General features: G+C 42.2%; 1 protein-coding gene, 1 long non-coding RNA gene and 2 pseudogenes across 2 annotated transcripts; all 4 read right to left on the minus strand.

Annotated features, from left to right (window-relative positions):
- Positions 1–6,157: 6,157 nt before the first annotated feature.
- LOC144250005 (uncharacterized) lies at positions 6,158–20,895 on the minus strand. The gene is made up of 3 exons (XR_013342375.1): positions 20,732–20,895; positions 7,195–7,547; positions 6,158–6,791 (listed from the first exon to the last, which is right to left on the minus strand). It is a non-coding gene; the product is annotated as an uncharacterized LOC144250005 (long non-coding RNA).
- Positions 17,168–18,299, minus strand: LOC113180689 (non-histone chromosomal protein HMG-14 pseudogene; annotated as a pseudogene).
- A 20,806-nt stretch (positions 20,896–41,701) lies between the features above and the next one.
- LOC144249968 (telomeric repeat-binding factor 1-like) lies at positions 41,702–46,591 on the minus strand. The gene is made up of 4 exons (XM_077792207.1): positions 46,512–46,591; positions 45,327–45,647; positions 42,259–42,337; positions 41,702–41,946 (listed from the first exon to the last, which is right to left on the minus strand). Exons 1-4 carry the CDS (start codon positions 46,589–46,591, stop codon positions 41,770–41,772), a joined length of 657 nt encoding a protein of 218 aa, XP_077648333.1. The 3' UTR covers positions 41,702–41,769.
- LOC144249989 (C-terminal-binding protein 2 pseudogene) lies at positions 42,996–45,117 on the minus strand (annotated as a pseudogene).
- Positions 46,592–72,089: the final 25,498 nt, after the last annotated feature.

The following is a 72,089-nucleotide window of genomic DNA, read 5'->3' on the forward strand; positions in this document are numbered from 1 at the left end:
AAAGAAGTTGTCTACATTTTGTGTCCAACTTTCTGTGAGATTGAATTTAAAAGTGATGGACTGACACGTGGTGGCACATACCTGTCATCCCAGTGGCTCAGGAGGCTGAGGCAGGAAGATCGCAAATTCAAAGCCACCCCCGAAACTTAGCAGGGCCCTAAGCAAGTTAGCAAGACACTGACTCTAAATGGAAAAAAAAAAAAAAAAAAAAGTTGGAGATGTGGTTAGGTGATTGGATGCCCCTGGGTTCAATCCTTGGTATTAAAAAAAAAGAAAGTGATGAACTAACAGAGGAATTTCAAGGTAGCCCAGCATTCAGGGGGTGGCTTGGATATTGCTGGTGACTTTTAACCATGTTTACTGCAGTCATCAGGAGCAGAAGGGTTTTAGAAACTTGCAGTTTGGCCAGAAAAGTGCAAGTAAAACTGGGCTGAGGAAGATGTAGTTGTTATGGTCATTAGAGGGGTTACAGAGAAGCTGAGCACTTCACCCAGAAACATCAGGCAGAAAGTGGCAAGACCACATCCACCTCAGGCTCAAAGGTGTGAAAGTAAAGTTCCTTTGAGAAAAGACCAGCGGGGTGCCCTGCTTGCAGAGCAGCTAGGAAAGTGTCTCACAATGCTCAGCCACCAGGTGCTCAGGCACTGCAAGTTCTGAACTCAGAGCCAGGTGCCTCCCACTACAGTTGGACCATTCACTAGGAGGGCACCATCACCTAAGATCAGCTTGGAAAGTGTTGGGAAATTTTCCTGGAGACCAAAGCCTTCCTCAGGATCTGAGGATCTCCTCACCTGATCCACGCTGCCCTCACATGGACTCATACCAGCATCACAGAGCAATGGTGCAGTAGCTTAACCACAAGAGGCCTCTGCTTCCTGCGGTGTCACTTCAGCGCCCTCTACTGAGGAAGCCGACAGCGTGCACTGTGTAAATGGGAAATGGTGTAAAAGCCAGGCTATGGTGGAGGAGCAAACACTGAAGGAAGGAAGGAAATAAAATCGGAGCCAACATTAATGAACTTGACAACCAACATAACAACACTAAGGACCAATGAAATAGTTGTTCCTTTAAAAAGGTAAACAAGATTGAAAAGCCCCCATGCTAAAATAACCAAGAAAAAAGCAGAGAAAAGCCAAGTTTATAAAATTAGAGATTAAAAAGGTGAAATCATCATAGATAGCACAGAAATCCAGCGGATCATTAGAGACTATTTTGAAAACTTGTACTCCAATACATTGGAAAACCTAGAAGAAATGAATACATTTCTAGATAAATAGGATCTCCCAAAACTGAATCCAGAGCAAAAGAAAACCCAAACATACTAATGACTTGTAATGAGATGGAAGGCTCTTCATTACTGTCTCTAACAAAGAAAAACTCAGGGCTGGATGGACTCCCAGCTGAGGTCTACCAAAAATCTTTGAAGAAGAAGTGATGCCAAAACTCCTCAAATTACTCCATGAAATACAAAGGGATGGAACACATTCCACATTTATAAAGCCAACATTGCACACATACCCAGACCAGATAAGGACACATCAAGGAAAAAAACCTACACATCAACATCCCCAAAGAACTTAGATGCACAAATATTGGATGTACGTTTTCTCTGATATGCAAAAAATAAAGAACAAAAAGGAAAAGGACTGTGGGAAAGATGAGTAGAGAAAAGGGACCAAGCGATAGGGGTAGGGGAACTGAGCCATATTGCATCCGTAAAAATATGGGGAAAATGATAAAGATTTCCAGGAAGTCTTGATACTAACCCCAACAACTGAGACAACCAGTCATTAAGGGAATGGAACAGCTCTCAAAAACCGAGAGGTATCTCATTTCACATAAAACCACTGTTTGCTTGTTTGGGGGGGGTGGGGAGAGAGGGGACTTGTCAATTAGCCTACCCTTTAATATAGAAAAAATGCCACAAGATATTTGTTTGATGACATCGGAGGAAGCCCTTAAAGAAACTCCAACACAAGTCTTCACAGGTGTCAGCTTTCTGAGGCAGGCAACATGGCTCTCAGTAAATTAAGTGTCCTGGTAGAAATGTGAAGTGATCCAAATCAAGCTAAAGGAGAGCTGGAATCCTAGAGGTGATGAGCCAACCAAGAGCTGCTCCTGGATACTACATTCCCCCACCCCCACTTTGGGTGGTAGTTATGACCGTTTAATTTTTTCCATGAAATTTATAAAATAGGTGCAGAATAACCATCGTAGTGTATTCTGCTGTGATTAAGTTTTTTGTTCACACAGAAAACACTCTACTACCATCCCAATTCCAGAAAGTGGGAAGATGTACTCAGGGGGCGCTCTTCCTCTGTCAAAGCAGAATGACACCAATGCCTCAAGGATATGTTACACCCTTGAATTCATTTTTCCCTAGGTTCAAAAAACAGTGAGTTTTCTTTTCTTGTTCTTCCTGGCCCAGGTGTTCTGATGCCAGGCCTGCACTCTCTTTTAAGATGTTTGTGATGGTGATTGGCCCAAGACTCACAAACTGCACAAAGGATTGAAAAGAAGAGGCCACCTCAGAAAGGGCAAAGTGTGGGCAGTGGGGCCCCTAGTGGATGTGACAGATGATTCAGACCCTTCAAGATCAAGGAAGTGGGTGACAGGTGGCAGCTCGTACAGCAAGTGTGAGTCTTCCCTTTACACTTACAGTGGGGGCAAGAGATCAGGGGCCAGCATCCCTTCAACTCAAGAAATATTTTGAATAGGCCAGAAAAGGGGATGCTTTATTTTGCAAGAATGCATCTATAGGCCAAGGCACACGGTCTCCTTTGGGGTGATGGTTGCATTCCACATCTTTAGGGAGCCCAATCTACTCGGTGGAGAGTCCCACAAAAGTCATGTAGGGCACCAATACATGAGGTGGATCTCTCACCCATTCAGCTTCTCCTGCCAGTAGCCATCTGGCTCCATTACCTACTCCATTGCCTTTGTCTGGAGTGGTGTCGAATCCTTCTCTTTCTAGAAGAGACATATTTTCTCTTCTCAGCCTTGATTTTTAACATCTAAGGACTCTCCTGGTTAGAAGGGGGAAGGAGGCATTTTCGGTTGAGCATGGCAGCATTCCCCGCTGATCTGAGCCAGTTAGGAGACTGCTGCCAGGTACTTTGAATGGCTGCCTGAATTTGCCAAGTTAGTCAGTGTCCAGCAGAGGGAGCTCTCTGAAGTCCCAGCCATCTACCTGATGATGGAGATCAGAAACTGAGAGCCCAATCTGTAACCAGGTGGAAAGGAATCTGACCTGGATTGAGGGAGGGATAGAGAAGGTCAAGAGGAACAGTAATTGAACACATGAAAGCTTGGTATGTTCCATCTGGGGCTTGTCTCCTGAACAGACATGTGAGATTTGTAGAGGGGTTGTCAGCTAACCAGGGACTGTGGATTCCCAGGATGAGCAGGACAATCATCTTCTGGTGGTGTCCTTCCTCTTCAGATGTGGTGAAGGAGGGTTAGAAATGTGTGAGTGCGTGCTTAGGAGAAATTCATGAGGTCCTGTCCACTTATCCATGAGTTGCACTTCTGATCTCTGGCTTTTCTATGTCTTAAGTAGGATTGAGTCTCCTGCCTAGAATGTATGAGAAGGGTCCTGAGGAGAGGGTGTTGTCCTAGAAAAAGGAAATTCCTGCATGGAGGTCAGAATTAGTTTCGGCAGCTGTAAAGAATATTGAGTGCTGTCTTCATATTTTCAAAATGGAGAATGCATTCTTCTTAGTGAGGTCTGAATGATCTCATAAGGGTTCAACTGCAGCCCCATTCTGGGGACAGACAGGATGTGGAGCTGGGCAGTAGGTAATATCATTTCCCCTATCAATCTAGTTTCCTGACATAATCAGTCTTCAGTGATTTTGTGACACACACCATGGAATTGACTGCGTTCTTTGCCTTGTTCATCCATTGAAGGAATTTCACAGACACAAATAGTGAAAGTGTGAGAGCAAAGTGTCAGATTATACAAAAACAATATAAAGAAAGCAGAACTCCTGCATGGGTGGGGTCCCAAGGGAGGGTTGCCAATGAGTGGCAATTGTCTCAGGTTTTATAAGGATCTAAGGGTTAAGAAAATAAGCCTCCAGCCCACTCTTGGTAAGGCACTCAGGGACAATGTGCACTTCATGTGCCATTTCTTCCCCTCATGTTAAGGTCACTGTGTTGAAGTTTATCCCTTTTTAACAGATGTCTCACCCTTTGTTTGAAGCTCAGCCTTGCATCTGTGGTCTTTGCATTCTGTTCCACTGTCGTCTTTCTGTTAGGAGAAACTTGACCTTGGTGAGTGCAAGTCTCCTATCTGCCTACCCAGCTCTTTCCCTACCTACATTTTAGGGTGTGAGTCATATTTTGTGACCTATGGATTAAGGACTCCTGCTTTTGGGTCAGGAGTTATGAGTTAATAATTTCATCCATTTTATTTTGTTTCCCTGCACTCTGAATTTCAGAGTACTTATTCTTACCTGGTCAGTTACAAGCTTAATTCCCTCAAGGAAAATACAGTATAATTTACATTAGAATTAAGAAAAAAGTTAAACAACAGACCTGTTGAATAATTAAACTGTAATTCTTTTTTTCTAATGAATAGGAACAGACTGAGCAACAGCAGAATTACTTAATACTCTCGAAATAATTAATTATATATATAAAATGATCATAATAATAACTGATATTATTAAATGTATGCTAAGAACTGTTGTAAATACTCTACATACATTAATTCATTTATTTCTCACAGAAATCTAATCATACTTCTAATTTTGCAGCTGTGGATATAAAAATGATGGTCACTCTCTAGTGAAACATTTCTCATTTCTAAATAACTTCTGTCACTACTTCAAATACAGTATACTCAAGTCTTCCACTAGATTCTCCTGAAGTATACATGTTAGCCTATCACTGACACTACTACCCAACTGTCTCCTAAACTGCTATTCCTTATTTTTCACTTGAAAGTTTATGTACAGTAATTTGTAAGACTATTCTAAAACCAAGCTGGCTGAAGTGGTGTATACCTGTACACCAATAATTCAAGAGGCTGAGGCAGAAGAATCTCAAATTCAGGACCAGCCTTGGCAACTTAGTGAGACTGTCTCAAAATAAATAAAAAGGGGTGGGAACGTAGCTCAATGGTAGAGCCCTCCTGAATTCAATCCCACAACCAGAAAAAGATTATTCTAAAGCCCAATTTAAAGATATTTTTAAAAAATCAATATTTTATTTAAGTGTTTCCATGCAATCACGGATATGTTGAATAACTGATTATATTCAAATAATCTATTTTGATTCTTTTATTTTTGCCAAAGCCAGTGTAGGTTACTGAATTTCACATTAGAGTTGAAAAATCAGAAAAATGACATGAGAATAAACATAATGTATCATGTGGATCAAAAAGCTTAAATGGGGCTGGGCTTATGGCTGGGTAATAAAGCGCTTCCCCAGCATGTTATGAGGCACTGGGTTCAATTCTCAGCACAGCATGTAAATAAATAAAATAAAGGTCCATTGACAGCTAAAAAAAATAAAACATAAAAAGTTTGAATTTTCCTCCATTAAAATATATATATAATTAAATTTTATGTAGAACTAGTAGAATTATCTAATTTTTTTCTTCTCTTTATCTTTGAACCTAGAAATATTTAGGGACACTGAGAACCTAAGGAAAAAAGACTATAGATCAGTTATATCCACAGTGTAACATTACATTCCTTCATATTCTGAGCCTGAAACTCAAAGCTTGTATTCTCAGTTTATGGATTTTTGCTGAAATTTGATCTGATTCAAATTATAGTCAACTAATTACTATAACACTCTGAGTTCTAACAACTTGTGTGATCAGGAGCAGAAAGCAAAATCTAAAAGATCTCAAAGTGGTAAATCTCACATAGAAAATGCTACTTGGATATACATGAATCATCAAGCAAAAATTAATATCAGACAGCGATAAGAATAATTAAGTACTTTAAATGTGTAATGAAGGGGGTCTAAGGGTATAGCTGACTAGTAAAGCAATTGCCTATCATGCATGAGGCCCTGGGTAAGATTTCCCAGCACTGAAAAGAAAAAACAAAATTATGACATGTGTAACAGGAAACAATCCAAACATAATGCTTTATCACTTTCCTAATTTTATTAAGACTATTTAGCAAAACAACATGATCCTATAGAACATAGACTTAAAAGTCACTCAAGATTCTTCATCAAAGTCTAAATAAACTCTATTTCATTATCAGAAAGAGTTAATTTCACTTAGCAGATGTTAAGAGTAGAGGTTAAATTATTAGAATAGGAACATACAGTGTAGTACAGCTCAGTGAACAACCAAGAATTGACTTTTTAAAAAATAATTTGTTCCAATTAGTTATAAATGACAGCAGAATGCATTTTGACACATTGTATACAAATGGAGCACAACTTCTCATTCCTCTGGTTGTACACAATGCAGAATCACACCATTCATACAATTATACATGAACACAGAGTAATGATGGCCAAAGAGCTGACTTTTAATCAAGTAAAAAAAAAATCAAGATCTTCAAATTCATAAATTAAAAGTTCATCTGGTGGGGCTGGAGTTGTGGCTCAGTGGTGGAGTGCTTGCCTGGCACGCTTGAGGCACTGAGTTCAATCGTCAGTACCACATAAAATGTAAAATAAAGATATTGTGTCCTCTTAAAACTAAAAAATAAATATTAAAAAAAAAGTTTATCTGGTAACCAGGGACAGTGGCACATGCCTGTAATTCCAGTGACTTGGTTGGTTGAGGTAGGAAGATAGCAAGTTCAAGGCAAGCCTGTCTGAAAATAAAAGGAACTGGGGATGTAGCTCAGTGGTGGAGTACCCCTGGTTCAATCCCCAGCACTACTTTAAAAAAAAAAAAAGCTTATCTGGAAAATATTAATTTCACCGATAACTATTTGCTATTCTAAGGTTCCAGAACTCTCAGCAAGTAAATTAACTAAGAATTAATGAATATAAATGTTAAATTAAAATAATAATTTCATCTTTATGCTAACTTTCTTCATTTACACTCCCTTATGGCCTTTTTACTTCAATTTTAAAAAATGGCTGAGATTAAAATCATTCTACTCATAACATGTAAGTATAGAACCAAAAGTCTGCCTTGTACAATTATAGAAACCCTCATTTTTCAGAATGCAACAAAAAGGTTGAGTAAAGAAAGAACAAAGGCAGTCTCACCTTTAGTGTTACGTCACAGAGTTCTCCATTTTCATAAAATTGAAGGAGAGAACCATGAAAATCTTTCCAAGCTTCATTTGCTTCAAAGATAAAGGAGTCTTCTCCATCACAATCACTAATTAAAGATCTATTCTTCATTTGCTGGTGCTGCTGCCTTTTCCCCTTAGTGAAGTGATTCTTAGTTTGCTTCCCATTCATAGATTCTGAAGCCATTTGCAACACTCTTTTAATATAGCTCTCTTCTCAAACGTGTCATTTATCTTTTTTTTTTAAGGTAAGAAGACAGACAATAGATGCAGCCACTAAACTTCAAACATTTTCCAAAATTTACTCAATTGCCATTGTATGGTTTGCTGAGATTGGAAAAAAAGAGGAAGACAAACCAAAAGAAAAAAACCTTAAATTAGTAACTAGAATTAAAACTATATATAAAATAACCATATCAATCATTACTAAAACAGTAACATTGAAGTTTTTATGCTAAATGGCATGAGGCCCTGGGTTTGATCTCAGCACCACACACACACAAAAATTTAATAAAAGAATTCAAGGGCTGGGAATATAGCTCATTTGGTAGAGTGCTTATCTCACATGCACAAATCCCTGGGTTCAATCCCCAGCACCACAAGAGAGAGAGAGAGAGAGAGAGAGAGAGAGAGAGAGAGAGAGAGAGAGAGAGAGAGAGAGAATCTTGGGTATTTTATTACAGTGAAGTAAAGCTATGGTTTGGATATAAGGTATCCACCCCAAAAGGTCATGTGAAAATGCCAGAATGTTCAGATTAAATGATTCAATTATGGGAGCTATAAACTAATCAGTAGATTAATTAATTTGATCTATTCATAATTTGAATGGATAAACCAGGTGGTTAACTAGGCAGGTGTGTCATGGCTGAAGGAAGTAGATTAGTAGGACATGCTCTTGGGAATTATATCTTGTTCCCCTGGCTCTCCCTGCGTGTGCGCTCCCGCTCGCTCTCGCTCTCTCGCTCTCGCGCGCGCTCGCGCTCTCTCTCTCTCTCTCTCTCTCCTTCCTGGATGCCATAAGCAGCTTTCCTCTGCCATGCCCTTCTGTCATGATGTTCTGCCTCACCTCAGGTCCACAGGAATGGAGTCTGCCAACACAGGCTGAATCTCTGAAGCTATGAGCCAAAATAAACTCTTCCTCCTCTAAGTTGTTCATGCTGTGTATTTTGGTGCATTGATGAAAAGCTAAGGCCCTAACTAACTAAAACATGTGTTAGGTCTAATATTTTATCTGACAAAGGCATTCATAGATATTCTAATAGCCATCAACTAATAACAAGTGTTTAAAGTTCACATTTCTGCTTCAAAATTAAGAGCTTGGGGATGCAGCTCAGTGATAAAGCATTAGTGTAGCATGTACTAAGACTTGGGTTCAGTCTCCAATACCACACACACATACACAAAAGATACAGACTGGCTAAATGGATTAAAAAATATGCTTCCTATAAGAAACAAATTTCTAGTAAAGATACTGATTAAAAGAATGGAAAGGTAATATCCGAAGCAAATGGCAGAATAGCTATATTGATATCTGATAACTGACAGAATATACTTCAATATAAATGGTAAGTCACTTCATAATGGTCAGGGGATCAATTTTAAAAGAGGATATAATGACTATTTGATTTATATACCCAACAATAGTATTGTTACAAAACAAACACTGTTATGTCTGGGGACTAGGAGTGTAGTTCAGTGGTAGAACACTTGCTTGCCTGACATTGATGTGTATATGAGACACTGGGTTCAAGCTCCAGCATCACACACACAAAAAGTCTCCCAACAAAGAAAAGCAATGCAGGACCAGATGACTTTGCTGATGAATATTACCAAAGACTGTAAAGAAAAACTAACGCTAATTTTTCTCAAACTATTCCATGGAATTCAGAGAGAACACTCTTCCAAACTCATTATTTAAGGGACAGCATTACCCAATTACCAAAATCAGACAAGGACATAACCAAAAAACAAAACAAACAATTACAGAATAATACTTCTGAGCAACACAGATGAAAAAACTCAATAAAACACCACCAAATAGAATTCAACAGCACATCAAAAATACCATTTACCATGACCAAGTTTGTTTTATTCCAGTTAGTCAGCTTTCCATCACTTTGACAAAACACTTAAGAAAATCAAATTAAAGAGAAAAGATTTATTTTGGCTCACAGTTTCAAAGATTTCTGTACAAGTTTGGCTGGCTCTTTGTCTTGGACCTGAAACAAAGAATATCATGGTAGTGGAAGTATGTGGCAGAGAAGGCTGTTCATTCCATCCTAGCATGAAGCAAAGAGAAAGGAAGTATCCAGGGACAAAATATACCCTTCAAAGGCATGCCCTCAATGACCCACCTCTTCTATTAAAGTTTCTATTACTTCCCAACAACATTGTCAACTGGGAGCCAAGCCTTCAATACATGATCCTTTGAGAAACATTGAAAATACAAATCATAATACCTGAGACACAAGGATGGTTCAACATTGCAAATCAATAAACATAATACACCACTTCAACAGAATGAAGAATAAAAACCTTGATAGAAGCCAAGAAAGCATTTGATAAAATTCAACATCCCTTCATGCTAAAAGACCTGAACAATTAGATATGGAAGGATTGTATAGTGGGCTATGAATGCAGATCAATGGTAGAGTGCTTGAGTGGCATCTATGAGGCCCTGGGTTAAGTCCCCAGTCTGTCTCTGTCTCTGTCTCTGTGTGTCTCTCTCTCTCTCTCTCTCTCTCTCACACACACACACACACACACACACGCACGCACGCACGCACGCACACACGCACAGAGGCAGCTGTATATGGCAAACCCATAGCCAACATCATACTTTATGGGGAAACACTGAAAACATTTCCTTTAAGATCAAGATGAAAACAAGGGTGTCCACTCTCTCACCACTATTATTCAATATAGTACCGAAAGTTTTAGACAAAGCAATTACCCAAGTAAAGAAACAAAAAGTAATCCAATAGTAGAGGAAGAAGTCAAACTATCCCAGAAAAATATAAAAAGAGTTCACCAAAAAATTATTAGAACTAACAGTTCAGTTAAGTAGCAGGATAAAAAAATCAACATACAAAAATCTGTAGGTTTGGCTGGGAATATAGCTCAATGGTAGAATGCTTGCCTAGCATGTGCAAGGCTCTGGATTTAAATCTCCAACAAAGAGGAAAACAAAATCAGTAGCTTTTCAAAATGAATTTGCTAAGAAAGAAATCATGAAAGCAATCCCACTTATAATAGCTAACATATTTGTATATACATATATGTATATATGCATATATATTATATTTTTATATTTATATGTAAGTTATTTTATCTTATAAATTATTATTTATATATCTAAATTATTACATATAAAATATTATATATACATATATATGGGTCTCTGTATAAAGATACACATACACACACATATACATACGTGAATAAACTTAACCAAAGAAGTGAAAGATCTCTACAATGAAAATCACAAAACACTGATGAAACAAATTAAAGACACAAAAAGATGGAAAGACCTTCCACGTTCATGGGGTGGAAAATAGTTAATATTTTACACAATGCCCATTAAATACCCATGACATTCTTCATACAACCAGAAAAAATAATCCTAAAATTCATATGGAAGCAAAAAGACCCTAAATAGTCAAAACAATCTTAAGCAAAAAGAACAAAGCTGAAGGAATCACAATACCTGATTAGAAAGAGGTATACTACAGAACCATAATAACCCAAACAATACATTAGCATAAAATTAGACACAGGGGCCAACAGAACAGAGATTCCAAAACACACACACACACACACACACACACACACACACACACACACACCCCTATAGCCAACTGCTTCTTTACAAAAGTGACAAAAACGTGCCGGAGAAACGCCAGCCTCTTCAATAATGGATATCCATACATAGAAGACTAAAATTTGACCCCTATCTCTCACCTTGTACAAAAGTGAACTTAAGTTGGGCATGATGCTACACACTTTATTCCCAGCTACTCAGGAGGCTGAGGCAAGAGGACTTCAAGTTCAAGGTCTGCCTGGGCTACTGAGCAAGATCCTGTCTTATTATTAATTAAATAATAATAATAATAATAATTATTATTATTATTGGCAGGAGACACAGCTCAATGGTACACACCAATGGGTTCAATTCCTAGGACTACAAAACTTTAAAAAAGTCAATTCAAAATTGATCAAAGACCTAACTATAAGACCTAAAACACTCAACAGAGTGAAGACACTACGTACAAAATGGGTGAAGATATTTGGTAACTATTCATCTGAGGAAGGGTTAATATTAATATCTAGAATATAGAGCCAGGAGCAGTGGTGCATGCCTGTAATCCCAGCGGCTAAGGAGGATGAGACAGGAGGATCTTGAATTTGAAGCCAGCCTCAGCAAAGGCAAGGTGCTAAACAACTCAATGAGACCCTGTCTCTAAGTAAAATATAAAATAGGACTGGGGATGTGGTTTAGTAGCCAAGTGCTCCCAAGTTCAAGCTCCAGCAACCACCCACCCCCCAAAAAAAGAAAAAGGAAAACCAGAACATATAAGGAATATAAAAAATGTTTAACAAGAAAAACCCAAATAATTCAATTAAAAATAGAAAATGATCTAAGCAGACAATTCTCTAAAGAATACAGATAGAGTGGCTGTGACTGTGGCTCAGCAGTAGTGCACTTACCTGGTATGTGTGAGGCACTGGGTTCGATTCTCAGCACCACATATAATAAAATAAAGGTCTATCAACAATAAAAAAAAATACAGATGGACAACAAATAAAGAAAAAATGTTCACTAGCCATCAGGAAAACGAAAATCAAAACTACAATGAAATAAAGGGGGGAAAAAGCATAATGAGATATCCCCTCACCCCAGTTGTAAGAGCTATTATCAAAAATACAAAAAATAATATGCTAGCAAAGGCATGGAGAAAATGGTGGAAATGTAGTGAGTGGATCCATTATGAAGGACAGTATGGAGGTTCCCAAATAACTAAACATAAATTTATTTAAGTTAAAAAAAAAAGGAAAGTAGATTTAATCATATAATCCAGCTATTCCACATCTGAGTATACACCTAAAGGAAATGAAGTCAACATACTGAAGAGATAACTGCACTATTCTCAATACCTAAGATAAGGAACCAGCCAAGGTGCCCATCAACAGTTGAGTGGACAAAGAAAATGTGGTACATATACATAATGAAGTATTATTTAGCCATAAAATCATGTCATTTGCAGCTTTGAAACCTATGCATACAAAAAACTATATAATGTTACCTCTACTAAAGAGATAAACAAAGTATTAAAAATACTAGCAAATATAATTCAGCAGAATATAGACAATTATCACAATAACCAAGTAGATCTTATCAAAGAGAGTTTATCCTAAGACTGCATGGCTACTTCAATATTAAAAATAAATAACATCTATTCACAGCATATTAAACCCATAAAAACCATAACTACACCACTATAACAACACACTGATAACAACATATTGAAGAAGAAAAATACCACATAAAAAATGTAAGATCTCTCCAGTCAACAATGCATAAAAAGAAGAAAAAAGCACACATTGGAAAGAATTAAAATTGTACCTTTTTGAAGACATAATTATCTATGTAAAACATTCCCAAGGAACACAAGAGAACTAATAAATTTAGATAGATCATAAAATACAAGGAAAACATACAAAACTATTATATTTCTATATGCTTAAATTGCATAATTGAAAACTGAAATTTAAAAATTCACCATTTCCAGTGGTTCAAGAAAATAAAACATACAGGTATAAATCTAACAAGACATATAGAACCTGTATGTTGAAAAGTATTGTTAAAACAAATCAGAGAAAACTAAATAAATGGACATCTACAGGTTCATAGCCTATTAGAAAACATAATAAACGTTAATTTTCTGAAAACTGAAGTTCTGATTTAAAACAATTACAACCAAAATCACACAAAAATTTTTTTCTTAGATATAGATGAGCTAAGTCTAAAATTTACAATAGAAAGTAACCAAAATACATAAAACAATTTTAAGCTGGGCAAGGTGGTGCACGCCTATAATTCCAGTATCTCAGGAGGCTAAGAAAGGAGAATAGAGAGTTCAAAACCAGCCCCAGCAACTTAAGTGAGGCTCTAAGCAACGCAAACCCTGTCTCAAAACAAAATATAGGGGCTAGGGTTGTGGTTCACAACGTCGCATGTGCGAGGCCCTGGGTTTTATCATCAGCACTACATATAAATAAATAAATAAAGGTATTGTGTCCAACTACAACAAATAAATAAATAAATAAATTTTTAAAAAGGGCTGAGGGTGTGTTTCAGTGGTTAAGCACCCCTGGAGGATTCAATCCCTGGTATAAATAAATAAATAATAATTTTAAAACAGAATAAAATGTAAGAAATCACACCTGATTTTAAAACAACATATATGCCTTCAGCAACATAAATATAATAGTATTGGGTTACCAAAGTATAAGAGAAATATAATTTAGTCCATGCCATACTGGTATAAATAAATGATGGAATTAGTAAATAAATAGGAAAGAACAAATTTCCCATGAAAAAGAATCTCAAGGGTGTAGCTCAGTAGTAGAACACTGGCCTGACATGAATGAGGACCTGGGTTTAATTCATAGCATCACAGGGAGAAAAAGCAGGATTCCAAGTAAATTATGTAGATACTTAACCCTTGAGATGTGGTCTGCATATTATGACATTCTTCTAAGGAATACAGTATGAAAAGAAGCAAAAAAAAAAAAAGACTAACTTTATAGTGAAGAAACTTGACAAGCACTACCACAGACAAGTGATTAAGGTTAGCATTAACATTAGTATGTCACACTGACAATATGTAGTCTTGATTTAATATAATGTGATGAGAATGGCATTTTATCTCTATGGTATCTAATCATGAGAAAAAATCAGACAAATCCCACTTAAGAGGCACTCTATAAAATATCTGACAAGGTGATGAAAAACAAGGGAAAATCTGATTATTGAGAGTCAAGAGGAATCCAAAGAGAAATGACAACTAACTTAAAAGCAGCATACTCCAGAGACACAGCCACATCACTGTTTATAGCAGCACAATTCACAATAGCTAAACTGTAGAACCAACCCAGATGCCTTTCAATAGATGGATGGATTAAAAAAAATGTGGTATACATATACACAATGGAATATTACTCAGCAATAAAAGAGAATAAAATCATGGCATTTGCAGGTAAGTGGATGGAGATAGAGAAGATAATGCTAAATGAAGTTAGTCAATCCCAGAAAACCAAATGCCAAAAGTTTTCTCTGATATAAGGAGGATGATTCATAGTGGGGTAGGGAAAGGGAGCAGGGGAGGAATAGAAGAACTTTAGATAGGGCAGACAGGTTGGAGGGGATGGAATGGGATTAGAAATGATGGTGGAATGTGATGGTCATTATTATTCAAAGTACATGTATGAAGACATGAATTGTTTTGAATATACTTTGTATACAAGCAGAGATATGAAAAATTGTGCTCTATGTGTAATAAGAATTGTAATGCATTCAGCTGTCATATATAAATTAAAAAGCGGCCTTTAGTTAATAAAAATGCATTAGTATTAGCTCCTTAATTGGTATAAATGTATCATCTAATGTAAGATGTTAATACTAGGAGAAAAGTAGTTGAGGGGGTAAATGGCAATTCTCTGTGCTAGCTTCACAATTTTTCTCTAATTCTAAAATCATTCTAAAATATGGGCTGGGGGTGTAGCTCAGTTGTAGAACACTTTCCTAGCATAGAGGAACAGACTATTTTAAAATTTAAAAAGCTTATTTTTTAAAAAAAGACAAGATAAGAATGATAAACAGAGATATATCAATTACTCAGAAGGGAAAATTCTGAAATAGACCTAAAGAAATATGGCTAACTGATTTTTGACAAAGTCCAAAGCAATTCAATGGGGTAAAGAATTCTTTCAACAAATGATATTAGAATAAGAGGGTGAACATCCATTTTTTAAAAAATCAGACTCTTGGCAATTAACTTAAATGAAAATTTAGGTTTGCACAAAAACTTGTATATAAAAATTTATAGTAGTCTACTCAAAATTGATAAAACCTGGGCACAATCTGTTATGGTTTGGATGTGAGGCGGCCCCCAAAAGCTCATGTGTAAGACAATGCATGTGTGAGAAATGATTGGGGTATGACAGCCTTAACCCAAACAGTGAAATAATCACCTGATAAATTGCGTCTGACATGGAGTCTAATAAAGAAAATAGAGTCCGATCTGAGTCTGGGAAATCAGAAACTACACCTGGGAAATTGAAATGTTAAGGTTCCCAGTGTCCCAGCCCATTCTAAAGAACTATTAATGAAGCAGCTCCCAAGCAGATAGGGAGGTGGTAATCAATTCACCCTAGGCCTTTATGACCTGGATCACTCTTCCCCTGTTCCCAATGGCCCACGTTTTCCACTTTTTCCTTTTCGCACACCCACTTGCATCCCCCATCACAAGCAGGATAAAAGTGTAATGCCAGATTCATGGGACCCCAATAGAGCTGCAGAAGCCGAATCCAATGCAATCACACAAGAGTCTTTATTGCAAGCTCGAGCTTTTTACCCCTTTTTAAATAAATCCTGCTTTATATGCTTGCCTCATGTGCTTCTGGAACATTATACTTCAACATGTGAGGAAGCAGAACTCTCGACACTGGTAACCGGTGGTATCAACATTTCCAGTAAAGCCCCTCAGAATAGAGAAAATAGACTTTAAAAAAAATCTAATGGATCATATTTTATTGTAGACATATCTTGACATGAGTAAACAAAAGTTAATAAATTTAAAATATTTGATTTCCTCTTGCTTCACTGGTTTACATAAAACACATTTTTTCCCAAGAAAGTATTATTATGCTAGTATGGAGATTCCTCAAAAAACTAAGATGGAACCACATGACCCAGCTAGACCAAAAGACCTAAAATCAGCATACTATAGGGATGCACCCACAGCAATGTTTATAGCAACACAACTCACAATAGCCAAGCTAAGGAACCAAACAATGTCCCTTCAACAGATGAACAGATAAAAAAATGTGGTAAACATATACAATAGAGTATTAGTCATAATTTGTTAGTAAATGGATGGAACTGAAGACCACCATATTAAATAGAAAAAAAAAAGACCCAGAAAGTCAAAGCCCAAATGTTTTATCTGATATGCAGAAGCTAATCCAAAATAAGAAAGGGGGATGATCCATCAAAATAGAAAAAAAGATAAGGGGAGTAAAGAGGATTCAAAGGGGCAGGAGGAGGGACAGGGATAAAGGAATAAATCTGACCTAAATTTCATGTGTGTGTGTGTGTGTGTGTGTGTGTGTGTGTGTGTGAGAGAGAGAGAGAGAGAGAGAGAGAGAATATATCACATGAATCTCACCATTTTGTATATCCACAAGGCCTAATTTTTTAAAAAGATTATTGTGCTAGTGAGTTTTAGCACTGAAAAATGACATTTTGTTATTCCATGAAACATTTCCTTTCCCTCATCTTTTTAGGATTTTTTGTTTGATGGGGATCAAATCCAGGAATTCCTGTACTCTAGGCAAGTGCTCTGAGAGACACCTTCAACCCTACTTTTAAATTTTATTTTGAGAGAAGATCTCACTAAATTGCCCTGTTTGCCTTCAACTTGTGATCCTTTTGCCTGAACCTCCTGAGTAGCTGGGATTATAGTCATGCTCAATAACATACCTGGCTACTACCCCCCCACACACACACATTTTTAATTGGTGCATTACAGTTAGTTGTACATAATGATGGGATTTGTAGTTACATATTCATACATGCACACAACCTAACAATATCATTTGACCAATATCACTCTCCAGACTTTTTTTTTTTTTTCGTGTCTGAGATTTTATTGGCTGCATTGAGAATCAGTACACAGACATTTCACTTTGTACACAATTCTTAACACACGTACCGGAAATCTAAAAAGCTTTATACTGTGATTCTTTTTCAGTTATTCCAGTGACTTTCCAGCTTTTAATTTGGAGGCAATTTTTTCTTAATAGAATATCAAGTACCAGTATCTTTGAATGTTATTACTTAGGTCCCACTAATTCAAAACTTTGTCACACACAACATACTCAAATTTTTCATCTTTCACAGCACATTAAAAATATTAGGAAAACTAGACTTCCACAACCAAAGATGTTACAGAGTACATACGATTCTGACAGCAATGATCCAGTAGTGGTCTTCTTTAGGAAACAATTCTACTAAAAAACACAGGAATAGAAGTAATTTAAAATATTCAAGACATTAAATGCAATACTGTGACTCCAAACTGCCATTTAATATGCTTTGTATTGTAGGATATAAAACTAACCCCCCACCTATGGAATGTTAAGCTGACACCAAAGACAGTCCAAGCCTCCCATAATTCAATATCCCACTATTTTCTGGTTGTACCCAAAAATAAACAACCAGCAAATGATTTCACTTCTAAAAAAAAATCATTTACACTTAAAAAATGGGATGAGGTGGGATTCCCTCCTTTTTAAAAATGTTTCTAGAGCTACTAAAAAACTTGCATTTACAAAATAGTTGATAAAAATATTCCTCTGGATTGTACAAGAAGGGAGACGGGACCACTGAAAAGACATGGTGTATGATTAATCAGACTTGGCTTCCTTCTCTTCTGCTTCATCAGAGGCTGGACTCTCCTCGTTTTTCGTTTCTCCATTTTCTGCAGGTAAATCTTCTTTAGTTTCCTGGTTAGCTACTTCAGTCTGTTTTCCCTTTGCTCCCCTTTTCCCTTTTTGAACTTTTTTGTCTGATGATTTATCCTTGCCCGCCGCCTTCCGGGGCTTGGCGTCCGCCTTGGCAGGAGCAGGCTTAGCCGACAGGCGGGCCGACCTCCTCTTGGGCGCCGCGCCTTCGGCCGAGCTGACCTTCCTCTTGGGCATCCTGGCGGCGCGCGGGGCACGTGCGAGTGCTGCGAGCCTCGGCGTGTGGAAGCCTTCCGAAGCTGCGCTGCCTAGCTGCTGCTGCTGCTGTGGCTCCCGCCGGAGCTCTCCAGACTTTTTTAAAAATATTTTTTTAATTGTCAATAGACCTTTATTTTTTTACTTATTTATATGTAGTGCTGAGGATTGAACCCAGTGCCTCTCCTGTGCCAGGCAAGCACTCTGCCACTGAGCTATAGTCCCAGCACCCCCCCACACACACTTCTTAATATACAAAAATAAATGATTCTGTGTTGAAAATTCAAAATAAGAAATCAAAATTGATTTTTAAAACATGGAAGCTACTTGAAATTAAGACATTAAAATACTTTATTTATTTATTTTTAATTACATTGTCGGGGGTTAACGCAGGGCCTCTGGGTTGCTCTACTGAGCTACAACCCTAGCCTTCTTTAATCTTTTTTTTCTTTTTAAGTTGTAGATGGACACAATACCTTTATTTATTTATTTATTTATTTATGTGGTGCTGAGGATCAGATCCAGTGCCTCACACCAGCACTCCACCACTAAGCTATAACCCAGGCCCTCCTTTATCTTTTGTTAAATGGCAATACCCATTTTGTTCTCTACATCTCTCAAAAGTTCTTGATAAAACACAAAAGTCATTTGTCAAAACCCACAGAAATTCTAACACCCAGAGTGAACCCAATGTAAACTATGGACTTTAGAAGATAATAATATGTCAATATAAGTTCATCAATTGTAACAAATATTACAACTGATAAGGGCTTCTGACTTACGGAAAAGTTGTTTCTGTGGTGGCAGTAGGCATATGGGAAATTATAATTTCTGCTCAATTTTGCTGTGAACTTATAACTGCTCTAAAAATAAAATGTAATTTTAAAAAGGGTGGTGGATCAAAATTTATCTACCCCTCATTTTTTTTTTCAGTGCTAGGGACCAAACCCTAGCCACCCACATTCCTCTCGAAAAGTTTTATTTGAATTTCTGACTGTGAATTGATTTTTCTATTACAGAATTCGCAATTATTACAAAATATATTTAAAACCAGTATAAATATGTTAATCAAATGCTAAAAAGAATTAGTAGCCTTAAATGTAAAAATTAGGGCTAGAGATGTAGCTCAGTGGGAAGAGCACAGACCCTAGGGTCCATCCCAAGCACTGCACAAAAAAATGAAAATGATGATAAGTGTGTAGAGTTAAATACTGCATCTTGAGATTTCTTTTTATATTTAAGTTTACATCATTTGGAATTTTAAAGGTAATGTATAAAGTGACAACAAGTTTTAAGTGGGTCATTCAGATTGACTGACAAACTAAAGGTGACAGGAGGCAGTAGGAAGAAAAGCAGTAGCTAATGCCAAAACTAACTCCGAACAACTTTCCAGGCACCAGCAATAAAAGCAGCTTACCCAAGTGTACCCACCCTGTGGCAGAAGCAGGATGCCGAGGAGAAGGAGGAAGTGAGCAAAGATGATGAACACAAGAGTCAAGCAATTATCAACTTATATAGGAGAAAGACAATGCAAAGGGGGAAAAGCGCATCCAACAGATAAAATATTTATCAACCTGGTTCGAAGGACTTTTCCCCAAAGTATTTTCCTGAAGTTAGTTGTAAGTAATATTAGCTTAAGGGAAGAGCCCAAACCTAAAGAAATGCAATCAAAACAGTTTAAAAGAAATACTGCAAAGTCTTTCCCATAAAAATCAGAAATAAACACTGACAAAAGAAACAATATAAAAAGCTTTCCAAACCCGAGACGCTAGGACTGTGCAAGTCCAGTAAGGACGAGGCTCAGGTTAGTAAATACAAACTAGGTGGAGAAGTCGCTCTCCCTCAAGAAACCAGCAAGCTAATTATACACCCAGACCTGAGGGATAAAGAGCTGTCATCCGTGGGAGTGCTTTGAAGCAGCCTGCAGTTTCTGGTGTCACACCAGGAGGCGCTCTTCCATAGGGTCTGCACCACCGCCACGGAGAAGATACCCCTAGCGCTGGAGCCCGCACCTTCTGAAGGCAAATTGCCAACCGGTGGTGACGACCCGCACCGGGTCGCGCGGCGAACACCGGGTGGCCGGCGAGTCCCGGACTGCCCAGGTGGACTGCAAGTCCCCGCGCGGCGTGGCCCCGAACCCGCCCCCTCTCGCCCACCCCCGCAGGCCGCTAACCCCGCGCCTGCCCCGGCCCTGGACGCGCGAGGCACCTGCCTGCCCTCTGTTCTACGAGGCTGACCAAACCAGAGGCTGGGGGTCCCCAGAGGAGAGCAGCAGGATCCCGTTCCTCCCGCCAACGAGGGCGACAGAAGCAGCACCGGGAAGCAATAGAAGCGGGAGTTCCCGCCGCCCGGGCCCCAAACCCTCTCAGCTGTGGAGTTTGGGTTGCTGCTTGAGGGCTCGAGTTTCGAGCTGCCTGACGACTACAGGCTGCGTTGGGGGGAGCGCTCGGAGTCAGCGGACGGCATCGCACGGAGGAAGAGGGGCGTGAAGGAAGCCGCGTGTCGGTTACCTCAGTCGTCGTTCCTCCACTCCGGTCTTCCCGATACCGCCGAGGCTGCAGCCACGACACCCGGCTCCGGAGCCTCGCCGCCTCCCGGCCGCCCCGGGAGGCGTGCTCCAGTCCCGCCCCAGCACTCAGCGGACGCACGCCTCTCCTGCGCGGCCCCGCGGAGCCCCAGCCGGCGCCTGGCGTCCTCTCGCCTCAGCCTTTAAGAGCCGCGGCCGGCGGGGCGGGGCGCCGAGGGCTGCGCGCGGCACGCTGGGAAGTGTGGTTTTCGGTTACCCCTCGCGGAGTCCATCCCCGCATCCTGGCCACTGCGGCTGGGTCCCCCCCCACCGCGGGCACCCGCTGCTGGGGGCCGGCGCTGACGCCCTGCGGGGGAAAGCACCCCTGGGCCCAGGGGACGTGCCCCAAACACGTCCTTAGATAGGACACTGAGTCAGTACCGCCGCAGTTATCCACTGCTTCTCTTCCATGGCAGTAGAAAATTTGATTTTTTTATGTGTCCAACAAATCCCTTCCTGCACGATATGAATGTTCTTAGGATTTATGTCTTTAAAAATGAGAAGGGTAAAAAGGCTTGTTGCTTCTATTTCTATCTCACTTTCACACATTTTCTCAAAGGATATACAAAACAGCTTATGTTTGTAAATAATAACCACAGTTTATAAGTCTAAGAAAGCAGTTGACTGGATTAAGCACTAGCTAAAACCATTAAGTGTAAAAAAAAAAAACAAACCGATGTTGAAATGTTTTTCAATTAAGTGGATTGTCGAGGGGGGATCAAGAAAGCAAACAATTTTTAGAAGGACATTCTAAAAACAATTTTTAGAAGGACAGAACAACCTCATGTTTCACAATCCTAGAAATTTATTTCATGATAAATTTAATCCCAGGACATTTATCAATGTTAACACATAACTTTGCATTGAGTTTTCTAGAAACACACACATTTTGCAGCATATGTAAAAACCCCCCAAAGGACGATTTGAATTTGAAATTTCACTCTAGAAAAATACTGCTTTTTCTTTTCACATAGAAGCAATTCTTAATGTTTCCAGGTATTCCTCTTCGGAGCAAATTTTACAAATTTACTGTAAATGCCCTTAGAAAAAAGAGGAAGATCAGTTTTAAAGAAGTGTGCACTGAAGAAAAAAAATGTGTTTATGTGATATAATAATCTATATTTAATAAGACCATATTATAATAGAGAACTGCCTTTTTTCTCTGTTAAGTGGCCTACAAAATAAACGCTTGTAGTTACTAACAAATCAAAAATATATACACAGTATTTCAATATTATCACTTATTTGCTCAAGAATATTTGTTGAGCCTCTACTGCATGCCAGGCACTGAACTGGAAATTGAAAAATACACAATGAACAAAATTGACTAAGCCCTGTTCTTGTGGAGACTTAACATCTAGCAGGGAAGCCAGAGACTAAATAGACAATGAATGATGAAAATGTATACATAGGAATGTCAGGGGTATGGAGAATACATAAGATATAAAGAAAGCACTTCTGCCATGCTGAGATTAATCTGCTATAAGCTCACTCGTGTTCATTATCTAGAACACTGAAAAGAAGGCCGCTCCTTGTCCCAAAGAGGGCTGTGTAGCAGGCAATGTCTAGTTTCAATGTTTTTATTGATTACATTGAGAATAAAAATCTTCTCATGAGATCATAACTGAGAGATACAAGCTTAAGGGCAGACAGCAATGACTCAGCCTGTTTCCACTCTGACCCACATGTCCACACAGCTGCCACAAGGAAAACAAGGCTAGAAAAAATTGAGATCTTAATGATTTACTTTCCTAAAGATTTTCCACTGCATTTACAACTCAGTCCTTATGATGGCTTATAAAGCCTTACAAAATCTGCTCTCTGGCTACATATCTAATCCTGTCTTTGTAGTTGAAGTTTCTTCAATAACAGATTGCAAAGAAAAAAAAAAGAATTGGAGAGAAGTATAGATTTAAAGGAATTCAAGAGACCTATGACCTAATGTAACGTGTAGATTCTTGTTGGCCTCTGAATTGAATTTTATACAAAGCAAATATAAAAAATCACTAAGCAATCGGAATAATTTGAACATGGATTGGATGTCTGTAATAAGAACTATTTTTACTTTTTAAGATATAGTAGTAGTAGTATTGTGAGGTTTTTATTTTTAGAGATATATACTAAATACAGGTGGGATTTTCTTCAAAATTATCTATGGGGCACAGGGAGATAATTGGGTTGCCTTGTAAGAGATCATTATTGAAGATGGATGGCAAGTTAAGATACTATTTATACCTAAGAGTTTATTATAGTATTCTATTCCCTCTAATTTCGTTTGTGTCCTTGAAAAGACTACCTCAAACATATGAATAATTGCATCTTGAAATAAGATGAGCTAAGTTTTCACAATTCGGAAGGATCTTTGAATTTAAGCTTTATTGTTCATTTGTTCACATATTGATTTAACTTTTGATTTAGCAATCCTGTTTCCATTCAAGTAGTGTATTTTAAAATTTCTGCAAGCATCTGCAGGGCACACTGGTGCATACCTGTAATTCCAGTGACTTGAGAGGATGAAGCAAGAGGATTGCAAGTTGGAGGCCAGCAACTTAGTGAGATCCTGTCTCAATAAATAAATAAATAAATAAATAAATAAATAAATAAATAAATAAATAAAAGGGATGGGATGCAGCTCATTGGCAAAGCACCCCTGCGTTCTATCCCCATACTGAAAAAATATTTGTAAGCATCTAAGACAACTATCCTTTCTCTACTGAAAGGAGAGAGAAGTTAAGACTGTAACTTGTCTTATGTTCACCTTTATGTTACCAGTGCTTAGTAATATGTGATCAAAAAGTATCAGCTAAATTAATATATGACCAACTTAATTATTTACTACCTTCTTTTTTATCCATTTAAAAGTTCTTATAAACATTTTGTCATATACTAATGAAAGACTTTGTCATATGACCACCTAGAGGAAGTATTGGAGCCAGAGGGAAATGTACATTTAAAGACCTGGTGTTGTGCAGAAACTTGGTGTGTTGAGAAATAGGAAAAGGCAATTTTGGCTGGAATGTAGTGACTGTGGGAGAGAAGTGGGAGAGGTGTTCAGATATGTATCCAGGGGCTTGATCCTGTTGGCCTTTAAATCCATTTTAAGTAATTTGTGTCTTAAGTGCAATGGAAAACCATTAACAAAGTAAAATAGTATGTGCTTATTTTTTTCTAGCCTCATTCTCATTATTGATACTGTGTAGATAATGGATTGTCATCAGGTAAGAGTTGAAATAGGCAGAGTTGATGCTGCCTCTAGTACTTAGGCATGGCCCTAAACCTTGTGTTCTTCATTTCCAATTTCACTTAGTCATAGCCATCATTAAGAACCTTGTTAGAAGTCAAATATACCTAATTACAGCAGTCTCCACTACTACATGTTGTAGTAGTTTAAAGGAAAAATTAAATTCTAATTGTCTTTATTCTGTATAAATTGTCCATTGATTCAATTATTCCTTTTTTGTTAGACTATTAGCTCCTTGAGAGCAAGAAATGAATCATTAAATTTTAGATTCCTCCAGACAAAGTTAAAACCTCTTCCATTTCATGAAATTTTTCTGCCTTAGAGTAGTCTTTCATTTTCTATACATACCCAGTGAACAAAGAATATAAGTATTCCTAATAATTTAGATTTCAAATTTTTAAATAATTATTCCTCTTACAAAATTCTCAAAGTATCCTAGTAATTCTAGAATTTTAGTATCCAAGATAAATCTCCTAAACATTTCATATTAGTCCATGTTTTTTGTTCCTATAATTAAATACCCAATACAGTCTACTTTATAGAGAATAGAGGTTTATTTTGGCTCTGAAAGTGAAAATCTAGAAGCCTTATCTGGTGATGGCCTTCATGCTACAAAAGCCCAGAGGAAGTATGAAGATTCACATGGCAAGAGACTGGGAATGTGTATGGCTATGTGTGGTCTCTTTCCGTCTTCTCAGAAAGCCACCAGGATGCATTCATGGCTATTATGTCAGATCTGGAATGTCCCTCCAAAGCTCATGTGTTGAAAGCATGATTTCTAATATAGCAAGGTTCAGAGGTGGGGCTTTTAGGCAACCATTAGAGTTGTAACCTCATCAGTAGATTAATCCATTTGATGGATTAATAATTTGGTAAGTCTAGGCATGTTGGCATGGATGGAGGAGGTAGAACACTGAGGACATACCCTGGTGACTGGATCTTGTCCCTGGTACCCAGCCCCTCTCCTCCCCAGCTTCCATGAGCTGAGCAGTCTTTCTCCACCATGCCCTTCCACCATGATATTTCTACAATGGAGCCAGCCAACCATGCACTGAAACTTCTGAAACCATGAGCCAACGTGAACTTTTCCTCCTCTCAATTGTTCTTGTTAGGGCCCACCTCTCAACATCATACTCAGATTAAGTTTCCACCCTCTTAATACTGTTAGCATATGACTGGGGATTAAACTCCTGCATGAGTTCAGGAGGACAATCCATACACAGATCATAACAATCTCTACTTCTGAGAAGGGTATTCAAAGCAGGAGACAGCATGGCCTCTTGGAAAGAGTGGATCCTTTGAAGTCAGACATCTGGGATTCTAATTCCCTTCTTTATTAATGATGATATCTTGGACAATCTCAGTCTCTGTCTTCTTTTTTTAAAACTAGGAATTATTTTTTTGTTTTTGTTTTTGTTTGGGTACTGGGGATTGAACCAAGATGCACTTTACCACTAAGCCAGATCCCCAGCTCTTTTTTATTTTGTATTTTGAGACAGGATCTCACTAAGTTGCCAAATTGCTGAGGCTGTCCTTGAACTTGAAATCCTCCTGTCTCAGCCTCTCTAGTCTCTGGGATTTTGGTGTGCACCACCACACCTGGCTTAAAACTAAAACTTGAAGGCAAGTTTTTTTTAATTAAATTATTTATTTATTCTAATTTGTCTTATATGATGGCAGGATGCAATTCATTTCGTATTACACATATAGAGCACAATTTTTCAAGTCATTGGTTGTACACAAAGTATTATCACATCACTTGTGTCTTCATACATGTACTTAGGTTACATAATGATGTCTAACTCATTCCAAAGTCTTTTCTCCCCCCATGCTCCCTCCCTTCTCCTCCCTCCCTTTTGTCCATCTCAAGTTCTTATATTCCTCCCACGCTTCCCCACCATTATGAGTCAGCATCCTCATATCAAAGAAAACATTCAGCCTTTGGGTTTTTGGGATTCGCTTACTTCACTTAGCATTATATCCTCTGACTCCATTCATTTATCTGTAAATGCCATGAGTTTATTCTCTTTTAATGCTTAGTAATATTCCATTGTCTCTATATACCAAAGTTGAAGTCACGTTTTGAAAATTAAATTAAATAATGTACAAAATTCCTACTATAGCGTCAAGCATATTTAAGATGTTTAATAAATGGCATCTTTTACTATATATCATGAAACAGTAATAGAAACATCATGATAAAAATGTGTCATACATACAAAATGGAATAGTATTCAGATATACAAAAGGGTTAAAATTTGTCATTTGTGGCAACATGAATGGAACTGGAGAACATATATTAAGTAGAATAAGCCAAGCACAGAAAAAGAAATGTTGAATGTCCTCACTCATTTGTGAAACTAAAAAAGCTGATCACTAGAGGTGGAGAGTAGTAGATCACCACTAATTAGAAGGAGCAGGGAGGAGGTGGATAAAGAGAGGGGAATCAAGTATTAAAATGCAGTTGGAGAAGAAATTAGTTCTCATATTTCTATAGAAAAACAGGAATTTTAGGCTACAACAATTGAATATATATTTCAAAATAACCAGAGGAGAAGAATTGAAGTTTCCCAATACCTAGAAATGGTAATTTGGAGAAGGAAATGCTAATTACCCTGATTTAATCATTATATATCACATATATGTATCAACTTATAATATTGTACCCTATAAATAAGTATAAATACTATTTATCAATTTAAAAAATTAAAATTATTTTAAAACTAATAATTAAAAATGATTAATATCTAAAACTAGCTTACAAATATGGTTACTCTAACAAACAACATAAAAATCACTGTCTATGTAATCAATCGTTTAGCTCTTATTTCTCTGTGCATTTAGTTATCTTTTCATGTTTGCAAATTTTTTTGGTAGACTAGAATTTTTTTAAAAAATTTTTTTTAGTTGTTGATGGACCTTTTTAAAAATTTGCTTACTTATATGCAGTGCTGGGTATCCAATGCAGTGCCACACATGTACAAGGCAAGTGCTCTACTGCTCAGCTACAACTCCAGCCCCTGTATGCTAGAATTTAAGCCCCTCGAGGAAGTTTTTTCTTTTTTTAAAAAATATTGTTGATTTGTGCCTGTAACAGTGATAGGTGCAATAAATGATTATTGACTGAATTAAGAAAAACATGATATTTGCCCTTTGAGTTTAGCCATCAAGTTCTAACACTGAATCGCAACACATTTACAGTGCCTACAGAACATCAAGGGGTGTGTGGTTTTAAAATTTTATTTTGTATTTTTTTAGTGGTACTGGGGATTGAACCCGGGGCATTCTACTGTTGAGCTACATTCCCAGACCTATTTATTTTTTTGATTTGAGACAGGGTCTCACTAAATTGTTGAGGCTGGCAATGTACTTGCCATCCTCCTACCTCAGCTTCCTAAGTCAGTGGGACAGGCATATACCACCGTGTCTGGCAGGTGTGTGATTTTTGACTAGAATTATTGAACATTTATTGAGTTCTTGGTATATGGCAAATCCTGTTCTAGATAAAAATAAGCTAGTGCAAGTTAAAAAGGAAAAAATGTTCAAAATCTGCTTACCAGTACAAGATTGTGTGTATGGGTGTATATACATATGTATGTATGTATGTGTGTGTGTGTGTGTGCGTGTGTATATATATATATATATATATATATATATATATATATATACATATATTTATGTATATATATATATATTAGAGAGAGAGAGAGAAAGAGAGAGAGAGAACTGGTTTTTGTTAGTTTAATAATAGCACTTGCATCCATTTGCTGGAGTTCTGTCATGTTTTGTATTGAGACCAATTTACTCTACATGGTATGTGCTTGGCATTAAAAACAGGATAAGAATTCTGTTTTCAAAAGGGGCATAGTTAACTGTGGGACTCTCTGCCAAAGCAATTTTTCCTCCTTTCCTTTAACCTCCCAAGAAGACAATTGGTTACATTCTAAGCAGATGCTTGCTTAAAGAGTGGGCAGCAAGCCGTGGGCAGCCTGCTCATTTAATTTTAGCAAGATCTTTGTGGTTTTTTTATTATATTAATTAGTGTCTTGGCAAGGTCGAATGGGATTTTTAAACCAGCAGGGGTTTTGCTGATCCCTTAATTTGCAGTTTGCCATGGCTCTTTTGTTTTTGTTTTTGTTTAATTCTTCCACTCATTAAACACTTGCATTAGCATTAGCTGTAACTCCCAGTAAAGCTGGATCTTTAGAAAGTGATGCATGAAGACAGTTGGCAGCTGTGGTGAGGAGGGCAAAAGGCACTTTCTCTTTGCTACTGGTCTGAAAGTGGGCTGCTCTCCTTATTTTATGAAGGCAGACAGACATCCAACTGTAGGAACTGGTGGAAAGAGAAAATGCCACGCTGCTCGTGCTTTTTAGTGATGCATAGAAAAATTCTTCTATCTTTTCCTCAAGCTTTAGAATATGCAAGTATAAACACCCTGATTTACACATCTTGGGTTGATGAAGAGTAGATTGGAAGAAATGTACTGAGAAGGGAATTATTTGTGTGATTGTTGAGGGAGATTTTCTTATTGTCTGTGAATTAACTACTAATCTTCTCGGTGCTGTTGCAGACAAAGATGCTCTGTGCTACCTCATCTAATACTGACCATAATCACCTTAATGCAGTCCAGTTTAATGCTTCTTTTTCAAATTCAACATAAATCTTATTGCTTTCTCTACCTTCAGAGAAGGGTTTGGAAAGGAAAACTATGAAGGCAGCTCTTGCATCCCTCTGTCCAGCACCTACAAAATAAAGGAAATTGTTCACTACTAAAAAATGTTTTTTGGCATATTAAAAAAATTAAAATATGGCACCTGTAAGGAGGGGTTGACAAATGCAAAAGAGTACTTGCCATGAAAAAATTTGAGTATTTAAGAGTGAACAAGTTGACAGATGCTTGATATGTGGTTCATTTGGTAGTATGACACCCCATGTTAAGGCAGGCTTCTTTCTTGTTTTCTTTTCTCCCTCCCTCCTTTCCTCTTTTTTTTCTTTCTTCCTTTCTCTCTCTCTCTCTCCTCCCAGCCTCTTTCTCTGTCCTTTTCCTTTTGCAGTGCTGCAAATTGAACCCAGGGCCTTATTCTTGCTAGGCAAGTGGTATATCACTGAGCTACACTCCAGCTCTTCTTTCATATTTTAAAAACCCTTTGATAAATTCCCAATGGAATAGGTACATTACTCAACTTTCCATCTCCGTGACAACACACCTGAAAAAAATCAACATAGAAGGAAGAAGGTTTATTTTGACTCACAATTTCAGAGGCCTTAGTTCATGGTTCCTTGGCCCAAAGCATGGTTGGTATATCAATGGTGGGAATGCTTGGTGGGGAACCTGTTCATCTCATGGCAGCGGGGAGGTAAGAAGACAAAGAGTGAAAGGGACTGGGGACCCTTCAAGGCACACCCCGGTGACCTAACTTTCTTTCACTAGGCCCACTCTTAAAGGTTCACCACCTCCCAATAATGCCATGGACTGGGGACCAACCTTTAACATGTGAGCCTTTGGGGGACACTCTGTATCCAAACCATAGCAACAGGTCAAGTTCATATGAAAAGATCATACCCAGACAAGCTTTTCTAAAATGAATGGAACTTTTACTTTCCAAAAGTTAACACTCCTTGTTTGTATCCATTAGTAACTACTGAGGAGGGAATGAAATGGAATGGGCAATCTTATTCCCCTCCCTGACCAGAAAACTATGTTAGCTACTTGAGAACCACTGGAAACCTAAAAAATAAATAAATAAATAAATAAAAATTAAATCTGTGAGTCTATTTCCTTTCAAAAAGAAAGAGATTAAAATAGAGTTTCTATTCCAATCACTTATTATAAAATCACCAAGTAACAAGTAAGCATGTACAATGACTTCCATGTTCTGAGAGTTAGTCTGCCAAAAAATCAGGTATTGTATCTAGAATTAATTTAATACATACTGTTTATTTTTTTACTTTCTTTTAAATTTCTTTTTTAAGGGAAATGATGTTTGAGAGGGAACATGGAATATTTTTTGAAGTGTTCTCTTCAGTCACTGGTAATGAGAAATACAGGAAAACAGAGCATTGAGAAATGCCGAGAAACATGTTGGAAATCATGACTGGAACTGTTAAACATTTTGAAGGTTATCTGGGATCTGCAAAGTGTAATTATTTTTTAAAGTTTAAAAAATTTTGAATTTGAAAACATTGAAAAATATCATTGTATGCTGGGAATTGAACCCAGGAGGCATGCTAAGCACATGCTGTACTACTGAACTACACTCTGTTCCTCACTGTGTGTGTTTTTTTTAATCCTGGAAGGGAGTGTAACACAGTGGTACAGCATGTACTTGTTCTTTTTCTCAAGTATATAGACATTATGGAGTTGTTGAGTCTGTCTAGTTAACAAGAGCTTTTCCCCAAGTTATCTTTTCTTTTTTAATTTTTAAAATTATGCTTTAGTTGTTGATGAATCTTTATTGATTTATTTGTATGCCATGCTGAGAATCAAACTCAGTGCCTCACACATGCTAGGCAAGTGCTCTACCACTGAGCCACAACCCCAGCCCAGTATATGTGGTGAGAGCACATATACTCTTTTTTTATAGTATTTATTTATTCTAATCTGTTATCATGATGGCAGAATGCAATTCATTTCACATTACACATATAAAGCACGTTTTCAAGTCACTGATTGTACATAAACTATTTTCACAACATTTGTGTCTTCATACTTGTACTTAGGGTAATGATGTCTAACTCATTCCACTATCTTTCCTATACCTTTATCCACTACTTTCTGCTCCCTCTCCTTTGCCCAAGTTCCTTCATTCCTCCCATGCTCCCTGCCCCCACAGCCATTATGAGTCAGCATCTCATATCAAAGAAAACATTCGGCTTTTGTTTTTGGGGGGATTTGCTTACTTCACTTAGCATTATATTCTCCAACTCCATCATTTACCTGCAAATGCCATGATTTTATTCTCTTTTAATGCTGAGTAATGTTCCATTGTGTATATATACCAAAGTTTCCCTATTCATTCATCCACTGAAGGGCATCTGGGTTGGTTCCACAATTTAGCTATTGTGAATTGTGCTGCTATAAACATTGATGTGGTTGCCTTACTATAGTATGCTGTTTTTAAGTCCTTTGGGATAAACCGAGGAGTGGGATACCTAGCTGGGTCAAATGGTGGTTCCATTCCAAGTTTTCCAAGGAATCTCCATACTGCTTTCCAGATTGGCTGCACCAATTTGCAGTCCCACCAGCAATGTATGAGTGTGCCTTTCCCCAAAAATCCTCGCCAACACTATAGTTGTTTGTATTCTTGATAGCTACCATTCTGACTAGTGTGAGATGAAATCTTAGAGTAGTTTTGATTTGCATTTCTGTAATTGCTAGAGATGTTGAACTGTATATCCTCTTCTGAGAAGTGTTTGTTCAGTTCCTTGACCCATTTATTAATTAGGTTATTTGTTTTTTTGGTGTTAAGGTTTTTGAGTGCTTTATATATCCTAGAGATTGGTGCTCTATCTGATGTGCTTGGAGCACATATACTCTTTACATTTTTCAAGAGCACGATATATTATCATTAACTATTGTTATCTTGCTGTGCAATGGACCTTTTACAATTTCGTACTCTAATCTAACCACAATTATATTTCCTTTGACCAACATTTCCCTCACCCTTTTCCAACCCATCCCAGCCTCTGGTAACCACCATTCTGCTCTCTATTTTTAGGAGATCAACATTTTTAGATCTACATATGAGTGGGATCATGTGGTGTTTGTCTTTCTGTGCCTGGCTGATTTCATTTAACACAGTGCTCTTCATGTTCATCCATGTTGTTGGGAATGGCAGGGTTTTGTTCTCTTTTAAGGTCAAGTAGTATTCCATTGTGTGTTAATACAACATTTTCTTCATCCAGTCATCTTTTTATGACACTTGGGTTGATTCCAAATCTTGGCTGCTATGGATAAGTGCTGCAATGAACATGGGAATGCAGATGTCTCTTCAACATACAAATTTTATTTCCTTTAGATATATCACCAGTAACAGAATTGCTGGATCATATGGTAGTTCTATTTTTAATTTTTTGAGGAACTTCTATGCTATTTTCCATAATGACTGTACTAATTTACATTCCCACTAATAGTGTATTAGAATTCTCTTTTCTTCACATTTCCACCGAAGTGTAATAACTTGGAAAATGTAACAGGCTAAGCATTTTGAAGGAGAATTGTGTGAGGTGTTTGTAAAGTGTTTAAATATGTTTTTCCCCCTGAGAAGTGTTCTGCAGTAGCCAAGAAATATTAATGAAAACTTATACCTTAGAGGGGATATTTGAATTATAATCTGATTTTATGATGTAGTATATATTCTAGCTGAGCACCTTTCAATGATCTGCTGATATAAAAGTTTAGGCATTGGGTATCCATGTGTCTAACCATTTTTGAGTGGAAGAATTTTATCCATGAGCCTGCACATGGCTTCTGATGTTCCCCAGACTCTTTCCTTTTATATTCTTGTAAGGAAATAAGTCATCTTGGGAAATGATACAGAATGGCGTTGAATTGGGGACAAGAGACTGATCTTTGGCATCAGATAAACCTTGCTTTGAGTCCAGGCTTCACACTCTACTGGCTGTGCCATTTTGAATGAGTTACTAAACCTCTTTTAGTTTTCTAAAAAATAGGAGTTACTTGTACATCTTAGAGTTGTGTGGCAGATAGGAAGAACGGTGTGCAAGAGCACTTAGTTCTCTACTTGATACACAGGAACCCAGAAGTGAGTAAGCATAATTATTTCATGAAAGGTTGTCACTGTATAGAAATAACACTCTGTGCCTTTCAGAAAGTTGGGCACATCTGTGCTCCATTCAGAATATGATCTCACTGACAATTCATAGCCCATAAAACCAAATGAAAATCATACCCTAGGACTCAGAACCAAGTTCTTACAAGTAGGTAAAGAGGATAATGCTTTCAAATTGTCAGCAGAACACAGAAATCAGTGGGAAGGATCTGAAAAGAAGAGTAAGAGAACAGCAAACTACACTGCTGAGGGGGAAAATGGACAACATGTCATAGCATGGACAACAGAGCACATACTCAGTAGCCAGTCTGCCTGGGTTCAAATTTCAGCCTTACTATAACTAACTGTAAGACCTGGGGCAAGTTATTAAACTGCTCTGGGCCTTAGTTTATTCATCAATAAAATGGGATGAATAAGAATACAGGAAAGACTTGATGATATGTTCCCTGAGTTAATATTCATAAAGTACAGAATAGTACTGGGCATATGGCAAGAACAGTATAGGTATGTATTCAACAACTAAATGTATATAACGGTTTTCTTATTACCTTAAAACAAGTCCATATTTAGATTTTTTTGGGGTAACAATATGAAACAAGTTTCAGAAGAAATATGCACGACACACAACGAAGCCCAACTTTAGCATTTTCATTGTTTTTCCTGTTTCCTTGTTCTTTTTCTCAAAAGACGTATTTATTTTGATCCATTTATGTTCAGGTGGTGGTTGGGGGGAGCTATGATGTAGTCATTTATTTCATGAACTGTTTTTGGTATGTGGACTTGGTTTGTTGGATACCTGATTTGGTGTTCAGCCCTCATGCCTTCAGCAGCATTTGTGGGCTAGAATACAAAGGCACAGAAAAGCAGTGGAAGAGCTGGTGATGACCACAGGGACCCAAACAAACAGAATGTCACTGGTTTTGAGAGTGAGAATGAGTCACACCTCCATGTGCACTGGCATAATTTTAAAATTGAAAACTTCCTTTTAGATGATGAGGCTGTGACAGATTTTTCTTTGAGGCAGATGACTTTTATTCTTGATGAAGATCTGCTTGTTGCTTAATATGTATCCGTATTGTTGGCTCTGATATAATATCTAAGGAGAAACATATTTTCCACCTTCCTTCTGGGAGCGGTTTTCTAGATTCTGAAGCGGTTGAAATCTTTTTGTTTTTGTAAAACCACGAGTTTATCTCTAAGTAAGAAGTACTCATACATATTAAACCCATTTCTCCCTAACATTTCATTCTTTTCTTTGTTTACTAATAAACTTACTGCACCCAAAATGATTTCAAATCCAGTAGTAGGAAAAAAAACAATCTTGTTGACTGATAAGAAGTTTTTCATGCAGGCAGCTCTTGCTTTGTGCAACACTTTGTGACCACAGAAATGTTCAAGTTAAAGCTGTGTAAAGCAATCTTCATAATCAAAGAAAAAATGTTGCAATTATTCTACACGCTTTGTCAAAACATTAGCAGTTGTCTTAGTTATGAATATGTAAGGAAATAAAAGTAGTGAAATTAATATTTACATAGTACAGCATAATTGAAATATTGGACTCATTTTGAATTAAAGTGTTTTATTTGTAAAATAAACCTATTTCCAATGTGTTTTTTTTTTTTTTCGGTGCTGGGGATTGAACCCCAGGCCTTGTGCCTGTAAGACAAGCACTCTACCAACTAAGCTAATTCCCCAGCCCCCCAGTAGTGTTAACAGGACTTGCCTTTTTCTCATTGTCTAATTTAGGATATGAAGAGGGCATCTTTTCTATACCTTGACTGATTCTTATCCTCTTTTCCAAGTTTGGATTGGATGACAAAATGTATCCTTTATGCTTTCAATGTTGTGAAATATCTCTTAGAGTTCCTTCAACTTAAAGTCTTTTGCTACTGTAATTTTTCCTGGGACATCTTCAACCTACTTGTATAACTACTTTTCATTTATGCCAAAAAATTTGCCTTATAGTTGCTATACCCTTGAATAGTACTGAATAGTTTTGAAAGTTATTTCTTTACAATGACTGAAATCTATTACCCTGAAATTCCAATTCATCAGACCTGGTTTTACTTTTTAAGGAATACATAAAACAATCAAAAGTCCTCATCCACATGGATGCTCTTCAAGTACTTGGAGGCAGCAATTGCATACTTCATAGAGTTCTGTTTCTTCACGCTTTGTGGTCACAAAGTATGTGCCTTGTGCTTGTCCAATTCTAACTGACAAGAATTTCCCAAGATGCTTGTAACATAATTGTCATTTCCACTTCACCAACAAATTCCTCTCTAGTGGACAGGGTTTGCCACAGAGTGGCAATTCTCCTACTCACTTCCTCTACATAATGAAACTGCCAGGCAGATCGGAAGTCTTCAGAGCACTGCTTGTAGTAGATTTGAGTATACAATTTTGTAATCTGCCTATGAAGCAGTTTCCACTTTCCTCTCTCCAACTGGCCTGCAATAAAAAGGATCCTTTGGAAATGATCCTTAAATTGCTTTATAGATAGGGAAAAAAAATTTAGAAGAGATTAGAAGTCAAGTAAATACATTGACCAGGCACAAATTGGGACTACTTTAGAATCTTTGTATGTAGTATTCTTGTTTCAGGTATACTTTTTGGATTTTTATCCTTTCAGGTGCTGGAATATTGCAGAAAGACCCAGAGTATCTTGCATATTACCTGGGTTTATTTAAATGTTTCTGTTTAGGTCTCTGAAGCCATAAATATCTGGGCAAATATCTAGATGCTCTCCTTCTTACATCTTGGGTCTAGGAACATGGATGTAGATTCTCACCTAACATAATAGAAGATGCTTCTTTCAGGAGCTGTGCAAATTAAGCAATGTCCCGGGGCCAGAAGAGGTTAGAGTAAAGACTAGAAGTAGGACAAAGTTTGTGGAATATGTAGAGAGAGATATTATGGATTGAATATAAGGTTTCCCCCAATCCTGTGTTAATGAAGGAATATTCAGAGGTGAAATTATTTGATTATGAAAGCTATAACCTAATCAGTTCATCTTAGTTTGGATGGACTAGTTGGGTGTTAACTCTAGGCAGGTGAGTCACAGAGGTATGCCTTTGGAGATTATTTCCTGTCTCTTTGGCTCCTCATTCACTCTCTCTCTCTTCTTCCTGGCCACTATGAATAGAGTAGTGATGCTCTGTCATGATGTTCTGCCTCATCTTGGGCCTAGGGCCATCGAGACAACCAGCCATGGACTCAATCTCTGAAACCGTGAGCTCAAATAATCTTTTCCTCCTTTAAGTTGTTTTTTTCAGGTATTGTGGTTCCAGCAATGAAAAGCCAATACAAGGGACAAGAATCAACTTTGGGAAGATGTGGGATTTCTTAGGTGAATGATCTGTATGTCAGAATATCATGTAGAATTTCAGACATTTATGGACCAGGAAAGCATTAACACATACGTAGCTAATCAACCATTAGGGTCAAGGTGGATAGGGAGAGGGGGAGGGAGTAAGTTATTTCTGCAATCTCTTTCGGATCTGAAGTGATGCCATTTTTCACTCTGGGGTAGAGGAAAGGGATGGTAGATGGAGACCCCAGAACTCTACTTTTTAATTTTTTTTTGCTCAAATTATTGTTAGAACAATGTTCTCCAATTGCCCCTGTTTCCAAATATATTGGCGAAAAGATAGCCTCTTCAACAAATGGTGCTGGGAAAACTGAAAATCCACATACAGCAAATTGAAATTAAACCACTATCTCTCACTTTGCACAAAACTCAGAGTGGATCAAGGACCTAGGAATTAGACCAGAGACCCTGTGCCTAATAGAAGAAAAAGTAGGCTCAAATTTTCATTATGTCAGATTAGGTCCTGACTTCCTTAACAAGACTCCTAAAGTGCAAGAAATAAAATCAAGAATTAATAAAAGTGATGAATTCAAACTGAAAAGCTTCTTCTCAGCGAAGGAAACAATCAATAATGTGAAGAGTGAGCCCACAGAGTGAGAGAACATCTATACTACATGCACATCAGATAGAGCACTAATTTCCAGGATATATAAAGAACACAAAAAACTCAATACCAAAAGAATAAATAACCCAATCAATATATGGGCTAAGGAGCTGAACAGATACTTCTCAAAAGAAGATATACATTCAATCCATAAATATATGAAAAAATGTTCAGCATCTTTATCAATTAGAGAAATGCAAATCAAAACTACTCTAAGATTTCATCTCACTCCAGTCAGAATGGCAATTATCAAGAATATAAGCAACAATAAATGTTGGCAAGATGTGGGGGGAAAGGCACACTCATACCTTGCTGGTAGCACTGCAAATTAGTGCAACCACTCTGGAAAGCAGTATGGAGATTCTTTAAAAAACTTGAAATGAAACCACCATTTGACCCAGCTATCCCACTCCTCAATCTGTACTCAAAGGACTTAAAATCAGTGTACTACAGTGACACAGCCAAACCAATGTTTAGAGCAGCTCAATTCACAAGATCTAAACTGTGGAACCAACCTAGATGCCCTTCAATAGAAGATTGGATAAAGAAAATGTAGTATATATACACAATGAAATATTACTCAACTTTAAAAGAGAATAAAATTATGACATTTGCAAGTAAATGGATGGAGTTGGAGAATATCATGCTAAGCAAAGTAAGCCAATCCCCCAAAACCAAAGGCCAAATGTTTTCTCTGACTAAGCAGATGCTGATCCATAATAGGTGGGGGCATGGGAAGAATGGAGGAACTTTGATTGGGCAAAGGGGAGGTGGGGACATGGGGATAGGAAAGACGGTGGAATGAAATGAACATCTTTACCCTAGGTATATGTATGACTACACATATGGTGCAACTCTACATTGAATGCTACCAGAGAAATGAAAAGTTGTGCTCCATTTGTGTATAATGAACCAAAATGCATTCTGTTGTCATGTATAACTACTTAAAACAACAACAAAAAAATTGGTCCTCTTTTCCAAAATGTATTACCCACCTCATGTTGCATCTGTCATAGCAAAAGTTCTAAGTAAACCCTTTCACATTCTAATTTGGGCATAACCAAAACATTGGCATATGATTTAAAGCAATTTTCTTTTGAAATCTGGAAAGCATTTTGATACCAAAATAGGGGCATTTGTGCCTTTGAGGCTTTGGCAATTCCCAGTACTGGATCCTGTGGGTTTTATATTAACTACCATTCTTTCTCTAGGTCCATGTTGCATTCTGCATGCAACTCCAAATAGTCTCCAATCCCCACTCTTCTCATGTGTCTCCAGTGTCAAAAGAAAAAACAGATACATTAAATTTAACAGAGTTTATTTGGATAAAAATCAATTCATGAATTGGGCAACCGTTAGAACTAGGAGAAATTTAGGTAGCTCAACCTAGCACATTGGACAGGCAGTGTTTATAGACAGGAAAAAGAAGTGATCCGAAATACAGAAATATTTCTTTGACTGGTTACAGCTCTGGCATTTCCTTTATGTGGACATGGTCTGATCAATTGGCAACTTGTGATTGGTGAAACTCAGAAATTTGTTGTAAGAATTCTTTCTGCTAGATGGCAGTTTGTTTATGTTTTAAGTTAGGTTGCAGTTTGCTATACAGGAATTCGAAGTACAAAAAGAGCTTCAGAACAAACTTAGTTTTGTCGGATATTAATTACTGGTGATACCCTATACCAGGGTTCTTCATATTTACTTGGCCAACAAGTCCATGAAAAAGAAGCCATTTTTACATAGGTAAAGCAGGAAAAAGTCTGGGTGAATATCAATGAGTTTCTTGGACTTTTACCCGTAGGAAAGTCATATGGTACTATGTATGCCTGGTTCTCTGAAACATTCTCTCTTAAATTGTTCCTCCTTTAACTCTTGCTCCCCACCCCCCTTTCTGTAATCACTATGTCAGTAGTTTCCTTTGTACATTGATGTTGAATCCCAAAGGCCCTCACACATCAGCTGTGTTAGAGTCTGCTTCCCCTTGCCTCGCCAGGGATATAGTAGTTTGGTAGTTAAGTGAGGGACCTACCTGGTTCTAGGATGATGATTTTATTTGAGATCAAACTTTTCCACCTGAATTCAAAGTAGACTAGGTAAGTTTAAAAACAAAATCATATGCTAAAATGAAACAAAAAAAAATGTGTTACCTATATCATTTGGACAACTGGTCTGAAGGTAGGATAGAAAAAAATAAGGATAGGTAGAAAGGGGACAAACAGGGAAGGAAAGAGTGTCTGTAGCTTTAAATTTAAAAACTCCATTAACATCTTCATCTTCACCTCCAGGCCTGTTTTCCTCTAGGCTTGATTTCCTAAAAGGCTCAATAAATCTTAAAGCTCTGTAACTCTAGTTAATTAATACCTGTACGCTCTATTAGTTTACATAGTGTATTTTTAGATTGATTAAAACCCTAGAGAGAGAGAGATAATGGTAAACACCCATGATATGGGCACAATCCAAGCATTTTTTCCCCTACCCATTCCTATTCATTCCTTACTGTTCATACAGCAGATTATTTGCTTCACTTGGGATTGATTACTCTTCAGGTTTCACACCCATTTTTTTTGTCCTGGAATTTTTGCATTTGCAAAAATCTCCAAGGCAGGGATTGTCTACCTGAAATGAGAAGAGATGGAAAAAATAACATGTCTAAAAATTATTCTTCCGTAACTATTAAATATGAAAACAACAACTGAAGGCATTGTCAGCAGTGCTTTCATCTCATATTGGATGATTAAATGACAAGTCATTTTGGTCCCTCTGGGAGGAGCTGTCTGCAAGTTTAATAAATCAGCCTGTCATCAACAATACCTGAAAAGAAAATGAAAGGAGTCATTGTATATACGGTCTGTTAGAAGTACAAGTGGTAAAGCTTAGATGAAGCTTGGTTTTTCCTCAGTTATATAAAGAAGCCCATGTCTAAGGCAGTGGTCTTTCACTTTTTAAACAATTAATTTTAAAATAGTTCATATTAGCACTTGCAATATATAAAAAGTCAAGTAGTGCTAAAGACTTTAAAATATTGTGCCCCTTCACTACATAATGTTAATTAATAATTCCAAAACTGATGCATCAAATGACAGCTGCATATGTCTTTTTTTTCCTTGAAACATACATGTAAATATCAGTAGAGAAGGCTGAAAGAAGATTTCAGGCTACCTACATAACTATTATGGTTTAGATATGAGGTGTCCCCTAAAAGCTCATGTGTGAGACAAGGCAAATATTTTCAGAGGTGAAATGATTAGATCATGAGGGGTGTAACCTCACCACAGATTAATCCACACATAGGAATTAATTGGGTGGTGACCACAGGCAGGTAGGATGTGGCTGGAAGAAGTCCATCACTGGGTTACTGAGGAAGGGTGACTTTGAGTATGTATTTTGTCCCTGGTGAGTGGAATTCTCTCTGCTCCCTGGCTGTCATGTCCTGAAATGCTTTTCTCTGTTGAGTCCTTGCACCATGATGTTTTGCCTCATCTTGGGTCCAGAGCTATGTCTGGAGTTGGCTAACCATGGACTGAACCTCTAAAACCCTGAGTGAAAATAAACTTTTCCTCCTTTGTGTTGTTCTTGTCATGCCTTTTGGTCACAGTGAAGAAAGGCTGACTAAAACAATGACAACACTGAATGTGGGGTTGGGAAGGGACATGGCTCCAGAGAGCCCGCACAAACCAGCTCCAGCACACCACTGCCCCTTTACACCGCTGAAACAGCCTCCTGGCACACTTCATCCTGCACCAATGTGGACTTTTCATTCTCTAGGCTTGCTGTAACCTTACCTTTTTTTTTTTTTTTTGATTCTTGCAACCAGAATTTTCTTAGTTTATCCTCTCATTTTTTTAAAGAGAGGGTGAGAGAGAGAGAATTTTTTAAAAATACTTATTATTATTTTTTTTAAATTCATGTTTCTGTTTATACATAAAGGACAACATAATTTCACAAACAATCAGAAAATAGTATAAAAAACTTTAATAAGAAATGGACAAATCATAAAATATTACATATGATTTTAACACAACTACCTCAATATTTCAATACTTGTTTGCTAAACAAATCACATAACACAAAATGCTAAATAATTCTATTAATATTTGACTAGGATATCTAAATAAATTAATGAAAATTCAAATTGTCTAGTAAGGTATGTTTAACCTTATTTATTAATACTATGTAAAGATGATCATGGTAAATATAACTTAAGCATTTACAGAATACTATTTATGTCCAATATTGACATATTAAATCAAAGCATCCCAGAGAACTCAGTATCAGGTCATAAAGAAGCTTTATTTAGCTCGGTGTGGTGGCACATGCCTGTAATTTCAGCCACTCAGAAGGCTGAGGCATGAGAATTGCAAGTTCAAAGCCAGCCTCAGAGATTTAGCAAGGCTCTGATCAACTTATCAAGACCTTATATCAAAAGTTAAAAAAAAAAAAGGTGGAAGGGAGCTGGGGATGTGTCTTGACAGTTAACTGCCCCTGGATTCAATCCTTAGTCTCAAAAAGAAAACAAAAACAGCTTTATTTATCACTCTATTAACAAATGCTTTAGTAATTAAGTAGAATATTAAGGCCATAGATCAAGTTTCATATAAAAGGACTATTACTGTTCACTTAGTGAGAAAATTCATTTTCATGCTGTGTCTTAGGAGGCTGAAGGTACCTTATAGACACAAAATAGGTAAATAAAAAAACTGCTTTTTTCCTCGTCAGGTTTCATTTTTTTACTGGAACGAGATTTGGGGATGGAGTACTGAATTTGGTTGGAGTTAACATATTTACACTAAAATTAAAAAATTTTGAAGAACAAAATGAGGCATATAATTTTACTCTATAGCACAAATCTTTGCTAAACTAAAAATAATGCTTTAAACAAAAATTTTGATATACATCAACGACCAATAAGTTTCAAACAAAATGTAGTTATCAAAATATTTAACTGTCCTTTATCAAGCTTCAACAAATACATTCAGTTTTCACTGTCTGAGCAAATCAATTTTAGTTTCTTCATAGTCCTCCATCTGTCTTTTAACATGACACTTGTTCGGTTGTTGAATTTATAATGTGATAGTATTTTAGACCAGTTTCCCTCTCCATACTTCCTCACACCAGATCTCAAATTCTTGTCTTCTTCCCAAAGCCATGCCTGTTTTTTCCTAGGTCGCTGTTTTTTAGGAGTTTGGGGTTGTTTGTTTGAAACATATACTCTCTTGCTTTCAGTGACTCTTCTGTTTTCTTCTTTTTCCTTTCCACTTTGAAGAGTTCCTACTCTCTCCTCTTTCTCATTAAAGTTTTGCTGCCAGCTTCCATGTTTCAATTTGGATATGAAGAGATTCTTGTGAGACCTTTTTACTTTATCCAAATTGACTTCAGTTTGCATTTCAATATCATTACCATTAAGTTTATCTTGAGAAGTTATTTTTCTCGATTTTTCACTTTCCACTACTTTTGCTGCTGCCTTCATTAGAAAAGTTGATGATTTTTCATTAAGCACATAATTCACATAACTCTTAATTTTCTTCATCATGTGGTTGTAGCTGAACGTGTGAGAGTTTGCGTCAAATATTCTTTTTTTTTAGCAGAAATTTTAATTACTTTTTATTGAAAACTGCACTGAACGCTAAATGTCCACCTTTTACAATAAACAAGTACAGTAACGGTAACTCACACTAAAACAAAACATACTTCTGATAGCCATTTTTCCTTTTGGGACAGGTTAAAGTTTTTCTTTGTCACAAAAACAGGAATGTACCTATACAAAGGCTCAAAATAGGCCATCTTTTTAAACAAAAAGGCAATGATTCACAAAAGACTATGAATAGAACATGTAACTAGTTGATACAAATCTAATAGGATTTGTTAAAATCAGTCACATCTAATAACACATCTGAAGTGTTCTTGTATAAAATATCACGTGAAGAAAAGAATTTATCAATGTCTAAAAAAGTGGGTTTGTTCATAGACAATCTGACAAGTTACCATAAAAAGTGTTTCCTGAGACATAAGGAAATGCAACATTATTCTTGAACCCTTAGCAGTTCAAGACTTTCCACTCAATAAAATAGCTGAGGATCTGAAACTGAGAAAATATATTTGAGTATAAACAACTTGTGAAACTTAATACTTTTTTCTTTTTTCTTTTTTGCATCATCAGAGGGTACAACTGAACTTACAACCAACTTGCCTGCTCGGTATGCAGTTCAGCTGTGAGGGAGACACTTCTGTACAGGAGCCTGTACTGTCTTCAATCCTATGGGTGCAGGTGTCTAACACAGGCAAACAGTTTTTTCCCCATTTTGTAGCAATTTTGTCTTCCTATTAGCAAAAAGAGGTAACAAGCCCCTGTAGACCAAAGGGACTAGAGTCATAAGATGGGGATTTCCTCTTAATATTTTTTTATTTTGATGTTTGGAACTCTTGATGCAACATTCTAGAGCAAGGTGCTCAGGACCTGCTGTGCCCAAGGAACTGATAAAGGAAAAAGCTCTATTTATTCTTTGTGATTTGATGCACAGATGGAAAACTTAACACACAATAACAGAAGTTGGTCGTTAATAAATCACGTCCTATTCTTTCAGCGCTTCCGGAAGCAGACGACATCTTCAGTTTTCTAGCTCTTGTAGCTTTTAACACTGCAACACCAACGATGCATATGTCCAGGGTCAGTTAAAAAGACTGTCAAATTCCTTCTCTTTTAGTTCATCCATTTTCACTGTCTCTTGGTCCCAAGTTTATCTGAATGATTACCTTTCAGCATTCTCTGCTATTGCTCGTTGGGGTGCTCTCGATTGTCCCCATGTTTTGTAGGCTGGTTGGGAGAGGGAGCTTGGGAAGGGTGTGCCACTGTGGGGAGGTTGTGAGTCACCGGGATGCCTCCAGGGATGATCCCTTCCATGGCTGCAGGAAGTCCTCCCGGAGACACGCCTACTATGCCCGGCGCATACCTGTATGTGGCACCATTGAGCTCAGGATGAATTGCTTGCTGGTCTATTACTGACCAAGGAGCTGATGTGACAAAGAATTCCTTGTTGACACAGTTTCTTAAGCTTTCTGGGATGCGACCTGTGATTGCTCGGCGGATCTCTGTGGCAGCTGCCTCTCTCATCTCAAGTGATGCTTGTTCACTATACCAGGCCGTGTGGGGGGTACAGATGAGATTTGGTGCATCTTTCAAAGGACCCTGAGCAAAGCTAAAGTGCTCCGATTCATGCACATCAAGGGCTGCCCCTCGTATCCTGCCCTCCTTAAGGGCCTGCGCCAAGGCCTTCTCGTCCACCAGGCCACCGCGGGCTGCATTAACAAGGAATGCCCCTTGCCTCATCTGCTTTATAGTAAAGTCATTGATGAGGTGGTGGTTATGTTCATTGAGATTGCAGTGCAAGGAGACACAGTCGCTCTGATACAGCAAGTCCTGTAGGGTGTAGACCCTCTGCACGCCCAGGGACCGCTCGATCCCATCCTGCAAGTAGGGGTCATAAAATATGACGCTGAATCCAAAGGCCTTGGCTCGAACAGCAACCGCCTGCCCCGTGCGACCGAAGCCAATGAGGCCCAGTGTCTCCCCACGGATTCCTGCCGCTCCTGAGGCCACCTCGCGGATCTGTTCCACTCTCTGTACCCGTGTGCCTTCCCGCAGGGCCTGGTACAGCCACGTGTTGCGGCGGTACAGGTTGAGGATATGGCAGATGGTGGAATCGGCCGTCTCTTCCACAGCTGCAGACGGGATGTTGCACACGGCGATCCCAAGCTCGCCGGCAGCCTTGATGTCCACGTTGTCATAGCCACTGCCGATCCGCACGATCACCCGCAGGGCCTTGAACTTCTCCAGGTCTTCCCTGGTGAGGGTGATGGTGTGGTACATCATGGCGCCCACGGCCTCATTTAACACCTTCTCGTGGATCTCCTGAGTGGACTGTGCATCGCAGAAGGCCACAGTGGCCAGGTCCTTCAGGATGGGCATCTCCACAGTGCAGTCTCTGCCGTCCAGCAGTGCCACCAAGGGGCGGGGGTGCAGGGGGCCGTTCATGATCTGGGGGCGGATACCTTCACAAATCCTGTCCAATCGCTGCCGCTTCACTTTGTGCTTATCCACAAGGGCCATTCTTTATCGAACTTTGCAACTCTGAGTCAAAAGGCAAAGCGGTCCTCTAAGAACTTAGGGGAACTCGCAGGAGTCTGCGCGCATTACGCCACTATGCACCCAATATCAATCTGTCTGCAAATTCTACAGTTCACGCGACGGGCTGTCCGTCTTCTTAAGGGGATACAGCTTCATTGGCTCAAAACCATTTAAGGTGGTGAAACCCTCGTCCAGGGCCGCTGGCGTCCACCGCGAAGGGCGCCCACCCGGGAGGCGGCGGCGGCGGCGGCGGCGGCGGCGGCGCTCCCGCCCCTCCCACCCCACCCTGCGGCGGTGGCGGTGGCGGTGGCTGTGCTGCCCCCCCTCAGCGCGGCATGGCTCCCGGCTCTGTCCCTCGCTCCTCGGGCCGCCTCCGGCTCCTCTGGGCCTCTCCCGAGCCACCTTAAAATCCAAATATTCTTTCAAAGACTTCTTTTGCTTCCTTAAAACTGCCATTTTCCATACAAACAGCTATAGCCTGAATTTTAATTAAATTCTCCATTTCTTCATGAAGTTTGTCATGTTCTTTTTCAATTGAAGCCCAAATCATCAGGGCTGATTCCAAGGGTGTAATTCGCTCATCATTTTCAAATGGTGCGTCAAGGGATTTTCCTGCTGCAATTCTTGTCAAAAACGGACATATGTCTACAGTTTTCAATTGAGAAGTTGTAAGACTGGATAATCCATGAATTATGGCTTCGGCGCTGTCGCGGGCCGGTGGAAGTCCTCTGACAGCTCAGGGGCGGGGCATGGGCTGAGGGATTCCTGCCATTGCAAGAGCTCCTGGCTGTCAAACTAAGTCCCGCCCACCCTCACCAGAGCAAGGCTAGATACAAACACTGGCTCACACCTTCAAGGGAGGACAAGGTGTCCTTCCCAGCCTCAGCAAGCGAGATCCTGGAGATGCCACCACCACTTGCTCACCTACTGGTGCACCGCCTATCTAATGACATTGCTTTCCCCTTCAGAGGCCCAGGGAGGCTACCCCCTGCTTCAAGCTTGGAGGTATGGGGGGCGCTTCTATTGGGGCCATGGCACTTCCCGCCTTTTCAGAGAAGAGCACTCCTGAAGAGGCACCGACCTGTCCCTGTGCAGGTACTGCCAGCCAAACACCTGCTCATCACCCTAGTCCGCAAGTGCTCCACGCCCCAAGAGCTACCCTCAACCCGCAGCAAGAGCCTTCTCAGCCCTCTGACTGCCCCCACGTCCATTGGAGTTCAGCCCATCAGCACGTGCCTATTTCTTCCGCATCTGGTGCAAGGACGTGGACTTTGCACGTGCATGCAGACTTTGCACATGCACGCGGAATTTGCATGCACGCGGAATTTGCATGCACGCGGAATTTGCACGCGCGCGTCCGTTCCTGGCGCAAGCCTGCCTCTTGTCCAGTATTAACGGTTTTCCTCACTTGCTCGCGTGTTCTCCACTCACTCCTTCCTGAGCTGCGTCCTGGCAACAGGTCTGACAGCCATTTCGCCTGAAGCTGCGTGAGCAACGGAAGAAGGCCTTCTTGAGATCAACGCTACAATTACCCACTAGCGCCTTCGCTGAGACTGCCGTGGAGACTTCTCACAGCAAGTATTGTCCCTCACCGCTGCCCCCAGCGCTGAGAGGCAGAGACATGCCAGAAGGGTCCCACCAGGAGCCGGGTCATGGGCCGCGCCGACGACATCCCTATACTGGTTGGCTGCTAAGGGCTTCCTGGGCTGGTGGCAGCACTCGCAGGTCATCTTGCAGCCATCCTGCAACTGCTCCTCAGCGGTTGCGCAATGTGCCTGCTCGGTGCTTTTCCAGGGTCCTGCGGACCCTGCGATCTTTTCTGGGAGACTTGGCTATTGCCTCCTCCCTCCACATGCCAGGTCTCCTGAGGAGGACGCTGCTGTCAACTGCAGCTTTCATGAATTCCTGCATCCCATGCCGCAGACTCAGACAGCCGCCTTGTAGGGTGCAGGGGCAGGAAGTGGCTCCTTGCCAGCTTCCAGCAGCCCAAGAACCCTGCCCAGGGAGGACTGTGATCACAGCCCCTGGAGACAGTGGCCAAGTGGTGGCTGAGCAAGCAGAGCACCCTGTAGACAGAGACCATCAGAGGGGGCGCCCTCAGGTCACTGGAAGAGCATCTGTTTTTAGGCCCCTGGGGACCCATAGCTGTGTGGCTGCCTTTGTGCCCAGGCCTGGGCCTCTGTGGAGTAACCTCTGCACCCAGAGCTCCCGAGACAGAGCTGAGAGCTCCCGAGACAGAGCTGAGAGCTCCCGGGCCATCTGCATGAGCTCCTGCCCCAAAAGAAACCCCATCAGCAGCTCCTACAGCTCCACGCAAGGTCTCCAAGCCCTGAAGAGGAGGGCTCCAGACCCATCCAACGGGGAGCCGCCCCTGGGATGTTCTTCATCCCCAGGGATTCCCCCAAAGAAGGCCCAGGGTGAGAAGGTGGCAGAAGGCAGGGCGGGACACCCATTTCCCAAGAAGAAGTCCTCACCCACGGGAGACACCAGTAGGCCACGGAAACGCAAGTTTCCTCTCCTGCAATGCCGTCGAGGGGAACCTCTGAAGCTGCCACCACCTCTGTTACTGGCCTGTGCAGTGACGGCTGAGGACCTAGACAGGGAGAAGAAGAAAGCTCTGCAGCGCATCAACGGTCTTCTGATGGGTGAGACCCAGGCCATTGGGAACAGCTGTGCCATGGCCCCACAAGCCCATGGGGGGGTCCCCTCTCCACCGGGAGGGGCCAGGCCTCTGGCATCAGTGGGCCTCAGCCAGACCTTTCCCCATCCCCCCAGCAGCACAACCATGGTGGCCCACACCCCAGTGTGGGTCAGCTCTGCTGTCTCTTCCCAGAGCCATCCTCCCATCACCAATCTCACAGGACTGCTCTCCCCCAGCCTGCCAATTGCTGCTTTGGCCCTTCCTCCCAGGCCCTCTCTCAGCACATTGGCAGGCTTGGCTGCACAGCCAGTGGCCCCCTTTGGGGTCATACCCTTCAACGCCACTCTGCCTCCACAGCCCCCACATCTGGGGCCTCCCTCCACCTTGGGTAGGAGCTTCCGGCGCTCTCACCAGGGCCCAAAGCCCTACTGTACTCACAGGCCCTCACCTGCAGCAAGCTCCAGCGCTCCAGCTCCAAGGGTGCGAGGACACATTCTGCAGGGGAAGCAGCCTCTCACCCCTGGAGCCACCGTCCCTCCCAGTTCTGGGGTTCCTGGTGGGATGAAGCCTGGAGCCCCTAGCTTTGTCAGCTGTCGTCAGCATGGACATGTAGGAGCTCCAGGTCCAGGGGCAGCTCCGATGCCACCCTTGACTGTGGGCCCAACAACCGTGGGCAGCCTAAACTACTCAGCCCTTGGGTCTGACAAGCATAGAAACTCCACTGTGGGTCCTCGTGGCAGCACCCAGACACATTCAGTGACCTCAAAGGCAGATGGGAGGAGAGACTTGTCCTTGGGTCGGACATCACGCAAGCAAATATCAGGCTCAGAAAGTAGAGAAACCCCCAAAACTAGAGAGCACCATGGGGCAAGTTTGGGAAATGACACCTCCAGTGCCCCTAGCCAGAGCACCACCATGGCACCCAGAAAACACCCAAAAGAGGGTAAAAAAGGGCAAGGAAAGAGTGGAGTTCCTACCCCGAGTGCCAATCCTCAAAGCCTGCCCATCCAGAAACACCAAAGCTCACCTCAAAGGACAAGCACTACAAAGGGTATCTCTAGTTGCCCTGCAGTCCCTGGGACATCAAGGAGATCAGAGAGCCCAGACTTGCTTTCTGACCTCATGTCAGCCTTTGGGGCCTGGTGTAGCTCCTCCCAAAGAGGAGAAACCCCAAGCACCAGGCAGCAACAAGGAGCAGTGTTGGAACAGAACACCTCCAGTGACCCTAGCCAGAGCACCACCATGGCACCCAGAACATACACAAAACGGTAAAAAAGGGCAAGGAAAGAGTGGAGTTCCTACCCCGAGTGCCATTCCTCAAAGCCTGCCCACCCAGAAACATCAAAGCTTACCTCAGGGGACAAGCACTCCCACTGAAAAGGGTACCTATAGTTTGTCTTCAGTCCCTGGGACATCAAGGAGATCAGAGAGCCCAGACTTGCTTTCTGACCTCATGTCAGCCTTTGGGGCCTGGTGTAGCTCCTCCCAAAGAGGAGAAACCCCAAGCACCAGGCAGTAACATGGGGCAAGTTTGCAACCGAACCTCTCCAGTGCCCCTAGCCAGAGCACCACCATGGCACCCAGAGGGCACACAAAAGAGGGTAAAAAAGAGCAAGGAAAGAGTGGAGTTCCTACCCCGAGTGCCATCCCTCAAAGCCTGCCCACCCAGAAACACCTATGCTCACCTCAGGGGACAAGTACTACCACTGAAAAGGGCATCTCTAGTCTCCCTATGGCCCCTGTGACATCAAGGAGATCAGAGAGCCCAGACTTGCTCCCTGAAATGATGTCAGCCTTTGGGGCCTGGTGTAGCTCCTCCCAAAGAGGAGAATCCCCAAGCAACAGGCAGCAACATGGGGCAAGGTTGGAACGGAAAACCTCCAGTGCCCCTAGCCAGAGTACCACCATGGCACCCAGGAAAAACACAAAAGAGGTCAAAAAGGGGCAAGGAAACAGTAGAATTTCTACCCTGAGTGCCATCCCTCAAAGCCTGCTCACCCAGAAACACCAAAACTCACCTCAGGAGACAAGCACTACAAAGGGTATCTCTAGTTTCTCTTTGGTCCAAATGACATCAAGAGGATCAGGGAGCCAAGACTTGCTCCCTGAACTCATTACAGCTTTTGGGGCCTTGTGTATCTCCTCCCAAAGAGGAGGTACCCCAAGCAACAGGCAGCAACATGGGGCACAGTTGGTACAGAACACCTCCAGTGCCCCTAGCCACAGTACCACCGTGGCACTGGGGAAACACACAGAAAAGGGAACAAAGGGGCAAGGAAACACTCATGTTCCTACCCTGACTGCCACTCCTCAAAGCCTGCCCACCCAGAAACACCTGAGCCCACCTTGCGGGACAAGCAGTACAGCCAGTAAAGATACCTCTAGTTACCCTTTGGTCCCAATGACATCGAGAGGATCTGGGAGCCATGACATGCTCCCTGAACTCATTGTAGCTTTTGAGGCCTTGTGTATCTCCTCCAAAAGAGGAGGTACCCCAAGCAACCGGCAGCAACATGGGGCACAGTTAGAACAGAACACCTCCAGTGCCCCTAGCCAGAGCACCACCATGGGGACCAAGGGACAGAATGCAAGGCACACCCCAGGGAAAGCAACCTCTGGTGTGGCCACAGTTACTGCCATCCCCCAAAGCCTGCCCACACAGAAAGGCTTAAGCTCTCCTGGGGGAACCAGCACCACAGCCTCAAAACCAACCTCTACTTTGATGTCCACCCATACTCCATCTGGGAGCCCTGGGAGCCCAGACTGGCTCCCAGATCTGATCTCTGCTTTTGGAGCCATGGTCATCAGCCCACGTGGAGAAACAAGAAGCGCGAGAAAGCGCTAAGAACACACTTGGGCTTTAACACCTTCAGCCCCCCTACCCAGGATAGGACTGACACTGCCTAGATCCCAACAGTCCTCCGCTGCCCTCAGCTGTGCCTCAGCTGGCCCTGCCTCCACTCCATGGGGCCACTGGGCATCCTATCACCTCCACCATAGGATGGTGAGTCTGGCATGCTGTAGCCCTTGAAGACCTGTGAGGGCACTCAATTTGGCCAGGGCATCCACCCCAGTGAAGCTCCATGTGTCACTCAGCAGGAGTGAGACTTTTAATATCACCATCTTGAAACTTTTCAAAATAATTGTGAGATTTAGGGGGGTTATATGGGATTTTGTTTCCCCCTTTTTATTTTTAAAATTGTAGGGAAAAAGTTGATATAAACTGGACCACCATTAGCTTTAGAGAATGGCCCAGCACTGTACAAGTATTTAAACAGCAAGAAGTGACAATACATATTTTTATTTGGCCAGGAAAATTAGCAAGAGGGACCTGTGATGCAAGGGAGGATTGTTAAAGTCCATGCTGTCGAACTAAAGAGGGCACCACAGCAAAAGGAGGCCTAGATTTTTGTTGTTTTGTTTGTTTTTATGAGTCTTATGGTTTTCCTTAGTCTCTACTACTGGGCTAAGCAATAAAAGTATGAACTGGGGCCAGTATGGATACTAAAATACAGAATTACAACTTGTTTGTCTTATAAGTAATCACCTTATTATTATAAATTACCTTCAGTTGTTACATTAAAATTTGTACTTGCATAAGGCTTTACGAGATAATAGTTTTAAATCTTGTAAGGATAATACAATATAAAACTAATAAGAGTAAAAGATTTAATTTTATAATAGTTATAAGTTAAGGAATATAATTTTTATAATTTGAAACATTTACTTATTTACTATTTTATAATAGTTATAAATTAAGGAATATAATTTTTATAATTTGAAACATTTACTTATTTATATATAGTGTTTTTGTTTACTTTAGGAATAATCTTTATAACAAAAGCCTATCTTCTGAATTTAATTTTAAATAAACTTGAATAATTGTCTTAACTTGGAATGATATGAAAGAATTTTAACTTAGGTATGGTGGCCACTTGTTCAATCTTAGGCAAGATGTTTGATTTTGAAACTAATCTTAATTTTTTACTTGAATATTATTTTATAAAAAATTATACAGAATTTTAAAATTAATATTAACCAGTGAACGTAATTTATCATTATATATGAAACATGAAACAGACAAGGTAAGAGAGCCTTTAATTCCCTCTTAAGGGAAAGAGGCAAAACATTTTTAAACTTTAAATAAGTTAGGCTCTCTTTGTTGTCTTTTAGAGATATATTTAAGTTGACTTCTCAGGAGAACATAAAATTTTATAACATTTCTCGGTAGTCATCATGAACCATAGAGTGAAGCTGCTTGAAGAGGTACCCATCGGCTTATAGGAGGGTGCAGTTGGCTGAGCGAGCAGGCCAGTGGTGATACCCTGTCTTTCATCCATAATGAGGTGGAAAGGGTGTTTAGGGTTAGGAAGAGAGAGAGTGTGTAAGAATATGTAAGAGCATTCCTGAGCTTTTAAAAGGAATTGGCTACTAGCTTAGGGGAGGTGAGGGTCCAATGAGGGGTCTCCTTAGTGGCCTTGTATAAGGGGTTGGTAAGAAGTGCAAAGTGGGGGAACCCAATGCCTGAAAAAGTCTGCCAGACCCCGGAAAGAGAGGATGTATTCCACTGTTTTGGGTGGTTGTAGGTCATGGAGAGCTTGAATTCTGTCTGATGTGGGGCTTTTAGAGGTTGAAGTGAGAAGTGCACCTAAATAGTTAACTGAAGAGGTAGTAAGCTGGGCTTTGGCTGGAGAGGCCCAAGAGTCCAGGGACCGCAGGAAATTGAGGAGCTGAGCAGTGTGAGTTCACAAGCCTTGAATGATGAACCGCATAGAAGGTCATTCACATATTGTAAGAGTGTGCTGCCCCCTAAGTCACAAGCAGTTAGATCCCATGCCAAGCCTTGCCCAAAGAGATAGGGACTATCCCTGAAGCCTTGGGGTAGGACTGTCCATGTCAGCTGATGATACCTTCCCATGTGAAGGCAAAGAGCTAATAAGAGTCAGGATGGAGGGACACGATAAAGAAGGCATCTTTAAGATCCAGGACCCTAAAGTGAGTGCTCAAAGGGGGGACATGAGAAAGAAGAGTGTCAGGGTTGGGAACCACCAGGTGGATGGGAATAACTGTCTCATTCATTAGGCGAAGATTCTGGACTAAGTGATAGGCTCCTGAGGGTTTGCATCCTGGCAATATGGGAGTGTTGCAGGGGGAGTCAGTAGGAAAGCGGGGTCCCTGGGCAAGTAAGCAGTCTATAATGGGTTTAAATTGCTCCGAATAGGTTTTGGAGATGGGAAAATGGGGACATAAAGGAAGTTTAGTTTGCAGTTTCAGCTAAATATGTACTGGCTTGTGGTGGGAGGCTATGACCGGCTTGAAGATGTCCCAGTCCTGGAGATCGACTAGATCAGGGGACGATGGCACAGTAGATACTGTCTGGTTATTAGAGAGGTAAAGATTAGAGGCAGAAGAAGGACATGGGTGGTAGTATTCTCTGGATGTATTTTGGACCGTGGCTCTTAGTAATTTGAGAACACCTCTGCCTAGGAGAGGAATCGGACAGGATGGAATGACTAGAAAAGAGTTTGTGAATGGGTGTCCCTTCAGGGCACAGGTCAGCTGAGCAGTTCAGTTTGGGGAGGAGGGTTTGCCTTCAATCTCCATAACTGAGTCCTTGGAAGAAAACACAGGCCCAGAGTGGGCAGGCAAGACCGAATAGGTAGCCCCTGTGTCCACAAGGATGGTTGTGGACTTAACCACTACCTGAACTGTTATCCTGGGCTCCGTGAGTGTAATGGAGGTCCTCAAGTCTGGGCTTCTTCAGTCTTCTGTGAACCCCAATAGTTTAAGAGAAGATACCACCTAGCTGGTCATACTCTGATGTAGAGGCAACAAGGAAGGGCCAACCATGGGGCAGTCACTCTTCAAATGTTCTGTGTGCTTACAGATAGGGCATGGCCTGGAAGGAGGGTGTGGCTTTGGGCATTGGTGAATTCAGTGACCTTTGCATCCACATTTGAAGCAAGTACCTGGTGTAGAGGAATGATGGAACCTCCATGGAGCTCTTGCTTGAGCTGTAGGCCTCAGGGCTCTGGTAAAGCCTGGGTTTGAAGTGTTACCTTTTTCTGTAATTGAGCCTACCTAGCTAGTTCAGCTGACTCCTCCTGGACATTATAAACTTTAAAGGCCATTTTCACCAGATATTGGATAGGGTTCTGAGGGCCCTCCTCAGCTTGTTTGAGCTTTTTTCTGATATCATAGGTTGACTGAGTCTGCTAGATGCGGGCTCACTCATGGGGGTAAGGATGGAGGACAGAACAACAGAGATGTCATGCCAGATAAGATCATAAGTCTGGGAGAGGTATTGGCATTTTGAAATATAAGTAGAAATGTCAGCAGAGAAGGACCCAAGGTGCTCTTCAATCTGGGAAAGATCTTGAAGTGAGAATGGGACATGTACTTGGACAATCCCTTCAGCATGAGCCACTTCCCTGAAGGGACAAAGGAACTTTGGGTTATCTGGTAAGAGGGTCTGGTGGGAGTGGGTGTGGACACTGACAGGAGAAAAGAGGGGTGAGTGGGTGGAGGTAATCATGGCTTCAGGAGAGGAGGAAGGAGGGGGGTGAGAGGGATGGAGGGGGAGGGGAAAGGTTGTGTCAATGGAAGAGGTGGGCAGAGGAGCCTTAGCTGCAGGAGAAGAGGGAGTTGTATGAAGCGAGGGAGGAGGAGCTGTGGTGGCAGGAGGAGGGGTGGGAGGGGTAAGAGGGGTGGCAGGAGCAGATTGGTGTGTATTGGGAGGGGGAAGACAGGTAAGGTAGGGCTGAGAGCAGCTCGGGTGGTTCTGAGGATGTGGAAAGAGAGGTTGAAGAACAATGGGAAGGAGTTTGGGATTTTCCTAGCAAGGAAGACTGGATCAGGAGAACAGATAGAACAGAGAGGAGGACAGAGCAGAGAGTAGAGGGAAGGACAGGATCATATCTCAAAAAGCCTGAATGTTTTTGCCCACTTTCCTGTCCAGCAACAAAAATTGTCCAATTCAGTGAGGGTTTCAAATCAAAGTTCCTTCTGGCGGCCATTGTGACTCATTGTTTAAGTCTGGTTCTTTTTCTAACATTCTCTCTCTGGGTTCATGTTCTGCCTTAAACCCCTTCAGTCTTTCAGCTGAATTCTCTCAGATTCCATTGATATTTCTAAAAGATTAATGTTTTGCATAGTTTGTCTGGCAAGTTCAAATATTTGGCATCAGTGCCAAGAAAGTTATAGAATGTAGGAGGTGTCAGGTTTCCTTGTATTGTGAAATTTCTTGTATTTGTGCTAAATTTGCCCTGCCGATGAGATGGATGTGTCTCTGCTATTTATTTCTTTATTTATATATTTTTAATCTAGGATGGAACACAGAGGAGCTTAAGCACTGAGCCAGCCACTTTTTTTTCATTTTCATTTTGAGAGAAGCTATCACTAATTTGAATCACTATGTTACAGAGGCTGGATTTGAAATTTCAATCCTCCTACCTCAGCCTCCCATCTTCTGGGATTAAAGGCAGGCACTGCCATGCCCAGTTTTGTCTCACATTTGTTTTGGATCCATTCTTATCATCTGCCTTCTCCTGGTGCAGTCGGCTAAGGATGGTTTGGTGTGTGGTGTTGAGTTTCACTCCAGATGCACTCCATTGCCTCTATTCCTTGTTGCATCTCTAGCTGTGACTAGCGAGGACTGACCCTGGGCATTGAGTTCCACAGTGTGAAGGAGTGGAGTTCTCTGTTTGTCAAGAGAGTGGGGAGCCTCTGGTGTTCCTGTGGTGTGATGTAGACAGAAGGGTCTGTGGGTCATGCCTCTCTACTTCCTCCTGCAGTTGGTAGGGAAGTGCCTACCACTAGAAGAGGTTTTCTTGAGCACTGAAGGACATTGGTTTTGTCCCTTAAAATCTCATTTTGGAACATATATGTGTATGCAATTATCCAGACAGCTCTTCTGAGGAATTGGAATGCTTATGACAGAAAAAAGATGTGACTCAGATGCCAATTCTGTGTCCAAAAGAGACTGAAAATGAAAGAGCTGCCAAAAATAGTGGGCCCAATTTGAGGGCCATATTGTTTTGAATATTGGCAATGAACTTCACCTAAATGCCCAAGACTGGTAGAAAATTGAATGGAAAGGGGCTCAGAAGTACCTTGAGGGTGACTATTGGGAGACAGCTTCCCCAGGGAGAGTATAGGTGACTCGTTCAATGTAATTATGTTCTCACCTTTGTCTCCAAAGTAATTCACCAGTTGAGCAAATCTTGAGGAGTTATTTGGAGACTGTGTGATGCCTGAAGTCTCAATCAACATGGAACACACAAAATATGACTCACACCCTAAATTGTAGGTAGGGAAAGAGCTGGGTAGGCAGATAGGAGACTTGCACTCACCAAGGTCAAGTTTCTCCTAACAGAAAGACGAGAGTGGAACAGAATACAAAGACCACAGATGCAAGGCTGAGCTTCAAACAAAGGGTGAGACATCTGTTAAAAAGGGATAAACTTCAACACAGTGACCTTAACATGAGGGGAAGAAATGGCACATGAAGTGCACATTGTCCCTGAGTGCCTTACCAAGAGTGGGCTGGAGGCTTATTTTCTTAACCCTTAGATCCTTATAAAACCTGAGACAATTGCCACTCATTGGCAACCCTCCCTTGGGACCCCACCCATGCAGGAGTTCTGCTTTCTTTATATTGTTTTTGTATAATCTGACACTTTGCTCTCACACTTTCACTATTTGTGTCTGTGAAATTCCTTCAATGGATGAACAAGGCAAAGAACGCAGTCAATTCCATGGTGTGTGTCACAAAATCACTGAAGACTGATTATGTCAGGAAACTAGATTGATAGGGGAAATGATATTACCTACTGCCCAGCTCCACATCCTGTCTGTCCCCAGAATGGGGCTGCAGTTGAACCCTTATGAGATCATTCAGACCTCACTAAGAAGAATGCATTCTCCATTTTGAAAATATGAAGACAGCACTCAATATTCTTTACAGCTGCCGAAACTAATTCTGACCTCCATGCAGGAATTTCCTTTTTCTAGGACAACGCCCTCTCCTCAGGACCCTTCTCATACATTCTAGGCAGGAGACTCAATCCTACTTAAGACATAGAAAAGCCAGAGATCAGAAGTGCAACTCATGGATAAGTGGACAGGCCCTCATGAATTTCTCCTAAGCACGCACTCACACATTTCTAACCCTCCTTCACCACATCTGAAGAGGAAGGACACCACCAGAAGATGATTGTCCTGCTCATCCTGGGAATCCACAGTCCCTGGTTAGCTGACAACCCCTCTACAAATCTCACATGTCTGTTCAGGAGGCAAGCCCCAGATGGAACATACCAAGCTTTCATGTGTTCAATTACTGTTCCTCTTGACCTTCTCTATCCCTCCCTCAATCCAGGTCAGATTCCTTTCCACCTGGTTACAGATTGGGCTCTCAGTTTCTGGTCTCCATCATCAGGTAGATGGCTGGGACTTCAGAGAGCTCCCTCTGCTGGACACTGACTAACTTGGAAAATTCAGGCAGCCATTCAAAGTACCCGGCAGCAGTCTCCTAACTGGCTCAGATCAGCGGGGAATGCTGCCATGCTCAACCGAAAATGCCTCCTTCCCCCTTCTAACCAGGAGAGTCCTGAGATGTTAAAAATCAAGGCTGAGAAGAGAAAATATGTCTCTTCTAGAAAGAGAAGGATTCGACACCACTCCAGACAAAGGCAATGGAGTAGGTAATGGAGCCAGATGGCTACTGGCAGGAGAAGCTGAATGGGTGAGAGATCCACCTCATGTATTGGTGCCCTACATGACTTTTGTGGGACTCTCCACCGAGTAGATTGGACTCCCTAAAGATGTGGAATGCAACCATCACCCCAAAGGAGACCGTGTGCCTTGGCCTATAGATGCATTCTTGCAAAATAAAGCATCCCCTTTTCTGGCCTATTCAAAATATTTCTTGAGTTGAAGGGATGCTGGCCCCTGATCTCTTGCCCCCACTGTAAGTGTAAAGGGAAGACTCACACTTGCTGTACGAGCTGCCACCTGTCACCCACTTCCTTGGTCTTGAAGGGTCTGAATCATCTGTCACATCCACTAGGGGCCCCACTGCCCACACTTTGCCCTTTCTGAGGTGGCCTCTTCTTTTCGATCCTTTGTGCAGTTTGTGAGTCTTGGGCCAATCGCCATCACAAACATCTTAAAAGAGAGTGCAGGCCTGGCATCAGAACACCTGGGCCAGGAAGAACAAGAAAAGAAAACTCACTTTATTTTGAACCTAGGGAAAAATCAATTCAAGGGTGTAACATATCCTTGAGGCATTGGTGTCATTCTGCTTTGACAGAGGAAGAGCACCCCCTGAGTACATCTTCCCACTTTCTGGAATTGGGATGGTAGTAGAGTGTTTTCTGTGTGAACAAAAAACTTAATCACAGCAGAATACACTACGATGGTTATTCTGCACCTATTTTATAAATTTCATGAGAAAAAATTAAACGGTCATAACTACCACTCAAAGTGGCGGTGGGGGAATGTAGTATCCAGGAGCAGCTCTTGGTTGGCTCATCACCTCTAGGATTCCAGCTCTCCTTTAGCTTGATTTGGATCACTTCACATTTCTACCAGGACACTTAATTTACTGAGAGCCATGTTGCCTGCCTCAGAAAGCTGACACCTGTGAAGACTTGTGTTGGAGTTTCTTTAAGGGCTTCCTCCGATGTCATCAAACAAATATCTTGTGGCATTTTTTCTATATTAAAGGGTAGGCTAATTGACAAGTCCCCTCTCTCCCCACCCCCCCAAACAAGCAAACAGTGGTTTCATGTGAAATGAGATACCTCTCAGTTTTTGAGAGCTGTTCCATTCCCTTAATGACTGGTTGTCTCAGTTGTTGGGGTTAGTATCAAGACTTCCTGGAAATCTTTATCATTTTCCCCATATTTTTACGGATGCAATATGGCTCAGTTCCCCTACCCCTATCGCTTGGTCCCTTTTCTCTACTCATCTTTCCCACAGTCCTTTTCCTTTTTGTTCTTTATTTTTTGCATATCAGAGAAAACGTACATCCAATATTTGTGCATCTAAGTTCTTTGGGGATGTTGATGTGTAGGTTTTTTTCCTTGATGTGTCCTTATCTGGTCTGGGTATGTGTGCAATGTTGGCTTTATAAATGTGGAATGTGTTCCATCCCTTTGTATTTCATGGAGTAATTTGAGGAGTTTTGGCATCACTTCTTCTTCAAAGATTTTTGGTAGACCTCAGCTGGGAGTCCATCCAGCCCTGAGTTTTTCTTTGTTAGAGACAGTAATGAAGAGCCTTCCATCTCATTACAAGTCATTAGTATGTTTGGGTTTTCTTTTGCTCTGGATTCAGTTTTGGGAGATCCTATTTATCTAGAAATGTATTCATTTCTTCTAGGTTTTCCAATGTATTGGAGTACAAGCTTTCAAAATAGTCTCTAATGATCCGCTGGATTTCTGTGATATCTATGGTGATTTCACCTTTTTAATCTCTAATTTTATAAACTTGGCTTTTCTCTGCTTTTTTCTTGGTTATTTTAGCATGGGGGCTTTTCAATCTTGTTTACCTTTTTAAAGAAACAACTATTTCATTGGTCCTTAGTGTTGTTATGTTTGTTGTCAAGTTCATTAATGTTGGCTCTGATTTTATTTCCTTCCTTCCTTCAGTGTTTGCTCCTCCACCATAGCCTGGCTTTTACACCATTTCCCATTTACACAGTGCACGCTGTCGGCTTCCTCAGTAGAGGGCGCTGAAGTGACACCGCAGGAAGCAGAGGCCTCTTGTGGTTAAGCTACTGCACCATTGCTCTGTGATGCTGGTATGAGTCCATGTGAGGGCAGCGTGGATCAGGTGAGGAGATCCTCAGATCCTGAGGAAGGCTTTGGTCTCCAGGAAAATTTCCCAACACTTTCCAAGCTGATCTTAGGTGATGGTGCCCTCCTAGTGTATGGTCCAACTGTAGTGGGAGGCACCTGGCTCTGAGTTCAGAACTTGGCAGTCCCTGGCTCTACCCATGCCCACCTGAGTGGTAGCACACCAAACACACTGCCCTTACCAGGCACATATTCCCAAGGGTCCCCCATCCCTTTCTGTTCAGAGGACGCTGTGAGAGCCATGGCTCCTGCTCCCTCAGGAAAGGAAGGTCAAGGTGGGCTGGGGAGTGGACAGCCCTGGATGCTCCTACCATGTGGTCACCCATGCCCACCGGCTTGTCCCCTAGAGATGAAGACCTGGCATAAGGCAGAAGCTGCTGTAGAGTATTGAAGCTGCTGCTGACCTTGAGGAAGAAGGTAGGTGCAGGCCGCACATCTGGGAAGGCACAGCCAACTTGGGTGGGGGCCAATGGTTCTTAGAGGGGTGCTCCCTGGTGACAGGAGCTGCCACACTGTAGGCAGGCACACCCAGGATGAACATCTACCTCTGGAGGCCTGGAGGGGTGACCCATGTGTTTAGGGTTCTGGGGCTGGAAGTATGGGGTACCTGTGGTGTCTTTAAGCTGTGTGCAGGGGTGGATGCAGTGTGAAGATCCTCCAGGTAGGGGGCATATCTTGAGGTGTCTGGTTGGGACCCCCTGTTTTGCAGGAACAGTTGTGTGGGTCTCAGTGAGGGGGCCTTAAAGGAGAGACAAGCTCCTGGGGACAGGTAGGCCTGTTTGGGGAGGACCATGCCAAAGAGGGCCCAGCGTTCAGCAAAGGAGAGGTTCAGTTTGGGGACAAAAAGACTTCCTCCTGCATGCACACATTCGCAGTACCCAGAGCCACCACCACCAGGAGACAGAGGCCACTTCTTGGGGGTCTCAGGTCTGTGGACTGCTCCATTGGCAGGCAGCGTCCCATCATCTTAACCACCTTACACAGGAGAATGACAAACAGACTTCTGCTGCCCTGCTGCCCATTTACTGTCCCTTGGGCCATGGTGGAGATTAGTCTGGCCTCTGGATTTATAGCTAGTCACCTCTGAGGTCCCTGTAGAGGTAGGGAACATTTATAGTGGTGGGGCTGAGGATGGCATCTGCAGGTCTGGACTGAGTGTGCATGGGTACACACATGGCTGTGTGTGTGTGTGTGTGTGTGTGTGTGTGTGTGTGTAGTGTGCATATGTGTGGAGTTTGGGCTGCAGTGTGTGAGTAAGAGAATGTATGTGCATCTGTCTGCAGATGTCCAAGTGCATTTCCAGACATTGCATGTGAATCGGTGTGAACTGTTTTTGTGAGTTTGTTTAGTGTAATGCATGAGTATATATGAATAAATAAGGCTATTATTTGTGTGTGTGTGTGTGTGTGTGTGTGAGATTTGCCCTTCTCTTGTCACCCCCCACCATTGCTCAGCTTGGCACCCCTTTGCAGCCATGTTTGCATCTTGTGAGCTGTCAGCTCGAGATCTTGCATGGTGTAGACATTTTGGGCCAGCCTGGTCTGTGTGTGTGTGTGTGTGTGTGTGTGTGTGTGTGTGTGTGTTTGTGTGCATGTGTGTCTGTGTGTTAGGGATGGCATCATGTGGTAGACGAACTGAGCACCACTGAGGCTCCCCTCCCCGTGCAGATGCAAATTGAGCACTTACTCACATGCTTTCATTGAGAGTACAATCCAGTCTGAGGACAGGTAGATAAATAGTAAGTTCCATGGCAGAAATAAAGGTCAGAAAGACAGGGAAAGGGCTCACCAGAGGTGGTGGTCAGCTTGGCCTCGCTGAGGGGATAATGATTGAGCAGAGCGTTGAAGGAAGGGAGGACATACGCTTGTTCAGGAAGGGTGTTCCTGGCAGAATTATCAACACCTGCAAGATCTTGAGCTGGGAAGACAGAGTAGGAAGGTGGCCAATGAAACCAGAGCAGAGTGAAGGAGAGTGATGATGCGGTCAGAGAAAGAACAGGGTCCACCTTGCAGAGTCTCGTGGCTGCTGAGGTGTTTGGCCCTTACCCTGGGTAAGATGGGAGCCCTGGGGGAGTTTGGACCAGAGGAGGAACATGGAAGTATCAGGGACCAGTAGGAAGGAAGCACGGTCACTAGGGTGTCAGGCCAAAGAGGAAACTTCGGCCTATTCTTTGCAGAATTTTGCCTCTGGGCTGGGAACCCCAGGCTCAGCCTCCACTTTTCAGCATTCAGAGTAGGGCTGGCAGAATCCTTGTTCATTGAATGGGCACAGAACTTCCAAGAAGGACATTTCTGGGTCCCTTGAGTCCTGTAGGATTGACTCAGTTGAGCCTGTGTGTAGGCTCATGGGGGCAGAACTTCTCATGAATAATGCAGTCCCACCCATATGATGTGTTTTGAGGCTGTTTCAGGACTCTGGCAGCACAGCTCCTGGGAGCTTTGATAGTGTTGGGTGTCTGGTAGCCTTGATCTTCCTGGTTCTCAATAGTGAGAGTGGCAAGAGGGGCCTGGCTTTCTTGTTTGCTTGTGTCTCCTGTGCCATGCTGTTGGGTCTCCCTGCAGAAGCCTCATGAGGTGCTGTAGTAGCTTGGGTGAGGATTTTGTCATGGGATAACAAGTAGGAAAGGGCACTTTTGGCACCCCCAGGGGCCTGCAAAATTGCTAACGCTTCAGGCACCTGATGCAACAGGACATGGCCTGAGCCTTGTTCCCAGGCCTCTGTCCCTAACAACCATGTGATTCCTAAAAAGTCCCTGCTCACATCCCCCTGTTCCTGCTTTCTAAGCACAGGAGGTTCTAGAGCTGACCACCACCTCTGGTGGGCCCTAGGTTCTAGCCACCAGCTGGCACCACGCTCTGTGACCGGTCCTCCCTGGAATTTGCCAAGGCTGTACTTAAGATATAATAAAACAGCAGCTGATAAGGCTTGCTCCCCTCCAGGAAGCCCAGGATTCAGTTAAAGACATCCTGAGTAAATAAAGGCATAAAAACAAACAAACAAAACAAAAAATTACCATATGATACCTAGCTGTTCAATAGACAATCTCATTTAACCACCCCCATGCTCTGTGGAGTGAACAACACACCTTCACTGGTGCATTAGAAAACTGGGACAAGGACATGGCAGGTATCTTGCCTAAGGTCACAGAGCTAGTGAGTGGTTCACCCAGGGATCTGTCTGCAAACCGTGCTTTACATTGCTCTGCAGCTGCAACCAACAGCCCACAGGTGGTTGTGACCTATGCTGGGAGTGTGAGTTGGAGTTGGCAAAGGGCCAGAGTTTGGAATCAGACGGTCCTGGGTTCAAACTGTGGTCCTGCCCATTTAGTAGCACCTGAACCTCTGGAATGACAGTCTCTTTTCCGTTGTGCAGCAGTGTTGCTGACCTGTTCTCGTGGTGCCATCTGTATGCAGGAAGGACTGCTTGGCTCACTCCAGTGGGAGCAAGATGGACTCAGCTGCAGGGGGTCAGTTTCTGCCCTCTGCTTACAGATGACTTTGCAGATGCTCTCAGAGCATGAGCTTGATCACCTGGATAAGCCCTTGGTAGGGGTGCTGCAGGCCCCAGAGCTGTGCTATATGTTGAATGCAAGGGGTATTTCTTGATGTCCAAAGGGACAAGCTCTTTGGGGGGAGCCTCCTGATCCTGCCATGGAGTTGTCCTGAGCCCTTGGGTGAGGGGTTTCAGAGTTGTAAATTCAGATGGGTCACTGTGTTTTTCTTTTAGTGATATGAGAAGATGGAAGATACATATTTTTATGCTTTTTCTGTTCCTGATATTTTAGGAGCTCAGATTGTGGGTGTTCTATGGAATGCAACAGTTGCTGTCATACCGAGGCCACATTGAAAAATCAGATAGCTGAGGCCCTAGGAGTCCGACACTCAGTGATACTGGGGTCTTTGAAAGCATTCCCTGTAGTTATTCTTCAGTCAAGTATGCTTAATTAGTAGACTAGAATTATAGAATCTTCAGTTCATCAAACACCAATCCTAAGTGCTTTGCCTTGTCTCCTATAATCTACAAGGCTGACTTCCTCTTGTGTAGGTGAAAGTAGCAACTCCTCTTTATTAGCAAGGAAGTTGAAGCTCTGAGGGTTTAAGGACTTGAGCCAAGGCCAGACAGCTATGAAGCAGCAAAGCGGTCCACCTTTCAAATTGGATAAACCCTAACAATGTTAGCTAGATCAATAAGTAAACAAGCATAACTTTACAGGAGAAAGAAAGGCTGACAAGTGCGTTGCTTTGGTTCACATGTTTGGGAATTGTGGGCTGAACACAACAGATTCAGGCACAGCTTTATCCAGAGGTTGCAGCGTCATCATCAGGACACTGCCTCTCTCCATCTCCCGACACTGCCTTCTTTGCCCACCCTGTCTCTGGGGGTGGTGGCATGCTGCCAAGCAGCTTTAGAGACACAATCTTCTAGTTTGGCATTGGAGGAAAAGACAGTGTCCTAACAATGATAGTGAAAGTCATGGGCCAGCCTGGGTCACTGCTTCTTCCTGCCCATCATGGTGGGATGGATTGATCTCAGTGGTCAAGCCTGGAGGGGCTGAATCATTGTGTGAGAGAAAGAAAGAGTCACCCAAAATATTCAAGGGTAAATGATGAGACAGGGAGATGAAAGCCAAGCAGGCAAGCCACAGATGTCCCCACTGAAGGGGTGAGAGCAGCTGCATTTAGAGCACAGCCCCTTGCAGTAGAGGTGGCTGATTTTGCCCCTGTGCCTGTCTTTGGTCTTAAGTGCTGCCTGCAGGCTTACTATTTGCCAGGTGTCCACTCCTGTTATAAGGAGTGGACACAAAATCCTCCCCCAAAATCCTGTTATAAGGGCTCCTGTTTCATGGGGAGCTCTAATAAATGATGGCTGGGCAAATCCCAATTTCCACCCTGTGTGATTTCCTACAGAGGACTCAACTCTGGGGTTTACCCTGTAGAAAGAACATATTGTTCTGCATATTGTTCCACTGGATCATGTGAGCAGACCCTGATATTGTACAAACAGACACCAACTGGCTGCATGGAGAGAGCATCCTCAGCTTTCCTGGGTACCTCCAAGTGTCCAGAGTGCAGTACCCAAGCCTGGCTCCGATTGCCCAGGTCTTAATCAGTGGAGGCAGTTGTAACTACGACCATCAACTGTGTGGCTTTGAAACATCAGAAACTGATTTCTCACAGATCTGAAGGCTGGCAGGCCAAGATCAGGGGGCCAGGATGGCAGGGTATGGTGAGGGCCCTCCCTCAGGTTGCAGCTGACCCACTTCTCATTATATCCTCACCCTATGACTTTTCCACAGCTTCCAAGCCCTCCTTTCCAATCCTGGGGGAGCTGTGGAGACAACAGTGAGCACAAGGAAGGCCCCTACCCTCTTGATGCCCACAGTCTAGTAGGAGAGACCGAGCAAGGACAAGTAAACTGATGAAGAAATAGGATGAATTCAGAAATGGTTGAGGAAACAGAGGAGACAGAGGGTCAGGGTGTTCCTAGGTGGCAGTCAGAATGGGCTTCTCAGAGGAAGTGTCATGAGCGCTGAGAGCTTATTGATGGACAGGAGCTGCTGGGCCAAGAAGTGGTAAGGGCAGCTCAAAGGTGCTCAGGCAGCAAGCAGCTGGCAGCCTCTGAGGGAGCAGGGGTGGAATGGAGATAAGTAGGGACAGCCCAGGGACAGAGAGGGAGAGGTGGGCCACCCTAAATCTGAGTCTCCCCTCAAGGCCTTCTGAGGAGGTGTCAGGCAGGGCTTCTGAGCTGTCACCATCAGACAGCTTCTCTATAAAGACCCCAAAGCCCCTTGAAGACCATGCTGTGCTGAGCTTGGAGAGAGGCAGGTTGGGAAGGAGGTGCTGGGTCTGTTTGCCCCAAGCTCTGGTTGCCTGCCCTCAGCCTCTCCCAGTGCAGAGTGACAAAGCACACTTCTTCCTCCTCTTGTTTTCTACTTGATAACTTTTTAGAGGATTTTTAAGCTCAAAATTGAGGGGAAGAACAGAGATTTCCCAAATGCTCCCATCCCTGCCCAGCCTCTGCCTCTGTCACCACCACTACCCACCAGAGAGGCACATTTGTTCCAGTTCAGAAACCCACATCATTGTCACCTAGAGTCTGGAGCTAACCTTAATCTTTCGTCTTGCTGATGCACATTCTGTGGGAATGGACAGTTGTAGAATGACATGAACCCACCTTTGGCCATGACCATGATGTTTACTGGCTGTGATCTTAGGAAGCAGGCGCGTTGGCGATCAGGACAGAGCAGCCTGAATCCATGTGGAGCTTCACTGATGCAAAGTGCAGCCTCCTCACAGGCCTGATGGGCCTTGCCTTCCTAGGTCAGCAGCCTCATTGGAAGCTTGGGAATGGTAAAAGTGACACCTACATTACATGGGTGCTATGAATCTTTGGGCTTACACAGGAAGCACTCACTTCCAGGAGGCACCCATAGGGGTTTGTTGAATGAGTGGATAACGGTACTCTCTTCCAGACTTGGTGTGGGACAGCCTGGATTTGAATTCCCCCCCTGGCACTTGTAGCTGAGTGTTCTGTGGCAAGTCATTTCATCTGACCATGACTCATTTTCCTCATCTCTAGAGGGGGGATATAACCATCACATTGAGTTACCATGAAGAGATGAAGAAACCATATCCATGAGCATGGGCCAGAAACACAGTGGTAGGTGGTGCTACTAAAACAAATGTATGCACACTTACTATGCGGCAGCTACTGTCTTCAATTCTTGAAAGGTACTGCATTCCTCCCAAAATTTGGACATTCCTCAGAAGGTGCTGGAGCTGCTGTGTAAAAGATGTGTATTGCTTCCAAGCCCTGGCACATGGCCATCTCCTGCTTGGTGCTGGGAACTCAGTCAGCTCTGGGGAAAGTAGTGTTTTCAGAGGAGCATCCTGCCTGGATGTTTAGAAAACCGAGTAGGATGAGCCCAAAGAGTGTCTGCCTCAGGTCTGGTTCTGTGTAACTATAGGCAGCCTATAGCTCTGGCCTTACCCTGTGAGCATATCCCCTCCCTGTGAGAAAGTTCTCTGCCTCAGGCCTCACCACTCTGAGGCTTCAGGAAAAACAATTTCCACATTTAGGAAGGAGTCTGTGGATTGCATCTGGGAGCATTCCAACCTGCATGTAGCCAGAATAGGGACACCTGGGGAGAAATGAATAGGGTCCTGGCCCTGAATAGCTAGGCAGTAGGTGGTTTGGCTCAGTCATCACTCAAATGTATGTGTAGCACCACCATGGGGCATCATTTGGCCTATTATTTAGCAATCAATTCAGACAAACCTACTAGTCCTCCTGGAGTTCCAGTATTGTCAGGAAGCTAGTCAAGCCCACCAACCATCTTGGCAGATGAGGGGCACAGGATGTTAGAGCTGTGTCAGCATCCTCACCATCTCTAGGTATAGAAACCTGTAGCCAGATGTTTGTGAGGAGTAGCTTCAAGGAAAGAAGTGGGTGTTCTTTGGGCCAGTCAGGAGGGCTCCTGTTTCATGGGGAGCTCTTATAAATTATGGCTGGGCAAATCCCAATTTCCACCCAGTGTGATTTCCTGCAGAGGACTCAACTCTGGGGTTTACCCTGTAGAAAGAACATATTGTTCTGCATTGGATTCTGGGCAGAGGACTGTGTGATTTCCTGCAGAGGACTCAACTCTGGGGTTTACCCTGTAGAAAGAACATATTGTTCTGCATTGGATTCTGGGCAGAGGACTGTGTGATTTCCTGCAGAGGACTCAACTCTGGGGTTTACCCTGTAGAAAGAACATATTGTTCTGCATTGGATTCTGGGCACCAAAGGAACAGAGTAGTGGTTGGGGCCTCAGAGCCAAGCCCTGTGGGGATCCCTTTCCAACACAGCCAATCCAAACCCAGGTTGCCACTACTTTTCTGTACAGAGACCGGAGAGCAAGTGTGGGGAGCCCCTTCCCCACACATGTGCCTCACAGGTTGCCCTTCTGATCTGGTGCATGGACTTGCCTGGCTACTCTTTGGAAACCCATGATGCAGGGACCTTGGTAGGTTCCAGTTTAAAAGAGAGGCCCTGTCCATCATGACTCCCTGTTTCACTCCACATTCCACAGCACCCTCTGCTCCATCATCAAAATGCAGCTGTACCTCTATCCAGAATATTTTTGAGGTCCCAAGACTTGGACAACCTGCAGCTTCTCAGGACCTTCCTGTTGATCATTATGCCTGAATCAGAGGGGAACTTCCATGTGCTTCCCCAGCTGAAGAACACGGATCCTGTAAGTCTGAGCTCTCTGATGATGGGGTCTGGGGCGGATGACTGAAGGTGTGTGCAGAGGAATCTCAGCTGGTGCCCCTGGGATCTGCCATATGTTCCCAAGACACACAACTCTGACATCCTTCAGCTGGTGGAACCTAGTCTGGGAAGGTGGCCAATTGTGGAGGAGGGCCAGGACTATTCTCAGAGGCAGGGTTCTGGTGTGAATTGGGAAAGGCCCAAGGAAAGTCAGTCATGTTGGGTGTTTTCTCCTGCAGCTCTAGCACCATATCAAGTGATATAATTGCCTCCAGCAGCTGTGGCCCAATTTACTTGCTTACATTTGGAAGAGCATATCATCACATTCCCTGTGAAGGAGGAGAAATAGCCCTCAAAATCAGAGGTTGGTCCGACACCAGCATTGACCACACAGGAAGATATGGAGCCACCAGTGGCCACTGAACCTTCAAGAAGAGGAGGAAGCTTAGCTGCCAATAAGCAAGTCAGTGGATATTGAACACTATCTTCCACTTGGTATATATGTATGGTACATATGGTGCTCCAAGCTGCCATCCCATCCTCTGAAAGAGAACCACCTTTCCTGGCAGCAATATAAATTCAGGGTCCAAAACAATAGAGGCAGGAGGTCAAGAAACTATTAGGCCACAGTCCTCCAATCTCCTAGAATGTATCCTCACTTCCCTAGTTCTAAACTTTTCAAAGGCATCTCCCACATGTGAGCTCCTGAGCATTACCCAGTGCCAGAACCCCCAGCACAGCTATCCTTTCCCTCCCCTCTGAGATTATCTATTTTATTTTATTTTTTAAATTTTTATTGTTGGTTGTTCAAAACATTACATAGTTCTTGATATATCATACTGCACACTTTGATTCAAGTGGGTTATGAACTCCCATTTTTACCCCGTATACAGATTGCAGAATCACATTGGTTACACATCCATTGATTTACATATTGCCATACTAGTGTCTGTTGTATTCTGCTGCCTTTCCTATCCTCTACTATCCCCCCTCCCCTCCCCTCCCCTCTTCTCTCTCTACCCCCTCTACTGTAATTCATTTCTCCCCCTTGTGTTTTTCCCTTTCCCCTCACTTCCTCTTGTATGTAATGTTGTATAACCCTGAGGGTCTCCTTCCATTTCCATGCAATTTCCCTTCTCTCTCCCTTTCCCTCCCGCCTCTCATCCCTGTTCAATGTTAATCTTCTTCTCATGCTCTTCGTCCCTACTCTGTTCTTAGTTACTCTCCTTATATCAAAGAAGACATTTGGCATTTGTTTTTTAGGGATTGGCTAGCTTCACTTAGCATAATCTGCTCTAATGCCATCCATTTCCCTGCAAATTCTATGATTTTGTCATTTTTTAATATTTATTTTTAGTTCTCGGCGGACACAACATCTTTGTTGGTATGTGGTGCTGAGGATCGAACCCGGGCCGCAAGCATGCCAGGCGAGCGCGCTACCGCTTGAGCCACATCCCCAGCCCAATTTTGTCATTTTTTAATGCAGAGTAATACTCCATTGTATATAAATGCCACATTGTTTTTTATCCATTCGTTTATTGGAGGGCATCTGGGTTGGTTCCACACTCTTGCTATTGTGAATTGTGCTGCTATGAACATCGATGTAGCAGTGTCCCTGTAGTGTGCTCTTTTTAGGTTTTTAGGGAATAGACTGAGAAGGGGAATGGCTGGGTCAAATGGTGGTTCCATTCCCAGCTTTCCAAGGACTCTCCATACTGCTTTCCAAATTGGCTGAACCATCTATTTTATTTCTCTTCAGATCATATAAATCTTTCGCCTTTTCTATTTTATTTTTTGTGATGCTAATTCTTATGGCATTGTAAGTATTTTTAGTGGCATTCTTTTATGTTGACCTAAAAGTGTTTAATCCATTCCCCCGGCTGTGCTACCACCAGTACTGCATAGCTGCTGATGGAGCCCATGTAGAGCTCATAGGTGCTGTGAGAGAGGATATAAACAGGCCATCCAGGAGGAGGTGAGATAGATGCCCCAGTTATGGAGCAAGAGGGACTGACTAATGAGTGTTGAAGATTTTAGGCCATTATAACTCATACTATGATCTAATTTAACTGTCATGTGGCACTACAAATCCCACTCATACAAGATAAAAACCTTAATATGTACATTCTTATTGCTCCACAGATCATGGCTCACCATCATCTTATTCTTCAAGACACAATATTGAAGTTAGAACCATAAATGACTCAGTAATGGTCTGTACACTTTAAATAAAAGGAAGAGTCTTATGTTTTGCACTCAGGCTGGAGGACAGCCATGGGCAGGAGCCTGGGCAGTGAAGCCTTGGCGTTTGGAATCTGTGGAGGTATTGGTGTCTGAAGTTCAGTTATGGCAGTGGTGGCAAAGGCAACTGAGGAATCTGTAGGTGGCAACGTCAAGCCAGGCATCCAGAGAGTTGCATTCTCATCCTCTGGCAGTGGCAGGAGTCTGGTCCCAGTGCAGTGATGGTGGCTGCGGCATCACTGGTGGCCCTGTGGGGACTCCAGTGGCTTCAGTGTGGAGCTCTGTTAGCGGTGATGGTGACAGCTTGGGACAGCAGGCCTCAGAGTCAGAGGGTGACTGGAGGCTGTGATGGCCTCTGCAGTGGCTCCTCCAGGCAACTGGTATTGCTCCTTGTAGGGCCTGCATGCTCAGGAAGCAGGGCGCACGAGCTGGTGGTACCCAGACACCTGCTGAGGACCTCATTCTGCCCATTCCAGCAATGCCTGGCATTGGCCTTGAGTCCACCAGGCTGCTCACCTAATCCTTGAGTTCACCCTGCCCCTCCCTGAGTTGCAGCCTCTGAGGGATGAGTAGGCCTGCTGCCAGCTGGGGCAGCCTTGGGAGAAGGCACCCACCCTCCCCAGCTACATCTCCCCTGGGCTGGGGTAGCAGAGTGCAGAGGTGGGAGGTGGGGGGGCCTAAAAAATCCTCACCCTCCAAGTGCATCCCTGGGCTGGGACAAGGTGGAGGGCACAGGTGGCAGTGGGAGTCTAAGGGCAACGAGTTCTCTGTCTTGGTCTTCTGCCACCCCCAGCCACAGAAATGCACTTTGGGGGTGAAGATGTCCTAGGACCTCTGCTTTCTGCACCCACAGTCCACTCAGGAAGTGGCTGGGGATGGTGAGGTTCTCTCCCAAGACCGCCCCAACCTAGCAGACAGCCTAGTTCCTCAGTAGAGAGGCTCTATCAGGCGATGGGGTGAGCAGACACACAGTGGGCTCATGGACAGAGCGAGACATGGCAGCTGTGGGAAGCATAAGGTCCTGGGCAGCTGCCTGGGTACCACCGCCTCCTGCATTCTTCTTCCTGAGCAGGCCAGTCGACCAGGTGCAAGACCAGGGCCTGGAGCCTCCACCACAGAGGACATCCCAGCTACTGGTTACCTTATCACTCTGACACCCACTATCCCATGCCCTTGCTGCCATGCCAGCCTGGAACTCTTCGCTGCAGCCAACCAGACTCCCCACATGGCCACTGGATGCCACTTTCACTGTCCTGCAGCTGGACCCCAGTTACTTCTGCAGGATGAAGATGCTCACTGCTGGACACTGCCTGTTGTTGCTGCCCCTGCTTCTGAACTCTTATGGTGCCACCACCATTGTGCAGCACTCAAACTTCCAAACTCCAGATGGACTCCAACAATGCCCACCAAGGCCCCAATGTCATTGTACTTTACACCACACCTGGTGCCCGACCCCTATACTGAGGATGGACCCCTGATGCAGCTGCATGTTGCTCCTGCACCTGCCAGACTCTGGAGCTCCACCCTGCTGCCACCAGACTTTAACATGGATACTAGACAGTGACACTCAGTACTGGGGCCCACCTCATTGCAACTGCCAGAGTTTGGTCCATTATGTTTTTGCCAAGAAGCCCCTCTCCATAAAGTGAAAGTGCAAGGCAAAGAAACAAGTGCTGATGGAGAAGCTCTTGCAAGTTGTCTAGAAGGTCTTGCTAAGCTATTCCATGAAGATGTGTTGTGCTTGGAGGTATTGGTGTCTGAAGTTCAGTTATGGCAGTGGCAAAGGCAACTGAGGAGTCTGTAGGTGGCAACGTCAAGCCAGGCATCCGGAGAGTTGCATTCTCATCCTCTGGCAGTGGCAGGAGTCTGGTCCCAGTGCAGTGATGGTGGCTGCGGCATCACTGGTGGCCCTGTGGGGACTCCAGTGGCTTCAGTGTGGAGCTCTGTTAGCGGTGATGGTGACAGCTTGGGACAGCAGGCCTCAGAGTCAGAGGGTGACTGGAGGCTGTGATGGCCTCTGCAGTGGCTCCTCCAGGCAACTGGTATTGCTCCTTGTAGGGCCTGCATGCTCAGGAAGCAGGGCGCACGAGCTGGTGGTACCCAGACACCTGCTGAGGACCTCATTCTGCCCATTCCAGCAATGCCTGGCATTGGCCTTGAGTCCACCAGGCTGC

Source organism: Urocitellus parryii, chromosome 13 (assembly GCF_045843805.1).
Source record: "Urocitellus parryii isolate mUroPar1 chromosome 13, mUroPar1.hap1, whole genome shotgun sequence".
In the NCBI taxonomy this organism is placed as follows: Eukaryota; Metazoa; Chordata; class Mammalia; order Rodentia; family Sciuridae; genus Urocitellus; species Urocitellus parryii.

Coding starts and splice junctions, on each gene's coding strand:
- LOC144249968 (XM_077792207.1), bottom strand. CDS start 46,591: ATGTCGTCGGCGCGGCCCATGACCCGGCTCCTGGTGGGACCCTTCTGG. Junction 42,338..45,326: donor TTTGAAAGAATATTTGGATT/TTAAGGTGGCTC, acceptor TCACACGTTCAG/CTACAACCACATGATGAAGA. Junction 41,947..42,258: donor CATCAACTTTTCTAATGAAG/GCAGCAGCAAAA, acceptor AGGAAAAAACAG/GCATGGCTTTGGGAAGAAGA.